This window comes from Labrus bergylta, chromosome 14, assembly GCF_963930695.1.
Source record: "Labrus bergylta chromosome 14, fLabBer1.1, whole genome shotgun sequence".
NCBI classification, from domain to species: Eukaryota; Metazoa; Chordata; class Actinopteri; order Labriformes; family Labridae; genus Labrus; species Labrus bergylta.
Window position 1 is genome coordinate 19,446,533 of NC_089208.1, and position 67,273 is coordinate 19,513,805.

Below are 67,273 nucleotides of genomic sequence, written 5' to 3' on the forward strand. Positions count from 1 at the left end.
GAATGCATACGTGCATGACCATTTGTAATGTGTGTGAATGCTTTGTGCACATGTTTCAGTTACAAATTTGAGTGTTTGGGTGCTTACAAGGCTCAGTAATAATCGGATGAGGAATGCCTGCTGGCAAGGTGCACACACCGAGAGCTGTGATGGTCAAAACTCTGCAGGATTTGATTAAATACTCACAGGGCCACCATGCTATTTGTGTTTTGTGTGTTAGACAATGATCTTATCTTTGTACTTTGATCGCTGATCGCTGAGGCCCCCCCGCCCATGTGACTTACATGTCATGTGAACAAACATGATCACACGTTAGGCTGTACTAGTCAGGCAATGTTTTTTCACAGGCATCTACTGGCATCTTAAATGTATATATCAACACATTTAAGTTATCCCTAATAATCATTTCCTGCAGTGTAACTAAGGTTTAAGTTTCTTCGGAAAGAGAGTGGACAATTCAACTTAAGCCAACATGTGTCAAAGTCCAGGTGATTAAACAGCTTGTGAGGAAAGAGGTCACACACGTCACTAACAAGTATTGGATTACACACATGCACTTACATTTATTGTTTTCACCAGGAATCCTGTTCTTGATAAAATAATGGTTAGAGAATACAGGTGTGTGTGTGTGTGTGTGTGTGTGTGTGTGTGTGTGTGTGTGTGTGTGTGTGTGTGTGTGTGTGTGTGTATGTGTGCGTGTGTGCGTGTGTGTGTGTATAGGTTACAAGCTCAATTGTGCAACTCAAAGAGTACATTCTTCTAGTCAGCTCTTTAGGTTGCAATTGCTTCTGACCTTTGATTTAACCTAGCTAGCACATAATGATTTTTTAAGTGACATGAGAAATAGTTAATATATATTTTGATCTGATATTAAAACATTTAACAGCATTTTTTCTACAAAATGAAAAAAAAATGTACGAGAGCCATGATCGGTTCTATCTGCGCTCACATGCTCAGTCGGTCCTAAATCACCTATAGAAAACTTTTTTAAGGGGTTAGTCGATACAAGCCGGTCTCTTGAGGGACTGGAATGGTGTCCTCTTGCAACTGACAGGACTGTAATCTGTTTTTATTTTCATTCTATTTACAGTTACATAGTGCTTGGGAACAAAGTTGCAGTGTTCACAGTGTAATGCAGTGTGTTTCATTAAATGCAAATACAAGTGTGTAACTACTAACCTGAAGCTGAATGAGTCCAAACATGATGACTGTTGTAAACCTTTGTATGGAACTGTATGCAGAAAATGTTGTGTACTTTGATTTGAAGTCATTTTGTGTGATAAACTGTGTGTGAAGATTGTATTAAATTGTTTGAATTGTAATATACGCTTCCTTCCTATATCTTCCTGCCCAGGGACCAGAGGTACAAATGTATCAGTTGTGTTGTTGTGTATGGCCCATGTCAAATAAATTAAGACATAACCAACAAAAGTTACATGTAGTAAAAATTCAGAAATGTCCAAATTCAGGAGATGTCAAGCATAAACAGAGAGAAAAGTCATGTTGTTTATCAGGGAAGTGGCTTTGACATTTCTGCAGCTTGACACTTTGGAAAACCTGTTTTACCTACCTGAGTTCTAAATGTTCAAAATCATAATTTGCTGAACTTCAACAATTTTAAGTCCCTTGTAGGTCCTTTTCATAGGTCAATGCTTCTCTCTAGTGGGTGAGGGAGGAAGGACTGTCCTAAAAGCCGACCCTTGTACTCTAGTCATTGTTATCTACAGTGTTCTGCTTACGTCTGTTTAAATTTGATCTCATCCTGTTGACAACCTCACTTTTTTCCCAATAACTGCATCCTTACATACATCCTGCAACGTATCAATGTGAGGCTGGACGATCACTACACCGAAGCATAACTTTGACTTTTAACTCATTATAACTTTGTATTATTATGAAATATTGTTATGTTGACACTGTGTGCCTAATTTGGATTACATGGGATATATCACTAATGTACATCACTATCACAGCATCACAAACCATGAATTTAAGACAGACAAATTGAACTTTATTTTGATGTCTCTTTATAACATACAAAGGCAAACAAGACAATCAGTATTGTTCAGTATATGAGGGAATAACTTTCCCCCACTGACGCATACTTGAAGAGTAAGCAACATGCTGGTTTTTAGGTGCTATGACATTGTTTTAGATGAAGATGAAGTTGCTATTTATTTTTATATCAACAATATGATTTGCTCTGCTCTCAGTCAATAACCTGACACTAACAGGAAGGAGCAAACATTTTTAATCCTTATTGGAAACATCCTTGAAAAAAAAAGTATAAACAGCGCTTCACTTCTCACTTACAGTAAGAAGATAAGGAAATACATAAAGCATAATTAAACTGGAGAAAAGCTGAATAAAACATGGTTTCAAATATATTCCACAATATATACTTTATATTTGTTGTGATTTTTTTATACGTTTTGATACAAATTGATGGCTTCAACAGTGAATTGAGCCATCAACAATGACTCTTAGCAGGACTTATCAATCCTATCATCATAAGAATGTTATTGGCTTTTACAAGATTTTAACCAATAAACACAAAGTTGAGAAATTGTAAAAATTTTATCATCACATCCACACCCAAGAGGTTAAGTGCCTTTGTAATGAGTATACAGTCAATAAAAAGAGTCCTTGTGTGTGCAGTACACAACAATAAAAAATGAGAGGCTGGAGAATTGACAGGAAGAGGCCCTTTTCAAACCTTTTCAGAAACAGGGAGGGTAGTAATAAAAAAAGCGTCCTCATCTGCATGTGAGGTATTTAAGAGCTACTGAGAATCTGAACAGTCCTCTAATCTGCACGTTCACACACAGGGAACACCAGAAAGACACAGAGAAAGAAGAAGAAGTTATCATCAGGTAAGAACCTTTTTTTACCTTAGAAGGCAAAACATTGATGAATACACAACCGAATAATTCATTTAGTATTTTTAAAGTTTGTTCCTTTAAGTATTTACCTACTTCTTATTAATTTGTAAGCTAGCACGTACTAGGTTTTGACTGACTTACAAAAGAAGAAATAGACATTTTAAGTATTCATGTTAAGTAAACTGCTATCCTACAGTTGACCATTAACTAGACATTATGAATGCAAGAAAAACAAGACCAAAAAGCCTGAGTTCTATGATTAAAAGCATGTTTATGGTCTTAGCTCTATCTCATTGTAATCTAGACAATGTCTTTTTAATCTGTGTCTTGATAAAACATGTTAACACTTTATTTTATCACATGTGCTTTTAAAGTAATCCACGATAAAGCTGATACATCATTCAACTTCCAAGTTGAGAAAATACTTGTTTTCTCTGATTTAAACTCTTTTTGACTACTGCCTGATTGTTATGTTGACATTACATGATTCTTTGTGTAATAGGGAAACAGTGCTGTGTGCGTCATTGAGCCCTTAAACTTTTCATTTTGGGGCTGATTGGAAAAGCTCAGGAGAAAAATGTGGCTCTTTACGTTACCTTGACAAACTGAAAAAGAGAAGGAAATGTGGATGCGACACAGACAAAAAACTGTCATTGGTGTAACAGATGATTGTGGCAGGGATTTTTCCTTAAAGCATGTTTCAATAAATCAATCTAAAGCACTTTGCACAATACATAAAGGACACTAAAATTACATTGAAAAAATACTATAAAAAAACATAAATAATGTAAATTTATGGAAGAAGAAAAGATTAAGTCAGAATATTAAATATGTTGTATGAAAAGGTTTGTTTTGGATTCTCGCTTTCTGAAGATCAGGTTATTTTCCAAGGAAGTGTAAAATGAAGCTGATGTACGGACCCCCTCTTTTCCATTTGCTGCTGTACTTTGCATCCCACACATTAGGTAAGCCTTTCTGCTTTGTAAGTCTGTCTTTAGTTGAATTTTTCAGATACACTTTTGTTAATACCTCATTACCGCTTCACTATACCCCTAAACCTTCATCCGTCTCCCATTCTGTTTTTCTATAAGGCGTCAGGATCGAGTCTGTCCCAGCAGTCAACAGTGATGGTTTAATACAGATGGAACTGGAGCAGAGTGTCTCTCTGGTTTGTCAGCCTGAAGGCGTCTTGGAGACTGATGAAGAGCTGGTCTGGCTGAGAAATGGTGCTGCAGTCAGTCTTAAGGAGGGAAATACGAAAGGTCGCAGCCAAGTGTGTGTCACACCTGTTATCTCTGGAGACAATGAAGCCACTTTCACCTGCCACCTCAGAAAAAACGCCACAATCAGCGCCTCAGTCACCCTGAATGTCACATGTGAGTCCCTCCAAAAAAAAAAAAAAAAAAAAACTAAAGAAAGAAATCTAGCAGTAATACTGGAACATGGCATTTTGATTTATCAAATTTAAAGACGCTCTGGAGGTGGCATCGTCCATCCACCACTTTGGTCCAAACTGAAATATCAGTTATTGAATGAGCTGTCAGGAAATTTTGACATCAATTGTTGGACATTTTTGTTGGTCAATTGTGTGCTCCCTTTCTGTTGTCTCAAGCTAGCAATGCAACGCGGCTGATCACAAATCATTTTAAGACAAACATGTGCTCACAGATGGGTTCAAGAGCATATGCTACAACATGATGCTTAAAAGTGTTTTCTGTGGGAGACTGTCAGAAACTAGCAATGACAATTGTTATGTTGCTCTTAAGCAGGTTTTAGATGGCGACTTAAGAGCTGACAGCTGCTTTAGTAGCTTTGTGAAGTTGTTCCCATGGAGAGCTGGGGAAGCATGTGACTGTCACCCCTCCTTTAATACACTACACTGTATAAAACGTGGACTAAGTGACATCATCCTTTGGTTTCTGAATAGGTCTGATAAAGCCCAACAAATGAATATCTTGGTTGCTGAATCATGCCCATCTAGCTTAGGATACAGCTAGCCTCAAAATAATCAAAATGGATGAGATATTTAAAAAATGCATCCCTCAAAACCTTAAAATATGTTTTATTTCTGCTGTAAAATGGGCATTTTAACTTGTGACTTAATGGGGATTCCTTGGAATTTCAGTGGACACTGGAGAAATGCATTTTTTTTGCACTTCTGTTGGCTTTAATTTGTAACACCTTGAACATTGCTGCTTGTTTCAAACACACAAAAGATGCATATTGTGTAACATCTGTAAACAGCGCAGCCAGCAGGACAGAACAAAACTGTGTTCTTTGAAGTGTGTCATGAGCCTTGCGCTGTCTCTTTACAAGTCATGCATTTATGGCTTGCTACACCATGATGCTGTGCAAAAAATACACAGTGGGAAACCAATATTCGGCCTTTGTGGGGTTTGTTTCTGTGCCTTTGTTGTTGCACTAAGACAGAATCACAGAGTAAAAACGATGTATTTTTCAGCAGCATTAAAGTTTCCTCTCTCACATCCTCCTTCAGATCCCCCTCAGCTCTCTGGGTCACAGGAGATCTCAATAGAAGAGGAGGAAACACTGGTCCTGGGCTGTGATATCTGGGCCAATCCACAAGTCTCATCCTTGTCTTGGATGCTGAATGGAAGCACAGTTGATCTTTTAGAAGGTGTCTTCACAGTGACCAATGATGGATTTACAAGCCAGCTCTCCACCAACAGAGTGGAGAAAAACTTGCATGAAGGCACCTACCAGTGCATTGCTCATTCTTCCATGTATGGCCGATACGACCAAGTCTTTTATGTCACGGTAACAGGTCCGTACACATATTTAATACTACTCTCTAATCATTTTTACAAGCAAGGAGATTCCTTTCGTAAAGTCTGGCTGATCATCCTCTTCTTTCTCATGTGTAGAAAGAACCATAAAGTTCCCGCTGATGCCCCTCATAGCTGGGTTGGTGGTGGTGTTCCTCACCACACTTCTTGCTGTTGCTTCACGATGGAAAAACATCAGAAAGGTAAGATAAAAACACACAGATGGCAACTTCAGCACGAAGAATGAACAAGATTCACTGCAACTCAACCTTCTAATGCTTTTTTTTTTCTCTTGACAGTGTTGCAAGTAGGCTGTGGCAAAAACAGTTGGCCCTCCATTCTTCTTCAAGCGAAAGAAGACGTAAAGACTTCTCCTCTGTGTTTAGAGTGCACAAGGCTATAGTTCTTTTTATTTAAATATATTTAATATTGAGTTTTGGGAGTTTGTAGACCAATACCAGTCTCCTAAAAAGATGAAGTTAGGTGGTTTAGCTTAGCATTAAGAGCTGAAACAAAGGGGAAAAAGTAATCCCAATAAAACCACTTTATGTTGGTTTTGGTACAGATCTACGGGAGCCTGAAGCGGACATATATCCATACATTTTATTTACTCTGTTTTCCTGAGATAATTAGGAGTTATAAGGACAACAAGCTGGTTTTGCTTTACCAAAATAACAAGACAAATGAGTCAAGATATCGAGAAACCCAACAGAAATTACTTGTTTTTAACAGAGAATTAAGTAAATAAAATGTATTATTGCATGTCTGCTTAGGGCCTCCCTACAGATCAAACAAACTGAGACAGTTAATAATCAGCTTTAGAGCTACAGGTAGGTGCATTTTGAAACTAAAAAAACAGGCTCAATGTTTCCATTTGTTTCCAGTCTTGGTGCTATGCCATGCTAACTGTATGCTGTTGCTTCATATTTATCATCACGTGAAGTCGTTTAATCTGACTCTCAGTACCTGAGTACACATTTGTTGGAATACCTGTGAAGCTTTCGAAATGACCTTGAACAAGCACCCTTTTTAGCACCCTGACCTTGAAAAGCACATTTTAAAGACTCTACTTCCTTTATGTTAGTATCTTTGCAATAAAAGTGCTTTTGTTTCTTAACTACGAAGGTCTGGTTTTCACATTTGCTCTGAACTTTAGCTCCTGACTCAACAATATAACCAAGGATTGTTAAAATCACGTTATACATTTACTCTTCATGAGACAAAAGGACAAATGTGTCATAATGAGGGTCAAGGTCTATCTTTTTGTCCTTACCAAGAAAATGACATTTAACAGGATCACATAAAATCAGGCAACAGGGAAAGAGAATGGTAGCCCACAACAAAGGGGAATGGGCAAATTTAAAATAAGATCATCACTGTGTTTATCAGACATACATGCACATATGTACAGGCTTATATTTGAAAGGTGCTGCTTTTTACACCTATAGCTTTAAATCTGTATTTTAAAGTTGACTTTTCTGGTATGTTTTAAAATCAGTCAAATTTATAATTAAAGATCTAATTGCTTTTAATTGGGATAATCTCAGAGGTTACTGTCAGATGCAGGACAGGTTTTTAAAGAATACTGAAAAGACAGACATCTCTTATCATAATTTGTTTAATAAGAAAATATCAGAAAAAATATCAATCAATAAAGAATGATTTGAAAAAAAAATAGCCTCGTCCATGCCTTGTTTCCATCCCTACAGATTTAGAATGAATAGGACATGATAGTAAGGCTCAAGGTATTTCACATGCATGTGTGCAGTGACATCTGCTGGTCACTCTGCCGTAAACCTCACTCTTCATGAGAAACTGTGAGGAGGGTCAGCTTTAGGTTTGTACAACCAGGTGAGCAAGGTACACCAAGCAGGAGCTATGTTGGTAACCACTAAAACAGCTTCTCGGAACATTTCCCTGTAAGAAGCCAAAAATGCAATGTTTGGGGTTTAACACTAAGCATAAAAGAACAAGGCTGCAGCTCATAAAATGCACTTGAATTTTGTATTATTTGAGCAAAATTATAAATGTATTGCTTTCCTTCTAGGCCAACAATATGTGTATCCAAATATATCACAAATAGGGGAAAATAGAAAATGTAACTTTACTTAAATCACTGAGCAAATGTGAACGTAATTAAAGATCCAACACACTGCAAATGGTGAATATTAATGTAATGATAAACTGTGTTTTTAGGGTCAAACTATTAGAGCAACTTTGTATTACAACATCACAGACTGGTCCCTATACTTACTAGGTTGTATTAAGACCTATTTCATATCAAATCAATCATAACCGAACATTACAGACCTCACCAAGATAAGCTTTATGTCTGAATGTGTTGGATTATGTTGGATATAAAAACATGAAGCATTATTAAGCTTCAGTGGTGTGGATCCTGTCTACATTAAAGGGTTGTTAACTGTAATAGAAAACAGTGACAGTGTCTGTTTGAGAGATTTAAAAAAAAAAAGGAAGAAAAGGTTGTAACAGGTTTTTAATGTGTTCCACTACAGATAGGAACTAATTAATTTCCGAACAGTCTGTCAAGGTTAAGGCAGAGAACAAAGTGAACATGACAGCATAATTAACCATTTACATCATTACGAGTTGTTAACTAAGAATGAATTAGCGCCTACAGTTAATTTTACCTGAGTATTGAAGCGCCTGGTATTTTGCAAGATGGCTCACTGTCAGACTGTCATGACTGGGACACAAGGCACACAACAGAGCCATTGTTAGTGTTGCAAATTGTGTATTTCTACTGTGACATTTTATAATGTCTGCTGTTTAAATGTCCTAATCACCAGAATCCATTACTGTCCTTTTTGTTAGTTTATTGTTGTTGTTAACAATTCACTTTAAGGTTTTAAGTTATAATCCACTGGTGTGGTTAAGGTTAAAAAAACAAACATGAAGTTTAAACTATTAACCATTTTTCATTAAAAGCATATTTTCTTAAGGCTCATTTCAGCATCTGGTGATCACTTGTTTGTTTACAAAGAAAACCTCCCAGATTTCATTCAGGATACTTTAACAGTAGCCAAAGACCGGAGGATATATCACAGAAAACCTAATTAGATTTACAGATTATGGCCTTTCTAACATTTTCGGAGTTCAATGGAAAAAGTATAGACTAGTTTTTTATCACTAAACTTGCTTTCCTGAAAATACTTTACGGACTGAATGTCTATTCATTTCTATCCGAAATCAACGCCAATATTACCATAAGAATATTGTTGAATATAAAGGTCTATATTTATTTTTTATCTGCACAAAAAGCATCTCCCCCCTGCTCCCCCCCCCGACCTTCTCGTCGACACGTTACGTCCAGGTTACGTCCTACGTCATTGAAAGGGGGGGGGGGGGCTTTGCGTAAAGGGCGTGGTGATGTGCATGTGCGGTCCACCGCCAAATTCAAACAGTGAAGAAAGAAACCAGAACAACAGGCAGTCGAAGTAGAGACGAGAGAGGCAGAAATTCACGACTCGTAATCATTTCAGGTAAGCTGTCTTCGTGGTTGAGCTGCTTTGTTTGTTTTTTGTCCAGTATTTATCTGAAACTTAATTTAATTTAGTTTTGAGAGAATTTTTTTTAGCTTTTGCTGCAAAGCGCGCACAGCCGTCTTCATGTTAAACCAGCCGACTCCGACTATACAGATACTTATCTCATCTTTCATGTTTAGCAGCATCATTACCAATCAATTTACTTTAAGTATAATAACAGTACAATAACAGGCAGTAGATTGTGTTGCAGAGGTCTATGTGTGCATGTAGACCTGCAAAGGTATCAGTTAGTACCACACGAACAGACCCAGGTATCACTTTCATTGGTACCGATACTTAAGGATTTATTTTCTTTGTTAAGGGTGAATCTGCGTCATCGTTCCCATTTGACACAGAGTTGTGTGCTACTCAGACACTGGCTGTGGTTAGATGTTAAATAGGACAGAGAAGCCTGCAGAGCTAGAAATCCTGAACAGAAGCAACAAAAGCCAAATACTTTCATTAACACGATTAACTGCCTCCTATTGTTCAAACATTTTATAATTTATTAAACACCCTTAGACCAGCAACATATTTTGTGTTTTGCTGAACAGATCATTGTGTGAAGAGAAATTTCACTTTGACAAGATCACGATTGTGATGAGTGTGAAAGTCTTTTTCTTTTTAGGGTTTAATGTGATGCATCTAGTCATTGTCTTGTGTTTTCTCCTTTTTCGCGTAACCTTAAGGAATCATTTTATTTCCGTACTTTATTTCATTTATGTGCTGTATTCAGAATGATGTGGGTTTTTTTAAAGACTGAGATAACAATAATTGGCATTTTCCATAAATGTATCCATTCAGAAAATGTGAAAAATTACTAATTTAATCTTCTGATCACTTTCAGTTCAGTTTCTTCGTCCAATCAACAGTCCTCTGCTAAAAGATATAATAATTTAATTATAAACAGAAAAGACAGACAGAGAAATGTAAAAGTATGATGAGATTTTTTGACGATTACAACATGAACAGGAAATAACTGAGCTCTGTTTTTATTGCTCCATATACCGGTGTACAATGAGAAATATTTGTTTTAAAAACCTGCTATTCAAAATATCCTCTCCCTTTTCTATCGTTAAAATTGTACATTTTTCTAATGGTTCTCCATCCTTCCTCTCCCCTTTCCGGTCAGCTCAGTCATGGCGTCTTCAGTGATGGATGGAGTTGGTAAAGCTGTGGTAGGAGTCTGGCGAGCACACACAGTCCTGGATGAGTCTGACGGAGCGGAGAGCTCCCCGGAAGCCCCGGATCGTTTCCGCAAGCTGAAGTCCTCATCTTCACTTAATTCTCTGCGAATGTCTTTGCGCAAAAGGCTCCCGCTACGTTCTGTTCAGGCCAACTCCCTCCCAGAGAATCCGACCTGGGAACCCATAAAAGAGCAACCAAAACCCAACACAGTCCACAAACTCACTCGCAGTGCCCGCAACTCCATCAGCGGAGTGTATCAGGTACTTGGACCTCTGGTTTTACTTTGGCAGAAGCTGCATGCAGAGAGATTTTCTGCGTGAAGAGGTTTAGAAATCAAATCGCCAGCACAAGTGAAGGCATGATAATCAAGCAATTCATGAGTGCTGATTCATGACCTTTTTCTTATCCTTTGTCTGTTCCACCCCATCCCCCAGAGGCTGCAGAGGACCAGAGAGTTTTCACGTGAGGAGTGTTTGGTAGAAACTCCGGGTCGAGCATGTGGCGGGGAAGAAGCTAGTCCATCAACTTCTCGTACTCCAAGAAGAACACCTGGCCGGGCTGCAACACCACGACGTACCCCCAGATCGACCGCCACACCTGGACGTACCCCTGGCTCTAGAGGGAGAAGGACTCCCGAGGCTGGCGTACGGGGGGTGAAAACGGCGGGCGGCAGGAGGCAGCTGGTGCGCATGGCCGCTTTACGGAGTCCCTTTGCCTCCCCAAACACACAGAACCAGAGAATGTGAGTCTTTTGGAGCTTTTTTTTTTTTTTTACGAGCTACACTGTTGCATTGATACATGATACAGTTTTTTATTATTATTATTTATTTGCTGATTTAAATTTTGTGCTTTTCTGTCGATAACAGAAAGTTTGACCAAGATTTAGACTCTGTGTCCAGTGGACTCAGGAGGCTCAAACATCTGTCCAAGGCCTTTGATAACCTAATTGGCAGAGATGAAAGGTAAGAGTACATCAATTTAATATTTCTGGAAGTGTGAATAAAGCATCTGTACTCTGTGATGTTTGTGAACGGGAGAGTTGTGTGTATTTGAGGAAGCCTTCTGTGTATTTTACTTATTTCATAAATATTCTGCATAGAGGAGACCTCAGAGGCACATGACCACCCTCTTCCCCCTCCCACCCCAAGAATCCCGTTCTGAAGCACAGCTTGAGGGGCCCTAGACCTCCTTCCCCCCCCCCCCCCCCCCCCCCCTACACACATTCTTCCCGGGCTCGGTTTGAAACTGGGTCTGTGTTTCTGGTATTCGGATAAGGAGGGACTAAGGGGGAGACAGCAGGGGGAGAGAGGGTATGGGTGTGGGAATTGGAGCCAGATAAAATGACAAATAGTCGCTTGCATCACTTCCTGTGTTGACATTCAAAATGTTAAAAAAAAAAGAAAAAAAGAAGTGTGGCCAGCCCTTTGGGAATGAGATACACTGCCTAACACAGAGCACTCATGAAGAGTGACCTTGTCCATTATCAGTGTGTGTTACATGCAGCCAACTGCTTCCCTCACCATATGACGAACTCGTCGGTTGGAAATTTAAACATGAGTTTGTTTTCCTCCCACAACAGGCGGTTCAACTACTCTCTAATGGTGGAGTAGGGAAGAAGGTAATTCATAGTATGAAAAACAATGCTTCTGAACCCTGCTCAGTTATGGAAACACATGCTCGCAGTGGAACTAATTGTCTGACATAAATGCGCATGGCAGCTCTTGCCTGGTGTCTGTATTTCAGTGCATGAACTGCTGAAGAAAGGCTGCTCTGTTTGACCTGCTGGATAACGTGCTCGTCTTCGTCTGTTACAGTCGCACTTCCTTTCCCCTTTTACTGCTCTTTGCTTTAAATGTTTACTTCGTTGATGTTGCCGTATTTGGTCTTTGAACTTCTCTTACTTACCGACATTTCTAACTCATTTTCCAAATTTAAAGTCATAAATTGACTCTAATACTGAAATGTTTCACCTTTCTTAAAAAGTCTGAAAATGATAATATATGATTACAAAAATGACTGTCCTGATTACAAAGTTCATTGAGAAGAAAAGGCAGCTCCTGCTTCCTCTACATCTTTTGACCCAGTGCAGCACTCGCTTCAACCTTTTTTCTATTAATTCAGTCTCATTGTGTTTTTGTTGTTGGTAAAATATGGTCCACAGAGTCAATTACCTTTTACAGACACATTTTTAAACTCAAATCTAACTTTGTTTATGCTTAATGCAGTAATAGTTGTTTTCTCTTTCTACAGAACCACTCCCAAGGAGCGTTCTGGAGGAGCAGTGATGAGAAAGTTGGACCCCAACGGTAAACTCTGTCGCTCAAACCTCTCACGTCGGGCATCAAAGCTCTCAGACAGAGTGGGGGGTTGGGCCAACACAGCTGTGAACACTATTCGCAAACCCAACTGAACTACACACGTGTGTGTGTGTGTGTGTATATATAAAAAGAAGAAAAGATAAAAAGGACCTTTTGTAGCCATAATATTATTGAGGTATTACTGTTTCATTAAAAAGTAGTGTTTTCATGATATTGGGAGACTGTTACATGTAGGCTTGTTGTCTTTATGATATAAACTGTGTTTACTTAGAAACAAATAGGGATTTCTGTGTTTACTTATCTCAGGTTAGCTGGTTGTGGATAATTATCCCCACTATGGCTACCAAAGAGATTTCTGTATTGTGGTTTATGTACTTTTATTATAGCTGCTACAACCAAATGTCTTAGTTACATTGTTATTATTTTTCACACTTTATTTTTATATTCACTTGTTCACTTATTCACTATTCACCAAAACTGTATTTGCAGAACTAACACTATTTTCAATTTACTGACACAGGGGAGATTTGTTTCCTCTATTTTACATGTATGTAATAATGTTACTAACATTTGTTGTTCATTTTTAAATGTCATTTGATTATGCCAAAATGTAAAGTGTATTTTCTGTGAAACAGTGAGTTTTTTTTATATGCACAGCTCGGGCAGTGTTGGAGAGTTTTCCACTTCCTTTGCGTCATAGGGCCACACTGTTAATGGTCTGCTGATGATTCATGGACCATTGCTGTGAACATAAATCATTTAGTAACGTGATGGAGAAGATGTAATGACTCATTTCATGTTGATGATGTTATAAAACCATATCCGGCAGGTTATTAGTGAAGTGATAAACAGCCTTAGATGACGTAAAACACATTTCTCTGCATTTCAATGTATTGGTATCCCCTTCCTGCAGATATGGGAGAAAGAAGTGGAAAAAAGCAATAAAACCTGTAAGAAAGAAAGATTGATGTTGTCTCCTTTATTATTATTTTTTCTTTACATGGTAAGTATAATTTTACGGACATAAATAGAACCTTTTCTTTTATCAAACTAAAGCGAGTCACTGTTGTCGTTCTCAAAGATATAGTTTTTTTGTGGGTAATGTTTAGGATGTAAACCAATATTATTTTTACAGCTGAATCAAGATCCTAAACACAAAATCATTTGTTTTCACCAAAGCAATGTTCTCCAGAATCCTACAAATAACATTTGATTGTTGATTTAGAAATGTGACTGGTGGGTTCATGAAGCCTCTTATCTGCTTTCTTATTTAGTTTGCCTGGTTCTTACGGAGTCCATCTTTTACCTATTATTTGATACAATTTAAAACAATCTTTGGCCTAGATCATTTTCTCAATTTAGAAAAATATAACCATATTTGAAATAATGTCAATAATGCAGTTAAGAAAATATGACATACATCAATATATGGGTTGTTCTCATAAAGTGTTATAAATTAAACCAATAAAGCTTAATTATGTAATTCAAATACTTCTTACTTATGAATTCTTTTGAATTGAAAAAATAAATGTTTTGTGAACTTTTTATTTTGTCATCTGTTCCCTAGACAAAATAAATGTCATAAATCAGAATGACAGTCAAAATCTGCAACACATCCGATCCATTTCCTCTTGGTGGTGGTAGAGGGAAACTATTCTGAGTAGTCAAAGTCAAAGTCAACTTTATTGTCAATTTCAAAATATGCCAGACATACAGTGGAATCGAAATTGCGTTTGTCTCCATCAGTGCAATATATGGAAGCCTATTTCCGCCAGTAAAAAAATAACAATGAAAATAATAAAGTCTTATAATTTCAATATCTCATTATTATGACTTTTTATCTCATAATTTTGACTTTTTATCTCATTATTATGACTTTATATCTCATAATTTTGACTTTTTATCTCATAATTTTGACCTTTTTATCTTATTATTATGACTTTATATCTCATAATTTCAACTTTATATCTCATAATTTCAACTTTTTATCTCATTATTATGACTTTATTATTTTCACTGGCGGAAATTGGCTTCCATAGCAATACAACCAAAATAAGGTAAACTAGATCAAATAAAATGAGGTAAAATAAGATAAATAATATTTACAGTAATAAATTCTAAATTGTGCAAAAGGTACAAAATGGTAAATAAAATAAAATAAAATTTAAAGAAAAAGTAAACTTGTGCAATGTGTGCAAAGGCTCCTTATTAAAAATGGTCAAGTTAAATGTTTTATCACTACTGCATTTATCTGAAATGTCAATAGTATTGCGATGTCTGGCATATTTCTCTGAATGGTGACTGTAATTAATCGATGAGCAGCAGCAGCAGCAATGATGCCGCGGCGGTAACGAAGCAGTAAATCAAACTCGCTCTGTTTGTCCCTCTGTGTTACCCGTCGCAGCCCCAACCACGCCTCGCATGAAATCGCTCCTCCCTCCGTCTCTCCGGCTTTGTACCCAGAGCTGAAACCACGCTGCCGGCTACCTTCTTCAAGATACCGGGGCTGCTAAACATCTGAAAAAATGGCTCTCCACGTCCCAAAAGCACCGGGCTTTGCCCAAATGTTGAAGGATGGAGCAAAGGTGAGGTTAATAAGTCTCGTTGGGCCAATATAACAGCTGCGAGTTGTTTTCTTGTGAACTAAGCAATGCTAACTAGCGTTTAGCCGCGGAGATCATGCGCAGTCATGTGGGAGACTTCTAGAAGGAAGCCAGGCCGCTCGGAGCTAACGGGGCTAATATGATGATATGACAAAAAAACATTAGGCTTCTCCATCCTCGAACAGGTAAAAACACAGTTAGTGTCTGCAGGTGTTATCTGCTGCGATATAATGGTGTTAATCAGCAGTCACACCCTGTCAGACCTGCAGCTCTGATAGTCTCCTCTGCTGCTCTGGCTCAGAGATGTTGATGCTTCCTGTTTTGGGTTCTCTAACTTAGATTTTATGTTATACTGGCACTTAACTTGTTTCCCCCCCACTTTGGTTAAATGTGATGTTACTGATATATCCATAAAAGGCCGTTTGCATACTGTTTGTCTGACATTGTGTGTGTGTGTGTGTATATATATATATATATAATGGATCTTAGATGAATAGCCAATCATTTTTAAATAATTTTCTCCAATGCAGCACTATTCAGGACTTGAAGAGGCAGTCTTTCGTAACATCAAAGCCTGCAAGGAGCTTTCCCAGACAACACGCACTGCTTACGGGCCTAATGGTAAGCACTCCCCTTCTGATGCTGTTCTAACTTGCATTAAAACAACAAAGTAAAGGATGTTTTAACAGTAACGTTGTTTTCTTGCAGGTATGAATAAAATGGTCATCAACCACTTGGAGAAGCTGTTTGTCACCAATGATGCTGCGACTATTCTCAGAGAGCTCGAGGTGAGGAAACCTGACATTCCTCCGCAATGTACTGCATTAAAAAAAAAAAAAAAAAAATTAATGCATCTAAATAAGGAGAGTTTGTCTATTTACATCCGTGTCTTATTTGTTTCTTTACAGGTGCAGCACCCAGCAGCCAAGATGATTGTAATGGCATCACACATGCAAGAGCAGGAGGTTGGAGATGGTACAAACTTTGTGTTGGTGTTTGCAGGAGCTCTGCTGGAGCTGGCTGAAGAGCTGCTCAGGATGGGCTTGTCTGTGTCCGAGGTACACTCTAGTTACTTACTATCATGATTGGTGTGACAGCTTTTCAGACCCGTTGGTCATCTGAAGAAAATACTGTCCACTTAATTTCTTATTGGCTCCTTAGAAGTTAATACCAAGCTGTCTCAGTAATGTTTTAAGAGCTGCTTTTGAAATCTGAAACAGAATACATGTGGGGAATTTGTGCAACACAAAGAAATGAATCACTGTGTTTGCTAAGTTGGCCTTCTTCTGTTTCAAATAGGTGATTGAAGGCTATGAGAAAGCATGCAAAAAGACCCTGGACATCCTGCCAGATTGCGTTTGTTCCTCAGCTAAAGACCTCCATGATGTCAAAGAGGTAACGTCTCTTATCCGTACAGCAGTCATCAGTAAACAATATGGAAATGAAGACTTCCTCGCCAAACTCATCGCAGACGCCTGTGGTGAGTCAGCAGTCCAGTTATTTTAACCAAACCATAGCTGTCCAGGACAGTAATTCATTTTGTATTTCTCTGACTTTCTTTCCTTAACTTGCTTGTGCTACAGTATCAATCTTCCCAGAGTCCGGCAATTTCACTGTTGACAACGTCAGAGTATGCAAGATTCTCGTAAGTTGTTTTATTCACAGATCCATTCATGTATTTTGTCTTGTTTCTCTTATTTTTTCTTGTGTTTTTTTGCCTGTTAAATTAATGTCTTTGGTGTTTTTTTTTAGGGTTGTGGGGTGACATCATCCTCCATGCTTCATGGCATGGTGTTTAAAAAAGAAGCCGAGGGAGACGTCACATCAGTTAAAGACGCCAAAATCGCAGTCTTCTCCTGCCCCTTTGACGCCACGGTGACAGAAACCAAGGTAATGATACTCTCGTTTGTATTTAATGCTTGAAGAATCTGACGGAAAACTGAGACTGGTATCAAAGGGAGGGGGGCGAGTGAAGAGGCAGAGTTAAGGGAGGATTTAGATGGTGTTTTGAGAAGTTTAAGTCTAAAGATGAGGCATTGCAGATGTCTGAGGGGTGGGGGCATTAAAGGGTGGGGGTTGTGACACTAAAGGCCCTTTTTCCATAGATGCAGAGTCTGGTGTGTGAAGAAGGTCATAGAGGTATTGATGGGCAAGAGCTTGGAGGGATTTATTAAGGAGGAAAAGTATTTTATAATTCAGAGCCAGACATTTTTGAGCTTGTCTAGCGCTTATAGAGAGTATTATTGAATTGTGAATTTGTTTCCACCCTGTTTTTTCTTTTTTAAATGATGCTCAGGATTCCCCAATCATTAATCGTTTTTTCAAAGCATACATTTTAATATTTCACAGAAGAAGCACACATGTAAATTTCCCCATTGTGGGATAAATAAAGGGTTATCTGATCTTATCTTATGGTGCTTAAATATGGTTCCATTATTATTGTTTGTCCTTGGCAATCATCATATTTCTTGCAATTAAAATTTTAAGAGTAAAAAAAAATATTTTCATGTGTGCTGAGAAAAATGCTTACCTTCATGATTTGGTGTGGAACCACTCGGCTGTATAAAGGTGTAATGAAATGATCTAAACAAAAGTCGTCTCCACCTCACAGGGCACAGTGCTGATCAACAATGCACAGGAGCTGATGCACTTCAGTAAGGGAGAGGAGGACATGATGGAGGCTCAGGTGAAGGCCATCAAGGCGGCTGGTGCCAACGTGGTGGTCACTGGGGGGAAAGTTGCTGACATGGCGCTGCACTATGCCAACAAGTACCAGCTCATGGTGGTCCGGTAAGTGTTTGTGGTGGATGTTGAATATGTGAAGGAACAGAATGGCTGTCAATTTCAAATGTATCACGTTCAAAGTTTTATTAAATTTCAATTCAAGGAGTTTAGTGTATCTGATAAATATCTCAAAAGTGAGAGATTTAAGGATCTGATTTTTTTTATTTTTTTTTTACAATGGAAGTGCTCTTGTGATATCAAAGAAGCTTTATGGGGAGTATGCCTTTATTGTCAGTGTTATTAATTTTCATAAAATCCCCCCTTTCCCCATCAGACTCAATTCAAAGTGGGACCTCAGGCGGTTGTGTAAGACAGTGGGAGCTGTAGCCCTGCCCAGGATGGTGAGTGTTTCCTTGTTTCCTTTACATCTGACATTTGTACCAGGAGAAACAGAAATCATGTATAATGATGCTTTCCTGCCTCCTTAGACGGCTCCAACTCCAGATGAGATTGGTCACTGTGACAACGTTTACCTGTCCGAGGTCGGGGACACTCAAGTGGTGGTCTTCAAACACGGTAAATCACTTTGTTCCCACGTTGTGAATCTTAATTTATAACCTGATCTTTGAGTTAATCATTTGTTGAATGTTTTAAAACAGAGAAAGAGGACGGTGCCATCTCGACGGTCGTGATCAGAGGCTCCACAGACAACCTGATGGACGACATCGAGAGGGCTGTGGACGATGGAGTCAACACCTTCAAGGTTCTAGTCAGGGTAAGTCAACACAAGTAGCCACTGGAGATTTTTTTCGCAACTTTGAGGAAACCATATCTAAATGAAATGACATTAAATAAATACAAATTCTCACAGAAAAGCAAAATATGGTGCAACAAAAACCATCATCTCCATCTCCCTCAAAATACAAGATAATGTGAAGCATTACATATGACAAAAGCTGATGTTGATAATGCAGTAGCTTTATTATCTCTCCAGAATTTTGGTGGTTTCAGTTGAATGCTTACATTTTAAACTCATTGCCTGCACCATGACAACATTGTCTCTGTCATAACCTTCTGCAGGACAAACGCCTGGTACCCGGAGCAGGAGCCACTGAGATTGAGCTGGCCAAACAGATCACCTCATATGGAGAGGTATGAAGCTTTGACTCAAAGATAAACAAACCCCTCCTGCTTTTGGTTGTGATCTTTTTAGTTTTATTTTCCGGCATCACTGGCTCAACAAAAATGTCCGCTTTTGTTCTCCCTCCTCTCTGTAGTCTTGCCCTGGTCTGGAGCAGTACGCCATCAAAAAGTTTGCTGAAGCCTTCGAGGCTTTGCCTCGTGCGCTGGCTGAGAACTCTGGAGTGAAGGGGAGCGAACTCATCTCTAAACTTTACTCCGCACATCATGAGGGAAACAAAAATATGGGCTTTGACATCGAGGTGTGTACTTCTACTTAATGAGACTTGAATGACTTGATTATGATGAAGGGAGTCTTGTTATTTTATAGAGGATGGTGCTACAAAATGAGAAGTGTGTGCATAAGACAGATGTGTTTATTGTCATGTACCTTTGAATGTGAGGAGCTCTGTATTTCTGTGTGTGGGTCTGACGGCATCAATGTGTTGTTGTCTTCAGGCGGAAGGCCCTGCGTTGAAGGACATGCTTGAAGCTGGTATTGTGGAGCCGTATCTGGTCAAACACTGGGGCATCAAACTGGCTACCAACGCTGCCATCACAGTGCTGAGGGTGGACCAGGTGTGTATTCACAAAAACAAAAATACAACACAAAGATACTCAAAAGCAGCCTCTAAAAAGAAAGAAATATATATAGTTTCTGTTAAAAGTTCATCAAAGATTAAACAGTATTATTTAAGTTTGAAATATTTTATGAGAAGTGCAAAACATCAACAATGTGTCAATCTCTCAAGGTATTTCCTATAAACTGCTGGACACTGCAGTAAGAGGGAGCTATTCTTACACAAACAAGTCTGGGTTTTTTTTCACATGTCTGTTTTTGGCCCCACATTTATACACGTTTATTCTTGTCTTCATGTTGTTGAGTGTAATAAAAAAAAAACTGTTAATAGAATCAGAATCCAGCTTGTTGGATATTTGTTAAAAAAAAAAGAGATAAATATTTATTCTCATATTTATGACGAATCTGCAGATATGGTATTAAACAGCAGCATTTAGCTTTGTTTGTTTTTCTCCCATTGTCACAGAATAATTGGATTTAATATTCAAGCGTTTAACAAATATATTTGGGCTTCTTGATGGGCATCAGGTGCTTTTTAAGGCTGATGACTCATTTTAATTCATTTAGTATTTGATGTAAAGTGAATGGTGAAGTGCGAGTGTGGGGCTCATGTGAATGTATAGTTCCCAGGTAGTTAACGTAAGTGTGTGTGTATATACACGTGTGCGATGCAGATCATCATGGCTAAGGCTGCAGGGGGACCCAGAACTCCTAAGCAGAGAGGCCACTGGGACAAGGACGAGTGGGATGAGGAGCCTGATAAATTTGAATCTCACCATTAGAGGGCGCACACACACTCCCTCTGTCAGTAGGTCCTGGAATGAGTGTGTGGTTTTAACTCACTATGAACTGAAGCACTCACGGGGCTGACGTTGTGAAACATCTGCTCTTTTGCCTGTCACTACTAACACAGGGTGTGAAACAAAACTCACTGCAGGTAAATGCTGTGTATATATATATATATATATATATATATGTGTATATATATATATATATGCAGCAGGTGTGTTTAAATATTACTCGGTGTGAATAAACCACTTAGAGTTTGAACTTGCACAAAACACGAGGTTTGGTTTGATGGCATGCTGCATGCGCTAATGAACTCTTCATTGCAGTGGACACGTAAAGGCAAGTGCAGAATTTAACAACATTGCATGAACTGTTCATTAATTTAAAACATGAACTGTACATTGCATTAAATGCAAGTCGCCAGAGGCTAAGTGATTTTGTTGCCTGAAGGTAAAATGGGAAAAAAAAGTCCTCTTTTATTAGAAACAATCCAGATGTCTCAAAATCAACCCATATCCTCATTTACCAGTGGTTGAATATTTTGTACACCACTTTTAAGAAAATACAGACTTAGATTGTTTATAGTGGATGTTTTCATTAGGGCTGTAAAGCTGTTTTGAATACATTAAAGAACCTACCAGTGTTCCTGTTTCAGGAAGTAGCTTTTTAAGTAAGTCTCTATAGCAACAAAATTCTTTGGACCATTTTATTGTTATTTAAGTCTACAAGCTTTCATTGAATTTTATCTTTGTAGCATATACAGTTTATTCTTGCAGCATACATTTATCATATGGCCTTGATAATATTAAGTCTCCATCTATTACCCAGATTTGTATCTTTATGGATCTACATTGCCTTTTATATTTTAAAAATATCTGTACATCAAAAGCTTTTAAAGGACTGAATTCTAAATTCCCGTGTTTACTAAGTTGCTCATTCTTTAAGACAAGTCTCATTTGATTTTTTTCTTTCTTGTTAACTGAGAACAACAGGAATATTGTAGCATCAAAGGGCCTGACAGCCACCCTGCCAAAGAGCCCAAAGCCTGCTGCGTGGATCCTGGTGCTCATTACTTCCAGCCTGAAAAAATCCGTCTGACTTTCATCTTTTTCCTTTCAGATCATCATGGCAAAACCAGCAGGGGGACCCAAAGCTCCCCAGGGCAGGAAGGACTTTGACGAGGATGACTGAACCTGATGTGTAGTCCAGCTGATGCTCCTGTTAACCCTGAACGCTCCCAAACAGATTAATCAAATCCTTTTCTACTTGTTTATTTAAAGCTCAACACTTTGGTTCATTTTGTAGAATTAACCACACATTAGTTAAAAAAAAAAATGTTATGTTAACGTCAAAATGTGTGGATCGCACTGCTTTCTCTGTTTAGTCCCAAATAAAAGGCCCTTGAGTTGTAATGTCATGGTTTGGTTTGTATTTATCTTGTGTTGGGAGACTACACTGTTTGTCCATGTCTTAACTAAGTGATTGCTTGGTGATGATAGATTTTTTTTTTTTTTTAATCTTGCAGTGCGTTTTTGCCATTTAAATTAGTCTGTTAAAGCTATGACCCCATGCTTATCGACTTCATCCCTGCACCACCCCTTGAGCTCTGAAATCAGCACCCTGCTGGGGCTCCCTGCCCCAGCTACTATTAAACCTTTGATGCTGCCCTGTGGGTTTGCTCTCAACATCATGTTGAAGCTGCAGAAATTATGCATGCGCTGGTTTATTTTTAGAACGGAAGAATTGATGTTGATGGAGAAGTCGATTGGAGATCTATCTCATGCCTCCAAAAAGCATTAATTGATTAAATGCTGCATCATGTGTTCAATGAAAACAAAACTAAAAATCACATCATGTGGTCTGGCCTGGCAAATGCTTAAAAAAAAAAAAAAAAACTGCAGTGGAAAGGATCACAGATTTGTAGAATTAATGTGTGCGCTTGTGAGTACGGAAAGCAGCAGGGGGAGCTGAACTCCACAAGGTTGCTGTCTCATTGGATGGCAAAGCTGTGGGCGGATTTGCGCTGACGTTGCCCATACTCGGGATTAACTTGTTTTTATGTCGCCATATCTTAACACATTTTGCACCGCGGTGCTAGATCTGCTGCATTGCTGCATGAAGGCTGGAGTAGGTGTCACCTCGCTTCTTCAAATCTGAAATCAGTGTGAGTGTTGCGTTAAGTGTGGACGGGCTCCCGTGGGGTGCCTGGATGAGGAGCTGATGTCGCACCGTGGTTGCAGAGCTGATGTCCCGTCGCACTGATGGGGGCCGACGGCAGTAAAACCAGGAAGGTGAGTTCAGTGACATACCTGGTCGCTAAGGTGTGACGTGCGTGGAGAGGTTCCCCGTTTCCATAGCGATGAGATAACGTTAGTTCCAGAAATCACGAGGCAACGACGGCATCAAACCAGGGTTGTTGTGTAGTTTCTTCTGCAGTTTATCGAACGGTCCATTTTATAGTTACACTTTAATAATATTATGTTGTAGCTGTTCACTCGATACTACCACTGAAAAAAAAAAATTCTCTTGAATAAACTATAATCTGTATGCCTTTATTTTGAAGGAGAAGTCGACACGCTTCCGGTATTGACATCCACAAATCAATAAGGGGGGCGGGGTGGGAGGCACATGTCCTAATTAAAGCCTATCTTCGACCAGGCTCTTGTCTGCTCCGGAGCAAATGTAACATTGATGTCAGTCATGGCTGCAGAGTGTCTATAGATGTGCTTCTTCATGTGGCTTGTATGATAACATCCTCCTGCATGGCTGATTACACACATCTTGCACCACAGAACATCAGATCTGCTTTGCTGAAGCCCAGAGGGAGAGGGGCTGTGTGACCCAGTGACTGAATATTACATGCAGACCAAGTATTGTCTTTTTTCTTCTTCTCAAATGAGAGCAAGAATGGATTTTGAAAGTAATCTGTTGGCTACTGGGCATCACTGGTACCTTTTTGTGGCTGAATACAGGGTATCATAGACTGTAAATAGAAAGGTACCACTGTCACCAAGATTTGAGTTTATAGTACTAGGACTAATTAATTAACCAGACTTCTGGTTTAGGTAAGACTGCTCATTTTGCAAGTGCAATTGGCAAACATACAGAGGAACATCTCATGGAAGAGGAACTGCCATTTCTCTTGCCCCAGTTTAATCTATATTAGCTTTTGCAGCCACTGGTAGCTCCCGAGAAGCAAATTAAGTAACTAAATTTAATAGAAATAGATAGCAGATTATAGAAAATAATTACCTTAGTAAGTTAAATAACACAACATGTCCAGTTTCTGAAGTGGGGCCACAAAGGTTGAAACATACTTTTACCAAACAGCAGAGACAAATTGTTTATAGTGTGTGCAAAATGAATCAATAATAAGGCAAGTTTAAATATACTGTATGTTTAAAAAGACTTGCACTGTCCATTATGGCTCATACTAGCACTGTGAGTCATGAGCTACTGAGCTATGAACTCCTTAAAAGGTTAAGTAACAGAAGAACATTTATCTTGAGTAAGACAGGTCTGCCAAGATACAGTAAGTGCAGATACTTGTTCTTGTGTGAAACAGACCTGGATTACAGGCGTTTGTCAATATGATGGTTTTAGAATTTTCTTCAACATGCAGCAACACTGGCAAGGCCATTTAAAGCGCCTGTGAGGAGTTTGTAACCTCAGACAAAGGGACTTTAAGTATAGTATTGTGGAATGAACATAATATATCTCTACATGCAGATGATATGTTGCTTTACATGGCTGATATAGCAATTATATCATTTTCGATAAAGAGAACTGTACATGTACAAGGTAAGACTGAAGCTTATGCTATGAATGGTTTTAGACTTCAAACATGCCCCATTTGATTCTTTAAACACGTAGGAACACTTTTAAGGTCCTTGTATCTCCTCAGAAACACAAGATAGCTTGTAGTTGTAACTGCCTCTTGGGGCACACTGTCCCCTCTGTCTTTTCTTTAGAGGCCTGCTGGAGGAGGGCAGGCAGATGAGGACTTTTCGTCTGGGTGGCGTGGCTTCCTCTCCAGCATGGGTCTGTCCATCCCAGCAGGCATCTGTCGCCTGGCCCCTCCCACCTTACGCCTTGGTCAGCGCCGGATGCTGCAAGGAAAGCCCCCTGACATCCCAGAGCACGTCCTGAGGCTGGCCGGGGTCGGCCCAGACAAACTAAGAGCGGAGTGGAGCCTGCCAGGGTTCATAACCATGTTTCTGCCGGAATTCCCTCACAGAACTCTGCCCGGGCATGAGCACTTTCAGGTAAAGCTCAACATTTATGTCGGCACTCAACCAATAACCAGTTGTGTTTTGCATTTACGCCTGGCTGATCCGATGTTTTTAAATTATCATCTCTTCTCTGTCTTTGTGCCCGAATCTCTTCATCTCTTTTAATCTTTTTTTTTTATTTAACAAATCTTTAACAGGTTCTGAGTTACATCGCCAGAGGTTCGTTTGGACCCATTCTGAAAGTGAAGGACAAGGCCCAACAGAGGACATATGCTGTCAAAGTAAGTCCTCTGCTTTTTACACTTTGATTGTGTATTTATATTTGTTCCTATTGAAGAGATTTCTGCTTGTTAATCCATGACAGCCTCTACAATCTCTACTTAAAGTGGTTTTTTTAGGCTTTTAAATTCTATAATAGAGGCAATACAATCGTCTTTGCTGGCAAAAAACTGTAAATAATGTGTTATTGCTGTGATGGGCTGAAATGACTTTTTAAAGGTCACAATTGCTAGTGAGCAGTGATTATAACTGTAGTTATTGAACCCTCTAACCTAAATGAGCTTGTTGTAAAACTATAATCGGGGAAATAAATATTTCTTGGTGTTGTCTTATTTAACCTCGTGATTTCGTCTGCTCACAGGTCATACCTAAATCAGAGATTCTAAGACTTGGTGTATTGGAGCAGTCCAAAGAAGAGGTTATTGTCCAGGTGGGTATCATGCAGGTTTTGAAAGTGATTAGATTGTATGAAACATGTTTTTTAAACCTATCTCTTCATGCAGATTATATGTTATTACATATAAACATGTCTGACTTAGTAAATATAAAGAAGTTGATGGCAGTTACAGTAATTATATTACAAATTAAATACGATAAGACTGGAGCTTTTGATGGATTCAGACCTCTTCTAATATGTTTCTTGAACACTGTAATTGGGGAGGTGGTGATACACCTTTGACTTAAGCTTCTGCTTCTCTGAAAGTCAAATTTTAACCAATGTTCAAGTCCCAGCTGAGGCTTTGTATTTCACCATCAAGACAAGAAGCTACAGAAGTTCTGAGCGAATTGAGATATCAGAAAACAAGTTTGGAGAAAACAAGTTTGGAGAAAACAGACGGGCTTCTCTTTGATCCAGTGAGATTTTTCAGGCTGATCTTGGACCTTTGCCCACAGCGTCAGGTTCGCCATCCATTTGTCCATGACCTCCAGGACTGTTGGCAGACTCAGCGCCACCTCTACATTAGTGAGTCAACCAGAGGCCAGTGACCCAATCCAACCCAGATCCGCTACCTGAAACCCCTCACCTTCACTCCACCTTTTCTCACCTCAACACCAGTAGTCTTGTAGTCTACCCACGATCCCCAACCCCACATCAAGAACTTGATAACCTAAAGACAAAGAGATTCTGATAAAATCAGAACCCCTGCACCAACCCTAAAATGCCACTGCCTGTTCCTGTATCCGTGTTTTGCCCCTTTTCCACTCCTCCAGAGCAGTTACCCTTTATTTTCCAAATCAACCACTGACTCAGAAAGTGTGACCCAGTTTGTTTCCTTCCCCACCCCCTGTGAAAGGAGAGCATGGTTAGCCCGGGGACCAGATGTTAAATGCTTCCACAGCTCACAACAAGAGCACACGTGTCACATTCAAAAGAGACATTCGTGCTCGCTTTAACAGTGAATCATCACTGAATCAGAAAGGCATAAATGTAGATATGGAGCACAGTTGGAGGGATAAAAAAAGACAGCGGCTCTCTGAGTCTTTAACCTGCGGAGGATCATTGTTATCAGTGGGTCGAAACTTCTCACTCTCCTGTCCCTCTGTTTTATCGCGGCTCAGTCATCTAGCCAAATTGTACTTCTTCTTCTTCTTCTTCTTCTTCTTCTTCTTCTTTTGTTGTGTATAGCGGTAACAATTATCTTTTATTCCACACACAAGAGCTCATGTTCACTTCCTCACCTATACCCACTTATTTTTTTCACACCTGTGTGCCTGTCAGACGGTTAAGAAACACTATTCACCTTTCTTTTTGAGGAGGTTAGCTTTACACTCTCCTTTCTTCCAGGTTACACCCTCCTCCCTGTAATTCTTTCACCAGTGTGTGCCCCCCCCCCCCCCCCCCCCCCACTGTACACCTCACATTACATGACAGAGGCATGATTTAATGCCGTCTCTTCTCCTCCCTTTAGTGTGTGATTACTGCAGCACCGGAGACCTGTACACCTACTGGCAGATGATTGGTCAGTTTCCGGAGGACACGGTACGAGTGTTTGCAGCAGAGCTGGGCTGCGCGCTTGGTATGTACACAACACAATACTAATCGAGTAATGCTGACATATTGTAAACCTTCTCCTTTCTCATCAATTTTCTTAATTAGATCAAAGTTATTTACAGGGAAGTCTCCCTTGTTATTAATTGGAGGTAATTATAGAACGAGGTTTGGTTTAAATGAGATGAGCTCTCAGAGGATCTCTAACAGTAACAAAGTGATGCAATGATGGGTTTATATGCCATCAAGCAGTAAGAGATATGGATTGGAGACATTTCAGTTCTTCATTTGAATTTTTTTTTCTCCTGTTGTTCTCAGGCTTTCTGCATGACTTTGGGATCATCCACAGAGATGTGAAGGTAAGAGAAGAAATCCATTCAGAGAAAGTTTAACCTGATTTAAGGTTTCTTTTTTTTATATGTCTATCAGCACACATAATTCATGTTTTTACTCAGTCCATTGACCCAATTGAAAAATTTTGCCCTTTTAAGATTTTTTTTTTTTTTTTGACTTTTTGTGCCTTTATTGGAGAGACAGGACAGCGGATAGAATCGGAAATCAGGGAGAGAGAGAGTAGGGAATGACATGTGGGAAAGGAGCCACAAGCTGGACCCGAACCCGGGCCGCCCGCTCGAAGGACCACAGCCTGCACAAATGGGGCACGTGCACCAACCACTGCGCCACCAGCGCCCCAACATTTTGTCCTTTTGATTTATTTTCAGTAAAGTACAAGTCAATCAACATGTATCCATGCAGTTAAAATATAATGAACTGTGTTTTAAAATAGCAGTTATTAGTGATTGTGTTCGTTAAGGACTGTTGTTCGAGGTTACAGGATATTTTTTATGACTTTTCTTTTTTTTGTGTGTAGTATTGAAGTGTCTAATCTGGTGTGTAGAATAAATAATTAAAGTATGTTTTCTTTTCTTTCTTATGATTTTGGCACTTGTTGTTTGTAGATGGAGAACATCCTTCTGACAGACAATGGTAAGTACACGCTTGTCCCCAGCAGAGAGCAGCACAGCTCTGATATGTTGACACACACACAGAACCTTCCAGAAGAGATCCTCACTGTGTGCACAGATGTCTATAGATATGTATTAAGACAAAATGTACATCTGTAGCCTTTGAATCAAATGACTTTTGATAATATTATCCGATTATGGAGGGAACATTTTGATGTTTCCTCCAGTTTTAACTGCTACAGTAGGATGAATTTGAATTTAATGATTCATGATTCACGTGCACATAGTGATGAAAGGAAAATGGTTTGTTCCAGGCCACCTCCGCTTAGCTGACTTTGGTTTGTCCCGTCGCCTTGAGAGAGGAGGAAGAGCTTTCACCATTTGTGGAACCATCCAATATATGGGTGAGAAATACTTAAACACATAATCAGTATATTCAGATTTCTAGCTTATCCTATCAGAGCCACTACTTCACAATAATGGATGTATATTCACAGAGATATAAAGATGTTTAATACACAATATTTAGTACATCCAGTGCTAAGAGTATGCTTGGTCTGCTTTGCAGCCCCAGAGGTGCTGAGTGGTGGGCCCTACAACCATGCAGCTGATTGGTGGTCCCTGGGAATTCTCCTTTTCTCATTGGTGACTGGGAAGGTGAGATCTTGTTGCCAGTGGGCTCAGTGTGTCTTGCGTGATAAAAACATGTTGCTTACAATCATTCTGTCAGTGACGTAGCTGAGCTTGAATTGAGCTGTAGTGAACATAGTGAAAATGAACAAGACATTTTCTTCTTGAGGCCATTTTAAATACTTCTTGAATTAAAGGGTTTGTTGAAGTTGTAAATTCTGTATTCATGTTAATTCTAAGATCATCCTTAATTATTAATTTTAACATAATGTACCCCAAACTGTCTTCAGTTCCCCGTGTCTCCAGAATCCGACCACTGCAGCATGCTGAGAAAAGTGAGGGGTTTCCCTTATGAAATACCCCTCAGCTTCAGCCCTCCTCTGGCCTTGCTTATAACTGAGGTAATGACACAAAGTATAATCATATTAATGCAAAACCTTCAAACTAACTGTAATGTCACTGACTACATGTTGTAGTCTACTAACTGTCTAGTATCATGATATGTAATGATATAGACACGTGCACATATTTCTCTGTCAAGCTTTTGTGTAAGACTCCTGCTCGTCGCCTGAGAACCCTTGAGCGTTTCAAGCGCCAAACCTTCTTCCATGGAACAACTTTTGACCTCACTCTGCTGCAGCGGCAGCCTGTGGAGGTAACACAAGAGAAATATCTAGATATTGCCAGTTTCAAACATGAGTCCGATTGTTTAACAGATGTTCAGAATTCAAAGCAATGTGATACTTCCTTGTCACTCTGCAGGTGATTCTGGAGCTGAGAGAGAGACCAGACCGAGCGGCCAAGGCTCGTAGAGGCCTCACTTTGTCTCTGCAGCCTCTCAAGGGCTTCGATTATGACCTGTTTCTCAGCCCCCCTGCCACGCCGGACACACAGCTGGATGCCAGCATGCACACCACTCACACAGCTGCACCGTTCCCCGGCCCTGCACTCAGACTGCAGCCCCCTCAGGGAAAAGGCCCGCGTAGGGAAGTATTTGTTTGACAGACTTTGAGTTTACAAGATCATTTTTAATACACTATTTGTAAAGGTCTGTTTGTCTGCACACTTATTCGTCCTTTTAAACGGGTGTGGTGAGCCTTCTCAAATGTCTTGTGATTTAAACAAAAACATAGTTTAGAAGGGAACTTTTTATTCATGTTAAAAAACACAACTTCTCCAATTGTGTTAGTGGTGTTTTTGGTTTTGTACTGGGCACTCTTTTTATCTCTTTTTGGAATCATTTGCCTTTCTCCAGTGAGCGCCTTTTCAAGCCTGCTGTATTTATATAACAGTTTTGCAAGAAAGATTGCGCTATTGTCCCTTTACTTCAGTTTTCCAGACGGGTTATAGCCCTGATAAAACATTATGTTCAACTGCTATCTCAGTCACCCCACATAGTAAAGCCATGCTGATTAAATACAGTGCACTGATTTTCTTTTTTTTTACAAGATATATATGGTTTAGGGAAAAATCAACAAAAACCCCTTTAACAAAACGAGGGTTTTTATGGGACTCTGCCTTTATTGCCATATTCCATGTTTCTGAAATTGTTTGTGAAGAAGTAGACATAAGAAACTTCTTTCCTCCTGCTATTAGGTATTTCTGCTTTATATCCTATTTTTATTCAATTTTATAACCAAAACTTGACCTTTACTGAATACAATTTGTTGCTGGACCAACAATTTCTGCTCCTGTGCTACATACAAAAAGCATAATAACGTCAGATTACGTTGCGTATGCCTTCAACATCTGCCCTAGTTTGAATCATTTCTTAACAGAGACTTGGGGTGTTTTCCCAGGTCAGCCTTGATTTTTGTCTCCGATCTTGTGACTGTGAGGGTTAAATGAGCAACATTATTGTTTCCCCTCAGTTAAAAGTTGATAGATAGAGGGCTTTTTTTCTATTCTCCACGGCTGCCGAAACCCTAGCCAGTAATGACACCCTCATGCACTTACCTGATCATCACGTTATGTTATGATTCTGTGAAGCACACCCCGATGTGTACCCTGAATGCCTCACATGTCATCCTGAGCTTGCTTCTTTTTTTTTTTTTGTCACAAAAAAATGCTTATTTATAAATTCCTCTTTATAAAGTTTATATGAATCTTTTGGATGCCATTTGTTGTTATCTGTTATGTTACTATGTATTTTTGTAATTACCTTGTAGCACAGATGGATTATTAAACTCTAAATGTACAGCGATCCGATTGGATGTTCTGCTCTGTGTTGAAGAGAGAGAGACAGACAGAGGGGGGTTGTGAAACATCGACATATCAGCAAATGAAAAGAAAACAATCGTTGCTTCACTTTCTTTATCAGTTACTCCACATCGTTTCTGCAAAAACAAAGAAGGTAAGTGTTACAATATCCAGCAGGGAACGTTTACTTAAACTCCTAGGAGATTTTAGCTCTTTATGGAACAGACAAAAACTAATATCCATGCCTCTTTATGAGCTACAAAATCAAACAACACAATCAGCAGGAAGAGTGACTTTCTTTATAGTTATGTGTCACGTCTGAAAACAGCTGCTGCTGGGTAAGTGTCAGGCAAAGTGATTAAAGGCACATTTTGTTTTCTGCATGAATTAAAAGTGAGTGATACATTTAGCTGTTAAGATAAAGCAGGATGACACTTCACTAAAAACACTTTCACATGTACGGTATGAAATAAGCAAAGCGGTAGGAGGTTTAGCTCGAGGGATGCAAAACTCAACACAAACCTTTAAAACCTCGCAGGAGCTTAAACGGTTCAGTAAAATTAAGTTTTGAATGACGTTACTGGTGTGTTTCTATTCAAATAATAACTTTACCACATGTCACAGAGAAGTGTATGTTGTATTTTGTATCCACCAAAGGTGTTGGATAACTGAAACTGCTGGTCAATATGAAACTGCTGGTCAATAGAAAATTCATATTTTATAAATCCTATAATAAGCATATGACGTGTCTCACTACATTATACTATTCAACTCCATAAACAGGTATTGCAATTTAGCTTAGACTGTAAGTGCTGTACTGTGTGGCAACAGTTTACTTGCTTCATACTTGTCCCTGTACAATAGACATTCAACTTTTACATTTTATAGATGGATGTGAATCCATGAAGTGAGTTATAACAGTTTGAAATGGTTTTAAACTCATGGCAAAAGTATAGGCTACTTGAAGCATAGTCACTCGTAACAGAGATTTTTAACATTAAGTTAGTGCTTTTCTTAAGACAAGAAGAAATCGTCCTCTGACAATATCTGTAACAGATCCTCTACTCTACTCTCTCATGACACTATGATCTAGTAGGCTAAAACACATTCAATTCTACTAATTTAAATTTTAAACAAAGATAGGGGGACTATAGGACAAGGTTATTAATGGAACGTTTCACCATTTGTGATTAAAATACAGAGAAAACAAGAACATGTTTTAAAACAAAGTATTTGTTCTCAGAGTGTAGGCGAACAAACCAGTTTCGTTCAGAACTTTTAATTCTAGTCAATGTGGGCTTATTGTTTCTCCAGATTCAGTAACAGACTTCTAGACATTTAACTAATCAAGCTTAAACTTAACTTAAAATATAAAATATAAAGGAGTAGATATAAGTGGACAGTGATCTGACTAACAGATGTAAACAGATGTAACCAGAACTATGTGCAGTAGTGACCAGATGTAACCAGAACTATGTGCAGTAGTGACCAGATGTAAGCAGAACTATGTGCAGTAGTGACCAGATGTAAGCAGAACTATGTGCAGTAGTGACCAGATGTAAACAGAACTATATGCAGTAAACGAGAAATAAATATATATATATAGGCTACAGAGCTATGTGCAAATAGGCTAAATACTAGATACTAAATGGTGAGTTATAAGATGCATGAATAGGCCTTCATGGCCATTACCTAGTTCCACAATCATTTAACTTAACTTAAAATATAAAATATAAAGGAGTAGATATAAGTGGACAGTGATCGGACTAACAGATGTAAACAGATGTAACCAGAACTATGTGCAGTAAACGAGAAATAAATATATATATACAGAGCTATGTGCAAGTAGGCTAAATACTAAATGATGAGTTATAAGGTGCATGAATAGGCCTTCATGGCCATTACCTAGTTCCACAATCATTTTTTAGTCAAACTTGCATACTATTATCCTTTCCCCTACATGGATTTATATTAAATGAAATGGTCACCAGCATCTGAGTTATATTATTATGGATTTTCCGGGACAGATAGGCTATATCTGAGCTCTGTCATTAAAAAAAACCAAAAAAACATTTTTCTTGTTTAATTTGATTCCTGCCTCTGTTTGACTCTAAATCAGTTTTTATTTTATTTCGTAAACCTTCAGAATAAGGAAACTAGAGCAGAAGAATCACACTTTTCCAGTCTTTCCATTTTTTTTTTTTTCCTTCAAAGATGCATTATCATCGTCATGCTGCAATCTCACTGTGGGGGGCAGAGCAACGATGCTTACCGGCGCACGCACGCAAGCACGTACGCGTCGTTCCGTCACATGACGCAATGGTTACAAAGCTCCGCCCCCGGCTCCAGGCTTTTGTAAAGGGTCACGTTGCGTTGCAGCAGTGAAACAGGAGACTCCTCTGCATCCTCATCAACCCCAGCCTACCTGCACCCTCTACGAACAGACACCCACCAGCAGGTAAGACTGAACCTTCATCCGATCACAGACACAGACAGCCTTTTTGATTTAACAGAATATAAATAAAAGTTGATGTTCAAAGTGATGATGCGGATGTGATGCTGCTCTGCGTAACCCAAAGCTAACTTATCTTCCTAGCTGGTAGCCACAATTTACCTGATATTCATTTGTTTTACTCGTTCTTGTAAGTCTTCTGCTGTTGTCTGGTTATTAAAGACACACGTGTGAGTCATTCATTCGTTTTCAAAATGTGTATTTAAAGTTAAATATTTGAGCCTATCATCGAAATACGCAACAGGAAGGGCGTGAATGTGTGACCTTCAAGGATGAGAGTGGACACAAAAGAGCCTGTTGCGTCTGCGTTCAGTAACAATTGATAAATATTTTAGTGAAATTCTTTTTTTTTATAAGTATACATTGTGTCAGCTGTACAGATGGCAGCTTTGGTTTCCTGTCAGTGAGTATGTGTGCCTCTCTGCACGTACACCTCCTCTGATGAGAGAGGAGGGGCGTGATCCAGAGGAGTTCACACATACTTCATGCATAAAACACCAAGATTCACACACCAGGAATTATTGTCATCACATAAAATAACAGGATGCATAATACACTTTGTCCATTTTTGTCCATACCACTGCAGAGCTATAATGTTGATTGATGGATCATTTTGGCAGATTGATAGAAATCTTTTTTTTTTTTCTTTTTTCTTTTTTTGAAGCAGTCAAGGTCCCAAATATCAACAGGTTTCAGCATCTCTGATTTTTGACATCGGATGGTTGGTCAGAACAAAGCTTTGGCTCATACAAGTGTGAGGGGCTTTCTCCAGGATTTTCTGATATTTTATAGACTATTTTGATCCACGCATTAAACTAGAAATAAAATCTGCGCCATCAAACATTAAGATAAAATAGCAATCTTGTCTCCTAAATAGATGTTTAGAGCTGCAACCATTACCTTCCATTGTCGATTTTATTGCCTGATTATTTTCCTTGGTACAAAGTGTCCCCAAACCAATAAATATTCAGAAAGTTAGCCAATCTTGATCGACTGCTGCAAGCAGTGAATCTCCCTAGTTTTGACTTCAGCAAACCTTACATTATATGAATAACTAAATTATCATTATCTCATGATTAATGGTTCATAGTTTCAGTCATAAATAATATGTCCTGCTGTTTTAACAGTCAGACTATGTTCTCTATTAATGTTCATTGTAATATTTTCCCATATGCTGATAGTAATATAATCAGAATCCCATGTTCCTTAAACCTAAATGATCAGGTTTCCTTTTCTGTCTTAAACCCCAACTCAAGATAGTTTCAACGTGTCATGAATATCAAAGCTTTATATAGAGAGACTTTAATTTACAAGTGCTTAAGGGTAACATCTCATCCAGTGTAATCTGCACATTGTCACCGGTATCAACTTCTCCAAAGTCTGATGCACGCAGCCTTGTTGTTTGCCATACATAAGCTCCTGTATCAGAGCACTGCTTGATCAAGGCCTGTGTGTAGAAACAGCCCAAACAAAGAGATGTGCATCATTGCCAAGTCCAGCAGCTGCCTGTCTGCTAACAAATCGCAGCACACCATGCAGGCTCTTTACTTTTGGCTAGTTCTGCCATGTTGGAGCCATTTCACCTCCATAAGGTTCAAGCAGCTTGTAAGGAAGAGGAATAAGGAAATAGCCACTTGCAATGACCCAATATTGAAACTTCCTTATCCTGCTTATGACTGAAATACTAACTTTTAGTAAAAAAGTGTTTCTTGCTTAAGAATAGGCAGAAAAACTGAACCTACCCCCCACAAGCCCCTGTCTACAACCATATGAACACTTGACAGTACAATGTGCATATTAAAGATACATTTGTGTAGATGTAGACGATAAATCTCGACAGATTTAAATGTTTTATGTATTTGTGATCCTGGTTGGTACATGTGTCCATGCAGGATCAGTTTTCATGTCCATAAGGCTTAATTTGACTGACTTTAAATCGTAGTATTATTGATCATACTGTGGTTAGTGTTTGAAAAGGTCGTGCATGACGCCACAGCAGGGAGTTGGCTGTTGCATCTTGATGTCGCAGTGCAGAAACTGTGCTCGTCTTGGTTAGGCTGTCAACCATTCAACAGGCTGCAAGAAACACATAGACATGTAGCGATGGAGACCATACATCTTTAACCTAAGCTGCCTCCAGAGTCATCTCTCAAATAATTCTCAGATTTCATCCAACAAAGACAACCCTTTTACTCCCCTTTTAATGCCAACTCTAAGAAATCAGCTCTATCTAAATCATGCAGGGATGTCCTTCATCAGAAGGTTACCCCGAACAATATCTACAAGATAAACCTCATCTCCCATCAATGAAACGCAGGGACAATCAAATCAGAAGGTTGCTGCTTTAAGTCATGTCACAGTGACCTTTATGCTGCCTGTTGCACTTCCTCTGATAAGAGATATGTATCTGCAAACCAATGCATTATTGTGTCTACTTCTGTAGTGTCCTTGAGCAAGTAGAGCCCAAAATAAAGTCTTTATCTTCAGAGATTAAATGAAAACAAAAATGAGAATGTCAGTCTAGAAGTGTTAACCCATGTGATGAGAAGTTTAACATTCATATATTGTTAAACAAATGTTTTTCTTCGTTGAAGAGTATTTTCAATATTTGCATAAACATTATTAAAATGCACCCTCCATAATATATCTTTCAAACTTGTGCAATTGAAATAATGAAAACGTAATCATTGTGCTGAGTAATGACATCATTTTAAAAGAATAACATGTTTAACATACCTCAAAACATTTTATGGTGTTGAATTTGGAGCCATGGAAAAAATATTTGTCAACCACAAGAAGAAATGAAGTCTGAAGCAAGATTCTTAACATTGAGCATCATAAATTCAATCCTGCGTTGAGCTCGTCACATCTGTGGTGCGAGGGCCTGCAGGAGGTGATAATTATTGGTTGTGCGACACAAACTGGAGCTTCATGTTTTCCCCCGTTCCCTGTGGATGGAGAGCGTTTCCTGGCGACACCGAGCAGCAGATATACTAAAAATATAATTGTCTCCTGAGTTTGTGAATAAATCTTTGTACCAAAATTCCAGACATTCAATGACACTGAGATGTTTTCTTCTTTGAAATAAAATTTAAAAAAAAAATTCAATCATCAGGATGCAGACTTTTACCTCCTCTTATGATGTTTGGACACCTGACAGTCAGCTGACGGTTAGTGTTGCTGCTACAATATCCACAGTAGTGACAGGTACAACAATGCCTTTAAGACTACAGTGCTAACAAACAGAGGGGACATAGGCTCTTCTCTCATAGTGGATTTGAGCCACTGTGATTGTTGAGTTCAGTTTGAGGCTGTTTCTCCAATAAGTGTAACCGAAACCTGACATTTAAAGGTGTTTTCTCAAAATGGCTGAACTGGTTTTTGTATGAAACAACAGCTACAACATTACCATTTTGGTTATATCTGTTTTTTCCCCTTGCCCATCAAAATTCAGAATGTGTTCTAAACCTCAAAGACGCTTTGCCAAAAATATAATTATAACAGTGTAGTTTAAAACGCTGTGTTACCAGCTAACCTGCTCTGAAGTGATCATATGTCAGAGGGGCGTCACATGCTAACAGTAAGACATTGTCCTTTGAGGTCCTTTTTTTGTATCCAAGCGCCTGATATCAAGAACACCTGTACAGGGCAGGCACATTTCCATGCTTCATGGTGTTGTTTAGTTCTGTAATTGAAAGTGACCGTTTTGCTTTTATTTTTACCAAGAAATCTCAGGATTGAGAAATTTCCTTGTGTTAGGACATTGCTTACATTTAAGATTGCCCATTGCCTCATACAGTGTTTTGCAATGTTTCCTCAACAGAAACCCAACACCACTGGTGCCCGAGTCAATGAAAGTGTATTGTTGAAGCACGCAGGTGCTTCACAAAAGATAGCAGGTATTTGCTGAGCATGAGTTTTGTGTGACTAACAGTGAACCTGGGCTGTGGGCACACAAACATATGTCAGTTCCACATGTCATACTGTGCCCTTGACTTGGCCTTTACTCTCTTTGATTCACCGGAGGGGTCTGCATGCAGTCCCTCAGGACACTGGTTGTTGTACCCTGCAGGTCTGGACTCTTTCATTTCACCTGCATGTAGAATTTGACTATCAGTTGCGAGCTGTACTTGACATTTGTGGTGTAATAACTGCACTGTTGTCATTGAGATGCCTGTGTGAGCTGAAAAGTTTGTAATCTCATAGCTTTAAGCTGAGGATTAACACGAAGGATATAGGCAGTGTCCTACACTGGCATGTCATCCTCATTAGGAAACCTAGTATCTAAAAAAGTCCAATGTAAGTGTTCAATTTCTCTCTCTATATAAATATTATACAATCTTTCTACATTTAATGGATTTACTTTGCTTATTTGTTTGTTGAATTAGCCCTCTCCATTATATTGTATGCATGGAGTCTGAGTGAATGGAAGAGATACATTTTGGGATCTGCATTTGTATTATTTTACAGTCCAAACATTATAGCGCTACTTTAGGCGCAGTAAAGAGTTGACGATAGCCTATTATAAAAATGAAGAGAATAAAGTAATAATATAGTTATTGATATTTTCGCTTTTTAGCTCTATTTCCTGAGCTCTCATGGAGCTGAATGCCTCTTCGTTTATCACTAAAGAGGTATTTTCCATCCATCAATCAGAGTCTTCAGTAGCCGATGCATTAATGTGGCTCATGTTGATTTACTTGTGGTGTTAAATATTCTATAGCCATTAATGTTTTTCACTGGGAGCGGCTTGGCAGTCCGGTGCAGCAGACCAGAAAGAGAAGTCACAGCTTGTTCTCTGGCATTATAGGGTGTGTTGCGTTTAAGGTTGTATGAAGATGTACAAATCCCATGCTGTTCTTCTTTTCTTTTCTTTTTTTTTTGTAGCAATGAGCTCTCTCAGTGAGCACAGCAGGAGTTCAGAATGACACTGAACCGAGTGTGAATAACATATCAGAACAGAAAACAAGTTGTGTTTCAATCTAGACAGAGAAATAATGCACAAAGTGTGATTTAATGGCATTGTGGGAAACAGGGGAAGTGTTGCTGAGGAGAGAGAATTGAGCCGGGCTGCATCCAGTCTATAATGAGGACTGGCTGCAGAGTATATAGGAGCTCTGTTACATAATGTTCCTCTCTGTCTTCTGTGCTTCGATGGATGGGAAAGGGGAGGGGAGGGGAGGGGTTATGTAACTGCTTATTTCCAGCAGAGTGAAGCAGGGAACGGGGAACAAAATAATCTGGTTTGAAGCGTGTGTGTGCATGTCAGCACGTCGTCGACAAAGCGGCTGATCCCAACATTATGACCAGACAACGTATCAAAGAAAATTATCCTTTGAGCTAAAACAGACATCTTCAATTCCAGAAAGCATGAATGTCACTAAAACTTCTTTATTTGGAATTTAGATGACAGTCACATTAGGGTCTATTTTAGCCAAATGAGCTGTTTTTATCTGTCGCTTGTTTCCTCTCAGGCTCACAGACTTTGGTTCTATCACATTTCAACACATGCACACTGAACCCTCTGAGGCAGCCTTGTTGAGGGACAATGGAGGGACAAAAAGCGAGGCCCTTGCTGGGCATTCTTCCAGGTCGACATACCGTGAAAGAATGTGATCTCCATGGCACCTCTCCCTCTCTGTGTCTTTCAGCCACCATGACTCACCAGTATCCCGCACTGACTCCTGAGCAGAAGAAGGAGCTGCAGGACATCGCTCAGAGGATAGTAGCTCCAGGAAAGGGCATCCTCGCTGCTGATGAGTCCACCGGTATGTTGTGCGTGGGATGTTGCAAAACATAATAGTCATTGCACAATTAAGAATCCCAAAATCCTGAATACATGACTATCTATCAAAACCATAAAGGTTTAATGTGACAGTTCTGTCACATTAAAAAAAAAAGAGCTCTTATTGTGGTACAAAAGCAGATCAGTTAAATCATACGTGATGCATTAATTAGCTCGGTGTGTGTTTTGTGTACAGGCAGCATGGCGAAACGTTTGAACCCCATCGGGGTTGAGAACACAGAGGAGAACAGGCGTCGCTACCGCCAGCTGCTCTTCACAGCCGACCAGCGCATTGACAACTGTATCGGAGGCGTCATCTTCTTCCATGAAACCCTCTACCAGAACACAGACGACGGCACGTCTTTTGCTAAGCTCATCCAAGACCGCGGCATTGTTGTTGGCATCAAGGTACACGACTTGTGTTGTAATTTACAAGTTCTTGAAGTCTAAACTAAAAGTGGATCTTTAAACCAGGAAATGGTTTTATATGGCAGTACAGCTTTCAGCCACACTGTTCAGTCTCAGCTACTGGCTCTTCTTGTTTACAGTCCGTCTATACTTAAGACTCTTAAACACAGGAACTTTTTTTAGAGGCTGTATGCTTTTGCTTTGAACATCTTCACAAGAACAGCATTGGTTCTAAAAAAGAACTTTAGGTTAGTATCATCTGTTTTGCTTGTAAAACTACGTTGTATATGGAAACACAGACTCACTACCAGCATGTTTAGATGCACACATAACCACCCATAACAGTGGGTCAGGTTGACAGGACAAACTGGGTCAAAGAGCTTTCAGGGTGTATGCTACGGAAAGCAGTTATGTGACCAAACATAAGCAAAACTGGTGCATAATTGTAAGGAGTGTGTGCTCTAAATTTTCATTCTCTAAATTTGAGGTAGAGGTAAATCGCTTGGAAACCAAGTCGATTTCCCTTTTTGTATCAAGCCTTGGATCTAAAAGATCTGTCTCCCTTTTGAACAGGTGGACAAAGGTGTTGTGCCCCTGGCTGGAACAAATGGAGAGACCACCACTCAGGGTAGGAGGAATAATGACTCTCGGGACTTTACACACCTTTAAAGAAAACCCTGCTGTGTTTCTAATTAATGACTCTGTGTATGCGTGAGTTTAGGTCTGGATGGGCTGTCTGAGCGTTGTGCGCAGTACAAGAAGGACGGCGCAGACTTCGCCAAGTGGCGCAGCGTGCTGAAGATCAGCGACACCACGCCGTCTGAGCTGGCCATCATGGAGAATGCTAATGTTCTGGCAAGATATGCCAGCATCTGCCAGCAGGTTAGTGTTAGATTACTGGAGACCTGGAGTTATAATAAGGCAATTATAACAATATTGTAAAAAAGAAAATAAGAGAGATTGAATTTGAATTATACCTTGTTATGTTTCCTAGAATGGTATTGTTCCTATTGTGGAGCCTGAGATCCTCCCTGACGGAGAACATGACCTGAAGCGCTGCCAGTACGTCACTGAGAAGGTGAATTTACTGAAAAAGAGAGTGTCCATAAAACTAAGATCCCTGTAGATACAGTATTTCCTGTAAAGTTCAGATTTCACTTTGCTCCAACAGTTTTAAGCACACATGTGACTCTCTCCTGCTGTTAGGTCCTGGCTGCAGTCTACAAGGCTCTGTCCGACCACCATGTGTACCTGGAGGGGACTCTGCTGAAACCCAACATGGTCACAGCCGGACACTCCTGCCCCAACAAGTACAGCAGCGAGGAAATCGCCATGGCTACCGTCACTGCCCTGCGCCGCACTGTGCCTCCTGCCGTCACAGGTCGGAAACATACAGATACAAGACACTAGCCATTGAAAGCTGCCTCAATTTGAGATACTGCTGGATTTGTTATTTTTGAATTAAAGGTCTGTAACTCCTCAGATATTAAAGCTCATTTGAGGAGGTTATAGCTTGTTACGGTACAAACTGAAATTAATACTGATGTGTCTAGTTGATCTACAAAATCAAAAAAGCACAAGGTAGATGCCAGGCAAGGTGATTATGAACACATTGCAGAATTAGCCTTTTAGAAAATGTCCTACACTAATGACTTATTGGGAGTTGTGCATTAAACATAAAAAGACAGGGTGAGATTTTTGTCAGTAAAACCTACCCACACAGGTTATGTGACATTAGTCATCCCGATTTTTCCAAAGGTGTCCCCAAAATCGACACAGCCTAAAAGTTCCTTACAGGCTCTTTAAGCAGTCAGGTTTTTTTTCAGAACTCGATAGCTTTAATTTTCTACAAAAGCCGGTTTGATCCGATTGACATTGTGTCTATTGGTTTGTTTTACTCAGGAGTGACCTTCCTGTCCGGTGGCCAGTCTGAAGAGGAGGCCAGCGTAAACCTTAATTCCATCAACAACTGCCCACTTGCCAAGCCGTGGGCCCTGACCTTCTCCTACGGCCGCGCCCTGCAGGCCTCCGCCCTGAGCGCGTGGAAAGGAGAGCTGAGCAATGAGAAGGCCGCCACCGAGCAGTTCATCAAACGTGCTGAGGTCAGAGAAAACCGTGAACAGATTTCAAGCACATTCCGGCAGAGTAAAATGACGCAGTGTTGTTAATCCGTCTTTCTTTGTCTATTTTTCAGGCAAACGGATTGGCTGCACTCGGCAAGTACGAATCCGCAGGAACCGGTGGCGCCGCTGGACAGTCCCTCTACGTGGCTAACCACGCCTACTAAACACCGACCACGTTGAGCTGTGGCCTAGTCGTAGTCTTATATCTGCTCTGCTATCTCCCTCTTTACTTCTCCATCAATCACTGGCCTGCGCTGTCTGCTGTACTTTAAATTGTCAGAGTTATCAAAATTACTTTATTAGATATGTGTATTTAAAACATAATGTGAAACCATACTACTAAAGGGAACAATCTTGTTTTTCTTGCATTTTAATCAGACTAATCGGATAAGGTTTTAAACAATTCATGACTGAAGTGGAAACTATTTTAATTTTCTGTCTCTTAACATTTATTATGTTCATTGACAAGAAGTTAGAAGCTGCAAATGTTAACAGTGGATCAAGTTAAACAGCCAGTATTCATGCCTCTTCTTAACTGCACCTCTGTGCTTTCTCCCCCGTGATGCATCTCGAGCTCCTCCCAAGCAGGGACGGGTGTGTGTGTCAGTGTTTGGCTGTATTGCCTCATCTTTAAAAACGCTACTGTAACACCCTCACTGACAGCGGGACCAACCGACTACTAGTGGCATCAGTGTATCTGTAGAGGGGCGAGACTTTACAGATTGAGTCGATCCTTTGAGCAACTGTCCAAACGTGTGGAGTTGTACTTTGTGGTACTTTCAGACAGCTGTAGCTCCAGCAGAGGTCAGCAGACTCTCTGTAACATATGACTATACACCAGGATCTACGCTAACCTTTCTGTTCACGCTTTTACTCACCACTAATCGGAGAAACATCTTGTGTGTCTAATATCAGTATAACATTAGCTTTAAATTACCCACAGTACTTAACGTATTCAGTTGTGTGAAGATGTCGATATCATGTGACGCTTGTGTGTTATCCCTCCCTCCTGATTTCCCCCCTAGTTCGCCCCTCAGGAAGAGGAGATGGTTTCTGTTCATGTGGACCAATGAGTGGGGTTGTCACAGGGGGAAACAGTCACTGCTGTGTTGGATTCCTGTGATGTTTGTGATGTTAATATTGTTCTTGAATCACTCGGTGTGTCAAATAGTGGAGACAAATAAAATAAAATAAAACATTAACATAATCTCTCTGTGTGAAATTACTGCTGCAATGGCATTTCTGCTAGTAATTGTGACATTAATTTCATCATTTTTGTGTTTATTTGTATAGGGAGAACAAGTATGAAGCAAATAAACTGTTGCCACACGCTACTGCATTTATAGCTTAAGCTTATTTGCAATGCCCATTCCTTTATGGGCCTTTAAAATACATAAACAACTACAACAGATACACAAAACCAGTACCAAACAAGCACAACAATTAGACAGATGCAGGCTGTCATGCTATAAAACAGGAAGAACAACATCATGCATGGTTGCAAGACAGTAATTTTTAAGAACTGTTTCCATTTGACCTCTAAAATTACCCCAGTCTGAGCTCCAGAATTGTTAAGAGTCTCCATTAGATGCTCCACGTGTTACAGAGCCTGATCATCTAAGTGGAACCACGAGGTCTTCTTGTACCACTTTACAGGCTGTGCCACATGAGAGTGTGACTAAACAGCTTCTCAGTAGTAGCTTGGTGTATCAACAACTATGCTGACAAAGAGGTTCTTTGTTGTTTAGGTTATAAAACATAGTTTTAAATGTTCACTGTGATTTAATTTTTATTTTTAAAGGCATGGTCTGTAATCAAAATGTAGTTAACACCAACAAAATAGTATCCTTAATTGGAACCTGACACCTCAATGAATTTAAAGGTTTTTGCATTGGCTAACATGCAACAGACAAAACTTGAAGCAATAGCTTAAAGGTTCTATTAGGACATAGTACAACTTTGGATCAGCTTAATCAATCAAATTGAAAGAGCAGTGCGAGCAACCACTGAGGTGTCCTTAACTGAGGTGCCCTTACGCGATGCCCTAGAGTCCCTCTGCTCCAGCAAAGCAAGACAATTAAAATTAAAAACTGGTTGTACAGGCAGCCTCAAGTTGTGAATCTGCTTTCACCGGTGCACAGGACCTTAAAATACACAGCCTTTCTTTGCATTAAAATATGTGGTTTAAAAGGTTTATGAAATCAAGAAATTATTTAGTTTATGGTTTGTGGTCATTTTAAAATATGCCTATAGAATGTGTGATTCAGCTTTCAATCTTCAGTTCAGCAATAGGCTAGAACATAAAAATGCTTATTCTTTTGGTCTTTTAATCTATGTAGTTTGCCTTCGTTGTTTTTTCTCTTTTTTGTCGTTTCCCTTTTAAATTCGTTTTAATTGTACTCTTGACGTCATTGTAAATGAGGGCTTGCCCTCAATGATCTCTCAAGAATAAATAAAGGAAAAATGAAATGAAATGAAAATAAAAAATATTTTAAAAGCAAAATTTGACCAAGGAAACGATACGATACAATTATTTTAATAATTAGCTAAATAATTAAAAGCAGTGTTTCATTTGTGGTGTTGTCACATGCTGATGCAATATGAGGTTTTTCTAACTATTTAATTACCTCCAAAAAATTGAAAAAATATAGAAACACTGCTCGATTTAATACAAGCACATATATCACCACGAGGACTTTAAAAATAGCATATTATGTAAAAAAATAAAAATAAAAATAAAAACACAGAAATGGGAAAAAAGATTTAACCCAATAAATGGACAGATGGTTACCAACGTATTAAAAATAATTTACAAACAGGGGTGACGGTATTCGGATACCTTAAATCAAATAATAGCTAACTTATCAAGAAGACAACGTTTTATTTTATTTATTATTTTTTTATTCCCAATGTTGACCACGTGACCTACGGCAGTGTACCGGAAGTGATAACAAACGCACCCAGTTTGTTTCATTGACAGTAATGGCTACTACGGAAGTGGGTGAGTATTCACGTCTGTATGCTGCACTAATAACTTTATCTTTATATGAAACACTTCGCATTTGGAGGAATTTATAGCATTTCATAAGAGTGGCGTGTAGCTCGGTTGTGGTGACGTCAGGAGAGTCTGAGGCTAAAGGCTAGCTCCGACGTTAGCCCCACCTGCAGCAACAACAATGATGTCCTGACTGAAGAAACTGCTGTTTTTCTAAACATTAAGTGATGTCATTTATTTTTGTTTTTGTGTGTCAAATCAACTACAACTTTAGAGTGCCTTAATCGACCCTCATTAGAGCGAAACAGACTCTTCCCTCATTCATGATGTATGTAAACATGTTATTTAATCAGTGCAGCATGAATGAGAAATGTTTTTTTAGTATGATAATAATCTATAGAGTACACTGATACTGTTACCTTTCTAGAAACACAATTGACAGACTTTGTAAACTAACAAACAGGAATGTCTGTTATTATTTAATCTGAGAAACAGAGGTGATTGCCTTGAAATGATCCTGTGCATTTGATTTCAAAATTGCCCTCTGTGTTGTAAAAGAAGAAACCTAACCTAAAATAAATATAATAACAATAACAATAATTGGGTTTACAAGTTTTGTATACACAGGTGTATGTTAATGTGTATTATATATATGTAAATTGTACGTTTAGTAGCCTATATCAAATTGTATATAGATATAGATTGTATTAAATGTATAATTGTAAACATATTGTACCAAATAAGGATTGTATAAATATGTAAAATGTAAATATAGTACATCAAATTGTACAAATAGATATGTATATATAGATATATGGATTGTATAAATATATAAATTATAAAAAATCATAGTATATCAAGTTGTATATATATGTATGGAAAATCATTGGATTGTAAATATATAGTATCATAAATATAGTATAGCAAATTGTATATAGATAGATTGTATATATAGAGAGATTATAAGGAACACAGGAATTTAGTTTAATGAATATTAATTATTGAGCTGTGGAAAAGGGGTAGGATTAAATAAGTTTTATACTTCTTCCTACTCCTTTTCAGGCATATCATTTGAATATATGTAATTTGCTTTTTCTTTTTTTTGTGAAATAATTTGAATTTTGTTTATTGTATTTTTGTGCTTTTCATTTTGTTTTGTATTTTTGATATGTTTGATTATATTTGATATGTCTGAAATCAATTTAATCAATCAATCAATCAATCAATCAATCAATCAATCAAACCTCTTAGAGTTCACACACGTCTCCTTCTTGTTTGTCAATGTCTCACAGAGCACAGACGTGGCCAGCTTGCTGCTCTCTCCATAGCAGCAGTGGTCATCCTTATTGGAGTCCCTCTGTGGTGGCGGACAACTGAAACGTACCGTGCCTGGTTGCCTTTCAGTCAGATAAAAGAGCTGGATATTCTGCAGGTTTACATCTCTTCTTGTTGTCAATGAAACATCCCTGTCTTGTTGTCTAGTATTCTTTCAGCATGTAATTCCTTTTTAAAAAATGACCCTCTCGATATGTCTATTTTATAGCTGCAGTTGAGTGCTGATGTGGAGGTTGTGTTCGCACGTGGGACTGTGACACCAGAACAGCAGAAGAAAGTCCCACTGACAATGATGCAGGATGATGAATATATAGTAGATGGTGACTATTAACATCGTGTTTCTGTCAACTTATGGTTAGTAGATACATGGACTGTTCAGTGAATCTTGTCTTAATTTTGTTTTTCAAAGAGAACACATCTTTGAGGTACAGATATGAGACGAAGTACCGCACAGCTACAATCATGGAGGAGGATGCTCTGAACCAGCCCACTGCAGCAGGTGAGATAGAATAGAATTACTTTATTGATCCCAAACTGGGAAATTGTGGCGTTACAACAGCAGGTTATCCAACACACAATATGAGCAAAAAACACAATATTAGCAAATCTAAACACAATATAATATTAAATACAAAGTAAATAAGTACTAAAAGATATCAAAAATAAGAATGTGAATATATACAACCAGGATTTAACTAAGCATTACTAGTCTTAAATAGGAAGATTAAATATGAAAGATTAAATGTAAATGTGCAAGAACAGAGTAGTAAATGGACAGTATTGACATAAGTTAAAGTGCATGAGTGTAGACATATTATCAGCAGAAACTATAAAATATAACGGCGAGTAGACAGACAAATGAAGTGAACATGAGTGCAGGGATAATTTGTAAATTTAACATGTGCAGAACAGATTACAGTATGGAGATCACCTGCCTGTCAAATCTAGCTTACAGTCAAATGAGAACGCAGGTAGTAATTACTTTCTGCATCTTCTCTTCTTCAGAGGCTGATCTCTCTCTTCACACGCTCAGTGAGAGTCCATGTGGCTCTTTAGTCGTGTATGTGATCCCAGAGACGTCTTCACTACTGCCTGAGGTTCAAGCTCTTTTGGTTTTGATTTTCTGTATTTTACATTTTTATGTGCATTTTGAAGAGTATTGTTTGGCTTCTGTTTGCCTTCCATTTTCTTTAAATTCTTAATTCTTATTGAGTTTATATGTATTAATTTGTTGTAAGTATTAAATGACGTATGTAGTTAGCAGCCATAATGTAAATTAAAAATGTTTTTTTTTAGCTAAATTGATGGTTCTCTGTGGAGTCAAGTTGCATTTTCACTGGAAAGAAGACCCATTTAAGTGTTTCATTACTGTAACTAAATAACATGCGTAATGCACAAAAGAGATATGAGTCATTTGTTTCATTTGTTGTTATGAGGAACATGATTCTCTTCTCAGTACTGACCTGAACCTCCATGCTTCTTAGGATGTGGAAGTATATATTGGTCAGCGACGCACAGCCCTACTGCGTATCGGTGCCCAGACGAGAGTTGGCAGGACACTGGAGACATTGCTGGCTCACCTGGAGCCGCGGATTAAGCAGGTGCTCCAGGTGATGTCTTTTAGCCACACTGACATCACCGCTGCCCTCAGCGACAGGGTTCGCCTCAGCCCGGGCAACAAAGAGAGCATCGCAGACAGCATGAGAGCCTTCAAATCCAGTCCAGGTCAGTTTTGCATCAACACGGCCACAAAGTGAAACAACTTCCGTTTCAATAAAATCAAATACTTCAATCCTTCTTTTATGTTCTCTGTAGGTTATGAGATAACCTTCAGTCTGCTGAACCCAGACCCAAAGGCCCACCGGCTACACTGGGACATAGAGGGCGCTGTGGAGACTTACATCCAACCTTTGCTGACAAAACTTTCTCCTTTGGCCAACTTCAGCATTGACTCTCAGGTACTGTTTCTTCAAATGTGTTTATGTGTGTGTGTGTGTGTGTGTGTGTTTGGTGGAGTGAGGAGTGTTGGGCACTTTCAGATGTTTGATAGCTTTCGGAGGTTGTTCAGTCTTCTGCTGTGTGTTGCTTATTTTATTATTTCTTATTCTATTTTATTTCCTACTGCTGTATTGTGTGAAGAGCAATGGTAACACCGAATTTCCCCCTGGGATTAATAAAGTATTTCTGATTCTGACGAGTGAATTGTCCTGTATCCCCTGCCAGAAGGGGAGTAGTTAAAGGAGGTGGTAGCCAGCATAAGCCTAATCATTGTATTCTCACAGACGTTGTACTACGCCATGCTCGGCGTCAACCCTCGCTTTGACAACAGCCGTGGCGGGTACATACTCAACTCTGACAGCCTGGCACATGTCATCAACCCTGTGGAGGCCAGACTCGGTAAAAAGAAAACACATGCTGGATGTTTTTTTGGGTTTTTTTTTTTAAAAATGTTTTTCATGATTAAAAACACGGTGTGAGGTTTTTTTTGTTTTATTTTCAGGCTCAAATGCTGCATCTTCCAATCCAGTGTTGAATTTTCTACTGTATGTTCCGGATGCTGCCCATTCACCCCTTTACATTCATGACCGCCAGAAACAGGAAGTGACCTCTAATGCATTTCATTCTCCACGATGGGGTGGAATTATGGTAAGATAATCAAATGGCAACGCTAAGTGAAGATCTAAATATTATCATTTGTTAGTGCTTATTTGAAGGAATTATAATGTCTCAGCTATCGAGTGTTTTTTGCACGCTTGTTAGGTTCTGATTCTATCTGTGATGATGTAGGTGTACAATGTCGATGGTTTCTATGGACCAGAGGCGTCACTCCCTGTGGACGTCAGCATCAACATGGCCAAAGTCATGGGAGTCTTCCTTGCACAGCTTCGGTAAGTTTACACCTCAAGTATGACATTTTTTTTTTTTAACCTGCAGTCACCAGTTAATCCTCCTGTCCTGTTTGGTCAGACTGCTTCTGGGTGTACAGTCGTCCACCACGCCCCCTGGCTTCCTCATGGCACCGTGCGGCACTACAGGACTCGCTGACTGGGAGCTGGACCGTCTCATGTGGAGTCGCACTGTTGAAAATATTGCAACAGCAACCACCACCATCACATCACTGGCACAGCTGCTGGACCAGATAGGCAACATTGTTATCAATGACAACATTGCTGAGCAGGTGAGATACAAAAACTGCTGTAAACATCATTTGTGTTGTTGACTAGCTGTGTGGACATATGAGTGTACATAAAATGCATGTTTTTTTTTAACAGTCACCAAACAGAGTCATCAGTTGAGTCGAACATGTGCTTGTTATTGCTGTCACAGGTGTCCAGTGCAGTCACATCCTTGCAGCTGGCCGTGGCTGAGTTGGAGGCCGGGAACCTGGGCTTTGCTCTGCAGTACAGTAAAGAGGCCATCTTGGCGTCAGAGAGAGCCTTCTTTGACCCCTCTCTCCTCCACCTCCTCTACTTTCCTGATGATCAGAAGTTTGCTATTTACATCCCACTCTTCCTGCCCATGTGCGTGCCTATCCTGCTGTCACTGCTAAAAATGGTGTCTGAGGCAAGAAAGAAGCGCAAAGAGAAGCAGGCAAAGAAGGACTGAGGGGACAGTTGATGTAGAGATGTGTTGGCCTGAGCAAAACAATGCAACACGAACAAACTGTTTTATCAGTGGCCTTGACATTAAGAATGAAGAAAGACTCATCTGCAGCATCAGTGTGAGGTTTTTTTTTAAATGTGACATGTATGACTTTTAATGTTTCATGTAATAAATTATTTGTTTTAAGAATGTAACAATTGGCTGCTGCAGCCACACGACACAGCGTACTGGGAAGCTTGAATTGTTTTAAATGTGTACAAGTTTTGTATTTGAACTCCACTTTCTATTTTAAGTTATTATGGATTAAAGACTTAAGTTGTATCTTGTGTTCTTGCTGTTCCTAAATCATGAATTCAGAATATGTTATTAAATTCATTTTCGTACTAATAGGGAAGGCATTTGCCAAAGCAACTTACTCCATGTTTTTGGTACTTGACTATGAAAATTAAACAAAAATGAAAAACAATTTCCTTTCTCCCACAATTTCATCACAGAAGGTGATCACACATAGACAACATGCATTGCCCTTTCAGAAGAAGCAATGCATGTTGTCTATTAATGCTGTTAAGTTGCATTTATGCTCAAAATATGTTACTACTAGACCTGGGTCACTATTAAAATGTGGCATGAGAAATCAGTGATTTGTATAAATCATCCCTATTATCTGTGTTAAGTATCAAAGTGTATGTTAAGCACAGTGATGAAAACACAATTAAACATTGTAATAAATGAACTAACTCTTGGAGTTTTAAGGCCATATTGAATACATTTCAATTTTATTATATTCATGTTGGAATTTGCAGTATTATTGACTGATGAGAGCTTTCTTGCCATCAAAAGCTCCAGAACAGCTTCTAGATCAGGGATGGGCAACTTTGGTCACAGCAAGGGCCATTCATTTAATTCTGACTGCTAGAGGGCCAAATTGTAGAATACAAAAAACGATAACAGTCAATTATGTCTCAAATTTAACTCAACATATATACCAGTGATCAAATATTATTATGGACATATTTCTGGTTTTCATGATTTCATGGTAGATTTTGTCATCTTTTCTTCATGTTTTGATGAAAACATGAAGAAAGGCCGCCAGTTGCCCACCCCTGTTCTAGATGGACATAAATGAGCTCACCTCATGCAAGCAGAGAACTGTCATCATGATAATATCTGTCTCTCCATACTGTAATCTGTTCTGCACATGTTAAATTTACAAATTATCCCTGCACTCAAATTCACTTCATTTGGCTGTCTACTCACCGTTATATTTTATAGTTTCTGCTGATAATATGTCTACACTCATGCACTTTAACTTTTGTCAATACTGTCCATTTACTACTCTGTTTTTGCACATTTACATTTAATCTTTCATATTTAATTTACAACCATTTACATCTCTGTTTTTGCACATTTACATTCAATCTTCCATATTTAATCTTCCTATTTAAGACTAGTAATGCTTAGTTAAATCCTGGTTGTATATATTCATATTCTTATTTTTGATATCTTTTAGTACTTATTTACTTTGTATTTAATATTATATTATGTTTAGATTTGCTAACATTGTGGGTTTTTTTTACTCATATTGTGTGTTTGGACAACCTGCTGCTGTAACGCCACAATGTCCCAGTTTGGGATCAATAAAGTAATTCTCTTCTATTCTATTCTAAATACTGTTCGCTGTTAAGTGCATGGTGCGCAGAGAGGGTGCGCAGAGAGGGAAGCTGTGATTCTCACTCCCGTCCTGTAGGGGTCGCTGCGTGGTGCTTTAAAACTAGTTGTGCTCTTTTATTACTTCCTTTGAAGCAGAGCGCATTGTAGGTGGAAAGCGGCCGCAGCCATCAACTTTTAAGCTAGCTTTTGTTAACATGATAGTTTGAACGTCTACCGCTGCGTTTCACAACTCTAGCTGAACAGTCGACGCTTAGTGCAACGAGCGTTTTTAATACTCACCGGATAATTTAAGTGTTAATTATTTTTAGAGAACCGAGGAGGGTTTTTTTTGTTGTTTTTTTTTTTGCATCGCTCGTTTAAGTGTTTGCTAGTTTCGTCGCCAACATGTCCGGCGGAGGAGCTTTCCGTAGACAATCCGGGAGCAACGACTGTCGGATATACGTGGGAAATCTCCCCCCCGACGTCCGTTCACAAGACGTCGAAGACTTGTTTCACAAGTACGGAGCTATCCGCGACATCGACTTGAAGAACCGAAGAGCAGGACCACCGTTTGCCTTCGTGCAGTTCGAGGACCCGAGGTGACCGGCAGCAGCTCTTCCACCCCCCCTTCTTTCCCCGCGCTAACTTAGGCCCCCTTTGTTACAACAAAACCGGCTTTCATTTGATATTTAAACACTAATCTTAACGTGCATTATCTCGTTTATTGTGTGTGAAATAATCCTGATTGCATACAGAATACCACGAATTACTATACAAGTTGTGTTGCATCAATTCGGGTGATTTCTTTTTTCTTTTTTTGGCGGCATCGGTTGTCGGTGCTGTTGCATTGGGCTTTTTTTTTTTTTTTTTTTTTTACATTTACATGGTTACATTTAGTACCAATCAATCGAGGTTATTGTGAACATGTAAGTGAAAGTGCCCTCAACTTGTTTTCTGCACACGGGGGTTTTTGTTTGCAGAGAAGTACACGTGGGGTGTGAGCAATCAGAGCTGCAGTGGTGAAGCCATTACTTGATGGACAAAGGGATTTAGGATTATATAGATAATGATTTTTAATATTAGGAGTTTTCTAGATCAAGCTTCGGCACCGTGCACGTTTTTATTTTTTTAATTTAATTTAACCTTTATTTATCCAGGAAAGTCCCATTGCGATCTTTTCCAAGGGAGTCCTGCAGTAAAAGTTAGTCACACTGACAACACACAGACAGCAATTCAAATTATAAAAAAACAATTAGCAATTAAAATTATTTTAAAAAAAAAACACACACAGTTACAAGTAAAGGAGGTCGTCTCAGGTGCTCTCAGCCTGGATTTAAAAGCATTCAAAGAAAATCAGTTCAGTTATTTTCCAGAAAATAACTATGTAAATTTCATGCAACAAAAGAAAATGTTTGATCCGCTTGTTTATCATTAAAAATGGGGATCACAGGTGTGCACTCATGGTGTGTAGTAAATTATGTGACTCTTAAGCCCTCCTTTTGTCTTATCTGGTGGTTGAACCTACTTCATTAATTTTTCTGTTCTTGTGTAGCACATTTTCCCATTTAAAGTATCTCATGGTGGTGATTTTAACTCCAGATATTCCACATTAGGGTTAAAAAAAAAAAAAATACCACTACCGCACTTTATTAGCATCTTCCAGTAGTGGTAAGATAACTGATACCCAGGACCCTTAACTAGTAAAGCTATGTTTTTTATTTTCCTGTCCTGACTGTTTGTTTGTTTTTTCCCCAAAGGGATTCTGAGGATGCTGTTTATGGACGTGACGGCTATGACTACGATGGCTACCGCTTGCGTGTTGAGTTTCCGCGAAGTGGAAGGGGTGGCGGAGCTGGTGGCGGTGGAGGTGGTGGCGGTGGAGCAATGGGACCACCGAGGGGAAGGCAAGGACCCCCTTCCCGTCGCTCAGAGTACAGGCTTATTGTTTCAGGTGAGTGCTGCGGACCTCGTCTTACATTCTACGTCTGCTGATAAATGTTGCAAGTCTAAACCCCCCCCAATCTTTTCTCACCAGGCCTACCTCCCAGTGGAAGCTGGCAGGACCTAAAGGATCACATGCGAGAGGCAGGTGATGTATGTTATGCTGACGTGTTCCGTGATGGCACCGGGGTAGTGGAGTTTGACCGCAAAGAGGACATGAGCTACGCTGTCCGTAAATTGGATAACACCAAGTTTCGCTCCCATGAGGTACGTAAAGGGTCACAGCCTCTGGCTAACTTTGATAAAGAATCACTCTTGGACTACGTGTTGGAATTGGAAGTTTTCTCAAATGAGGAAAGCAGGAGCAAGGGTGAAAACTGTAAGTGTATTTACTGCAGTAAGTAAAGGCCAAAGTTAAGTTTGAATAAACATGTAATGCTGGTTTGCATGATTACTTCTGACTTATGCCTGGGATTTGTGAATTGAAGATTATCTTTGACTGTAGAAAATCTTCAATGACTTAACTATTTATCAGAATACTTGAACTAAACAAACATGTAGTTTGATTTACTGTTGGTTGAACATGATTTCTGTAAACAGCTAACAGACAAATATGATATATATTTGTTCCTTCACAGTGGTTCTATGCTCTTTCACAAAATGATGGCTTGTATGGGCCCAACATTTCGTCTAACAGAGCCTCATGTTTTGCATTACACACGGTTGTTATTATTGACAAGTCATGTGTGTGTTTAGGGAGAGACGGCCTACATTCGTGTGAAGGCGGACGGTCCCCGCAGCCCCAGCTACGGTCGTTCCCGCTCTCGTAGCCGCAGTCGAAGCCGAAGCAAGAGCGCATCCCGCAGCTACTCTCCTCGCCGTGGCAGAGGCTCCCCACGTTACTCTCCGAGACGTTCCCGCTCCCGCTCTCGCTCCCGCACCTAGATTCAAGTCAACCAAAGCAAACGTGCCTCAGAGCCGAAGAGGAAATCTTCACATCACATAACAACCCCTGTGTACTCATTATGGATCATCTCGTATCACCCCCTTTTCTCTTGCTGCTTTGGGTTCCCTTTTTTTCGGGGTTTGGTTGCAGTTTTACATTTCTGCACAATGATTTTTTTTTTTTGTTTGTGTGCATGGCTCTGTTTCATACACTTCCCCCCCCCCCCCCCCCCCCCCCCTCTCTTATCAGCATTGCTTTCTGCTCACCATCTCTCTGGCTTCTCTACTTCATCTCATCATTTTCCTTGTATGTTTTATGTTACATTTGGAGAAAAAAAAATCTATACTTCTTTTATACATATACTACTGTCCTTTGACATTCTTGTGTGTCTCTCTGTAGAGTTCAGAGGAACAGGATAGGATTGGAACAGAGGAAACAGTTCATATTAGGATAAACAGGAGGAGGAGGAGGAGTCAAATATGGCACCAATGGTATGATTGCTGTGCCCTGTCAACTGTGAAATCTGCATTATAAGGCTGACAAGTTTATTTTCAAAAACTTGACAATTGAGTTTTGTTGTTAAATGTTTTTAGTGGTTACAAGTCTGTATGTTGAGACTGAACATTTCTGGTTTTTTTTTTCTTAAATCTTTCAGTAGCCAAAGTAAGTTTTATTTTATTTTTTTTGGGGTTGATTATTAGCTAGTGTCCCTTTTTTTTTTTCTTCTCAAAGTCAAGTCCCTCATGGATACATTTTATTGATATTTTCTTTATTTTCTGAAGGTGTGATTCTAACTTGCCTCCTTCTCTTTGGTTCTGCTGGTATTCTGAAGGTTTGGACTGGGCTCTTTGCCTCCCCATTCTGGAGACGGATCAGGATTCAGGATCAGATCAGGATTAGTTTTAGGCTTCAGGATGGATTCATGGAGCAGTAGCACGGGAACATTTTACTGGGAGAGGATCCGTGACTCTGTCCACATAACCCTGTCAAACCGGAAGAGTTGAAGTGAAATACATTCAAACTAAATTGGCTAGTAAATTCCCCCCTTAAAAAAAAACCATATCTGGCGGCACAGTTTCGAGCAAGAATTTTTAATTATTAAAAAGAACAGCAAAGATCGGCTGAAAACCAGGAGGAGGGCTGGGAGGTGCAGAATGGATCCACACGCTTAAGGAGAGTTGAAAGTAGTGGGAGTCTGTAAACAGTGAAGAAGGGAGGGGAGAGGGAGGACCAGGAGGCAACAATGGAATTTGACTTAAATGTGGTTTGTATTTTTTTTTTTCGTAAGTAAGTCTTTTTCTTAGGATGATTTTGTTTTTTCAGTTAATTATTCAGCATCTAAAGGCTTTATTCTCTTTTAATAAAAATTTCAATAACACAAATTTAATGATTGTCTCTTTCTTTCTGTGTTTCCTTAAAAGTTTGGGGAGAACATGTTACCTGTGCATTTGCTCAAACTATTCACTAAGAGTTACTTCAGACACTTATTAGAAACAATGAAAAATACAAAGCTTGGGAAATGTTATTAACGGGTTCTACCAAACAAAACCAGCGAGTTAATCTGACTTGTTCAAGATTCTGCACACTGAAAAATCCATAATAAATCCCTATTGAGCAATGGTGACTTGCACAGGTTGGTAGATTTCATGCTGGGCTCTCATTGGTTGATACATTGAGTCTGTTAGGCCATTATGTTTATCAAAATCATAATTATAAACTTGGGTTGAAGAAGAAACCCCCTCCAGCAGAGAAATATGAAAAAAAGGTGTCTGCAGAGTGTACATTGATCATTTGAACATTAAGGTCAGTTTACAATAGCAAATCATTTTATTATGAAATAGTTAGAGAATCCTAATTGGCCTCATTTTGTTTAAAAAAACACAAAAACATGTATTAGAGCTTCCTTTTTGATTTCCAGAAGTTAACTGAAGTTTCCCAAAAGCTACTATTTCCCAGTCTTTCAAATGCATCCCAAAGACTACTTAACCTGCGTCACATCCAACCTCAGCCTTTCAGGTTGATACTTGTGTTTTCCCCAAATAAGGAGAAAAGATCAATTACATATTAACAAACCAAAATATTTACGAAGCACATTTAATTAAAATATATTTGCGTTTAGAAAATGTAATCGTATTGTAGTGTGGTCGAGAAAATGTTTGTCCAATAAACTTTATTACAGAGTAGAAATGTATACATACAAAATTACAGCATAAGTGCAATATCATGAAATGAATAATTAGAAAGAGGTACGTAAAAGATAAACAATATTAAATGAAAACCTTAAATCATACAGTTTTAATACCTTTTTTTTTGTTTTTCACGAGGTAATCGTTTTTAATGATTCGGTTTTTTATAATGAAAAGTAAAGAAGTGTGGTTTTATTTTGTTAAATTGACATTTCTGAATGTAAAGCTGTGCTAGGAATATATTGAGATTTACAATTAAATGTTGATTTGTATGTCACACTGAATTTCAAATGGCATTTTCCAGAAGCTCAAAAAAAATAAATTGTTTTGAATTCAATCTACAAATATCTTGTCACAATAAACAGGTATATACCAAAAGACTGTAAATGTACACATAAGGTATGAACACATTATCCAGGATAGATGAATAACAAACAGTCTCAGCATGGGGTAGCCACAATGGACGTCAATTACGTCATCGTTCTGCATTACAGACAGTAGCCTATACCTATTAATGGATAAATAATTGAGATGCGTACAGTTTCTCCAAAGCACTGTAGATGCCCCTAAATACATTAACATTGTTTTATAGTGCTGTGCATTTCTTTTTCTTTTTTGGGCATTACAGCTGACTGTAATCAATAGTCTCTTGATCATGCATACTCTCGTCCCTGTTTCGCTTGGTGTGCAAGCTGGCTTCACGGTGCAGATCAATTCAATCGATCACCACGATCAACTGGATCGATCACTCCCCTCTGAAGTTAAGGAGGGGGGGGGGGGGTGAAAACGGTGCATTCTGGGTGGAAATAAGATGCAGACAACTGTCCGCAAGTGAAAATCGCCGTCACCAGGGTGGAGGCTTCGCTCCAGCCAATCAGCCAGCAGAGGTGGTGAGCAGGGCGGGGCTAACACTCACGCTTTCCTTTCTTAAATGAACCAAGAATTGTGCAGCTGCTCGCAACGCACGCTTCTAAATATTAAAACTTAACACAAAGACGGTGAGTTACATGTTTATGTGAGTGTGTGCATGGTTCCGTTTGCAGCAATTTAACTCTCTTCATCACTATCTGCAGGTGAGAGTGATACTGAGCTTTCTTGGCGCTTGCATGCTAATCTCGTGTGCTCTTGTTCTATTTGACCAGAGGAGCTATATTCCACTTTATGTTGCGTTGTTTTCTGAATACAGCAACACTTGGAATTAATATCATGCCCGGTTTGTTAAAAGGGGAAGAATCTTAATTTAATTTTATTAGCAGCATTAAACCAAAGTTACGTTGCTGTCAGCCTAACAGTGAAAGTGCATCTCTGTATCTCTGTCAGGGATGTGTTTCTGGATAATGTCAAGTGACCTCTCTGCTTTTACTGCCAACTCTCATATTTGCAAACATGACCCACTATGTCTCACAAACCAACTGTGATGTATCTTATCCAACTACGATAAGTGATCCAGAAGATGTTATTTGACATCAAGGCTTTCCTTAAAAGTTTTCACAAGGCCCTCTTATCCAGTCTATTCAGTTTGGATAAGCTGCTAGACTCAATTTGGCTCATTTGCAAATCATGCAAATCCTAGCTTTCAGAAGGTCCAATAGCAACAGTCAAGTGACTTGTTTGTGTCTATAAGCAAATGTTGCAGTCCTGAGAGCGGACAGTGAGACTCTGTTACATAGAGACTTGTGGGACTAGTAAGAAACGTGTGGAATCTGAATATGACTTTTTCTCCTTTTTCAGTCAAAAAGCCAACATGTCTGACAAGAAGGCAGTGATCAAGAATGCTGACATGTCTGATGAAATGCAGCAGGACGCAGTGGACTGTGCTATGCAGGCCATGGAGAAGTACAACATTGAGAAGGATATCGCCGCCTATGTCAAAAAGGTACGTTGGATCCGTTTTTTTAAAAGAGTTGTAATGCATGTTGTGAGTAGTCTTTTATCTGTAACTGTAATTTTTTATCCTTTTTTGTAGGAGTTTGACAAGAAGTACAACCCAACATGGCATTGCATTGTTGGGAGGAATTTTGGCAGCTACGTGACGCACGAGACAAAGCACTTCATCTACTTCTACCTGGGTCAAGTAGCCATTCTACTTTTCAAGTCAGGCTGAGATCAAATCCAAGCTGTTCTTAAACTCCTCTTAATTCAGCCTTTAATACTTGGCGCCATGCTGTATATTTGCTGCCACCTTTCTGCAGACATGCTCCCCTCCTGGTTTCCTGCTTGCTTCAGCCAGCTTTTGTTTGCCTTCTCCAACACGTCCACAGAAAGTGGATGGTGTTTGTCTGGACTGGCGATGTGTCCTTCATGGAAAATGTGAATGTTAAAACCACTTCCCATGCCATCTCTTAGTCAGCATTGCTCATGTGACAGACTCATCATGATTCATAATTTCTGAATATTCTTTTTGCTGTACTGTGATGCGCAGACCATGTACATTTTTTTCACAAGAATATGTTGTATAATAACTTATTTTTCATGTAATTAAAACAAGCAACAGAATTTTTTGTTAGAATGTTTTTTTTGTTTGTTTTCAATGTAGACTGAGGTTGAATAGAAACTGCAGACGCTGTTGCTTTCACTGAATAAAGAATATGACCTGCTGAGAGATGTCAGGTTTTGTCCATGTTTAAACATTCCTGTTTCCACTCCCGTTGTGAATATTTAAGTGTTGCTGTTGCACTTCTCTGGAATGTAATTTGTCAGAGGTTCTGGTAATGTAATAACTCAACATGTAAATCGCAAAAGACCTTTGAGAAAGTAAATTGGTTTCAAACTGTGTGTATACATGTGCTTGGTGTTTGCTTTACTTGCATTTACAAATATTTTGATCTCTTATTGGGCCTGATCATTTGTCATCATGAACACTCAGGTTGTTTCAGGTTAAGGACCAATCACATTTTCAGCAATACATTTCTTCCATTCTCCAGAAAAAACTACTGGATGCAGTGCTCTATCAGATCAGACAACCACTAGTTCTTCAGATAACTGATCCTGGCAAGTGGCATGGATATTACTTAGCAGGCGAAAGGCTTTTTCATGAAAATTAGTTTCTAAAATGTTAGTATTGACTACCAATAAGGGAGAGGAAATGTTATCTGGGAATATCCTACTGAAGGAGTTGAATATAACCTGCAGATATATGTATTTGTTTTTCATTTTATTCAGTACCCACTAAGTTTTAAAGGCAGTATTGTACAAAGTTCCTGACAGTCACATGACGGTGAGCAATCTCATTTAAAGACTGTTGTCACGATTACTTAATCAAGAGATGGTACTGCTATCAAAAACTGATGGATTATCTCGTTCAGTTTATCCAGCTGAAGTTTTAGATGTGCCTAAACATTTTGTTAATAATATAGAATCTAATTTATTTAATTTTTGAAAGGAAAAATAAGCCCCACTATTTAAACAGAAATATAGTATGTAAATGAATGAATGTATGAAGGCAGCTTAAACATACCTGGTTCCATATATTATACATATATACATTATCAAGTAGAACTGGACACTATACTAAGAACAGACATTAGTTAATACGCTCAATTTCTAATCTTAACTTTGACAAAATTGGTGGCATAGAATTTCTAAAGTGTGATTTTGATGTAAATAAACAAGTGCTCTTGCTCTTTTATGTTGGCTTCTCGCTTACAGACACAATTTCTCTCCCCCCAAACATTTAATATGGGAAAATAAAAAAATCTAATATAGTCACTTTGTTATGACAAATGGTGCCAAAACAATATATGGTTTATTTCTTTATTGATTGATGACAAAGGTGACTTACTCACATACACTGAGTTCTTACTGACATTTGGTATTAAAATATCTGCAAGGAGTTCTTGCATGTTATTTAAAACTGCTGTTTGACAGCAATGTGCCAAGTGAACAGTCAATACTTAAGACAGATGTTTTTCTGCCAACTTCAACATGAAGGATAACGAATGTAAGACAAGAATTATTAGACACTTTTTTAACTGACTTATAAGAAAGCCATCAGGACTATATGGGAATTTCCAAAGCCTCGAATTGCTCTCTTTAATTTTTTTAATTTAATTTAAACCTACTACTACTTGATTTTTGTTTATTGTTGTGTTGTTGAACAATGATTGATAAATAAATCAATCTCAAAAAAAGACTGTCGGTGGACCTGACTGTCAATTTACTTTATCAGAAGTCAAATTCTTATATTCTTTAATAGTCAATTCAAACCTTTGCCCGATTGAATGCTGGAATACTTTATAATATTCTAAATGTAATTTTAGTCATATCTACAGTCTATGGCACGGGTAGGCAACATGCGGCCCGGGGGCCACATGCGGCCCTCGTCAACCCTCAATGTGGCCTTCAGGTCAATTTTTATATATCAAAACATAAAGAAAACATGACAAAATCTACCATGAAATCATGAAAACCAGAAATATGTCCATAATAATATTTGATCACTGGTATATGTTGAGTTAAATTTGAGACATAATTGACTGTAATCGTTTTTGTATCCTACAATTTGGCCCCTCTGGCAGTGAGAATTAAATGAATGTGGCCCTTGCTGTGACCAAAGTTGCCCCATCCCTGATCTATGGTTATTTCACATGTAGGTATTGCTGCATTATTACGCAGTTGACGGTATACCCAGTAGGAGGCAGTAATGAGCCCCACATAAGGAAGTCAGACTTCAAATGAAGAGCGAGAACAACTAAGCAAAGCAACATCCCTTTCCGAGTCAAAAAGTATGGCGGCTCTCACCGGGATGTCTGAAGTGTCCACAGTGAGCCGAAGTGATGTCTCTGCTTATCCCTCGGTGGCTCTGTCCGCGGAGGCCGCCCCGTTCACCCCGCTCAGGATGGACGGGTGGCAGCTCGGCTCATCGTCGGATGCAGAGAAACAGTTCTCCCGCTGCGCCTCAAAGCTCAGAGGTCTGCGGGGAGACTCGGCACAACTCAGGGAGGAGCTCAACATACTGTTTGACCAACTTCTCTCCGAAAACTACAACAAAACCTTCGACCCCACTATCAACATCCGACCAGAGGTAACTGTTACGCATGGAGATCAAAGCTGCAAAATGGAAAGAGTGCACTGTTAACACGGTCACCTGTTTTACAGCGAAACACCATTTTCTCACAACTAGGTGACTCAGTTTTTCTTGACAACAATAGATAAACTGGCGCAGGTGTTCATCAACCAAAGATAAGGGTGACAGAGACTGGGGACCCCCCATGGGGACCCCGCACTGTCACTGGAGATAACGTAGCGCACAGTCACGCACACGCACTAACAGGCCAATCCAAACACTGGTGACAGAACAACACAAAAGAATACAACATCTTCAGTAATTTATTGTTGGAGAGGCTAGAAGCAGAATACAAATAATTTCCATTTATACATGGGTGGTTCTAGGCAGGGGCAAACAGGGGCCAGTGCCCCTGTAACACTGAACTTGGTCCCCCCCTGTGGCCACCCCTCCAAAAGGAAGAGCCCCCCTCATAACACATACACAGTATTTGTATGGTATTCATGGTATCATAGTATTTAATGTTGTGTGCTATTATTTGGCATAGTTTTCTTTTTTAAAGCGATCATCTTTGTCTATTTTTCACCTGGGTTTAATGTTCCCCTCTGAAAAAACAACTGGCCCCAGTTTGGCCCCCTCCGTAAAAGTGGTCTAGAACCACCACTGCATTTATAATATACTTTAGCACTAAGTTTACAAAGAAAACTTAATAAATAAACACACAGGTGTGTCTATCTGTTATAAAGAGCAGCAGGCATGAGCAAACTTACATTTTTAGTATTCTTACTCAATAATTTCATTTTTTCAATTTTCATTTTACTTAGTGATATAGTTTTATTTAAAAATGTACTATTTTCTGGTGTATATTTTTAAAATGAGGCGTAAAGTGTACAATTTTCAGTGATTTTTAATGTAAGTTTTGCTTTAGCAGCACACTCATTCAAGACTTCTTTAATTGCATCTTTTGATTGGTGTGTAGCTCCTGCTCTCTAAATCAACATTTGTGATATGAATGAGTTTTTTGTTGTTGTGAAAGACATTTCTGGTTGTTTCCATTTCAGGGTGTGTGCAGTCTGCTTAAGCACGCCAGCAGTCTTGTTCCACTGAGTCAAGAACATTTAGTCATCAAATTCTGCCAGCTCATACATCATCTACTTAACCAGCTCAAGGTAACGAGTATCCCTAAGTAACAGCAGAGCTTTCATCATGTGCCCATTATGACTGAATACGTAAATTACATGCATGTTCTTTCTGAGCCCTGCTGGCATTGTCTTTGTTAACCTTAAGTTCTGTTTTCTCTCGTTCTGTAGGTAATAATGGATGAGCACACATTGGATATATTGGTGAAATATACAACCAGTGCGTTAAAAGTGTGCAGTACGTGGACACACTCAGATGTTCTCCTTGCACTCTCCACAATAGTGTATGGTAATGGACCTCAGTGCCACCAGGTAGGCTCATTAACAATCTGCCTGAAAAGGGGATTTTTTTTGTAAATGGTTACTGTATTCACTTCAACGTTTCCTTTTTCACAGCACCTCAGCAACTTGCTGCGTGAAGACGGAGTCCTGCTGCAGTATAGTTCCCCATCTCAGTCAAATATGGAGCTACGCCGTGTTGCTCTAAACTGTATGGCCAACATTTGTCTCAGGTAGGCTTTTGCATGCTTACAGATCAAGCGAAACTGTACATGTATTTATGCAACAGGGTCCAATCACTATCATGAACATATCGAGAATGTTCAAGTGCATATCGAGCTTCCCTAACATTTTCTAAGGAGTAATACACAAATACCAACTGACTGGTTAACACTGAGCATAAAGAAGCTTACCTTTACTTCAGGGGTTGGTAGAGACCCAAAACAAAGCTAAAAGAGTGTTAATGACATACTTAACAGATTTCCTATTGGATGATAATGTTAGTTTTTGTAACATTTTGAATGTTGCTTAAACAAGCAACAGACAAGCACATAAACACAACCAAGCATTTATATGACAACGTTTTGACGACTGACATATCACCATCTTTCCTGCAGGATCCCTGGTCAGCCCCCTTTGGATGATCAGTACAGAAGTGTATATTTCAGTGTCTTCCTGAAAACACTGCAGTCACCCAAACCTCCGGACACTGATGAACTTTTCTACTGCATGGTGAGGAGAAGTGCACTGTTATGAAACATTTCAGAAGGTGAGAAAACAATACATAAAGTCGTAGTTGACCCATGCCTCTCCTTGTGCAGGTGGTCCAGGCCGCGCTGAAAGGACTTCAGTGTTGTCTCTCAGGAGGAAAGTGGAAATTTGGTGGAGGAGAGGACCTTGGATCTGTGCTGGCCTTGTTAAAGGTACCAGATTGTAACACATTTTCAGATTCTTGTGGCGTTTCATTTTTCCTTTGTCAATTTTCCTGCGCAGAGAAAACATCATAGTTTATAATGTAGTAATGTGTTTTCTGCAGAGGCTCATGTTCCAGGGAGCTCCAGGTGTGAGTGTAGAGTGGCCTGCTGTGCTTTACCCAGCAACTCTTCCTCAATATGAGGGTCTCCCTGCGTCCAAATCTGCTGAACCAGAAAAACCTGCTGAAAGACCAAAGGACGCTGCTCTGCCAGGCAAAACGTCAGGGGTAAGGGTAGCCACCCTTTGTTCTGCACTATAAGTCTTTATTCCTATTTCATTGTGTCCCCTTTTTAGAAGTATTTTTTATCCAATCTTGATTTTGTTGATTTCTTTGCCAATCAGCAAAAATGAACTCTAGGCTTGAAAAGTCTTTCCTTGCTTTTTTTTTTTTGTTTTGGTTTGAAATTTGTGTTGACAGTTTCACTTATAATTTTACTCCTCAGAATAAAAAGAGAAAGTCCAGAGGAAAGGGAAAGAAAACGAGCGCAGAGGATAGCCGAGGAGACGACGGAGAGGAAGACGATAAAGTGTCGGCTCCTCAGAAGGGAGGAGGAAGAGAGGGAGGCAGGGGCAATATGGAGTCCTTCTCAAAACCCTCCGCTTTGTCTCTGTACCCATCCTGGAAGAAAAACAGTTCTGACTCCGAGTTTTCTGACCCAGAAGGCAATGCGCAGTGCAAATTAAGGTACACTGGGATACTCTCCACATCATAACTAACAGTCTGTTACGTACATACCAGCAGTTTTTGCATGAAGGTGAAAGATACCTTTTTCTGAATCTCCCTTTCAGACTGTACCACGCTCGTGTGCGTCAGGGAGCTCTGCACTGTCTTCTAGCGGTGGTAAAAAGCATCGAGAAAAGGACTCTGTACAGCTTCTGGTCCTCCTTCATCCCAGACTCTCCTATTGGAGGGTTGCCACCTCTCACTCTTCTCACAATTATTCTCAAGGACCTTTCACCAAAGGTACGTATTACCCCCCCCATACAGGTATACTCAGGTTACAGTTATTCTGGTTATATTTGGTCATAGCATATTTTCTCTCCTTCAAGGTGCGTGCGTGTGCGCTCCAGGTCTTGTCAGCAATGTTGGATGGCTCCCGTCAGTTCTTGGCGGTGGCTGAAGATACCGCGTCTCCTCGTACATCTTACACCCCTTTCTCCTTCTCATTGGCCACTGCCGTCAGAGAACTGCACCGTGCTCTCAGTCTGGCGCTGCTGGCTGAAACGTCCCCACAGACACTCACACAGGTCATAAAGGTACGAGGAAACCGTTTGATGTCTTTGTCTCCTGTGTTCTGTGCTCTCTCCTCTTACCCCGCATCTGAGCATAGAAACATGTTTGAATGAAAGGAGTAAAATTACAAAATTACAGAACTTGTAATTTTTTTTTTTACTTTTATCAAGACAGGTTCAACTGTCTTTAAGGGCTGTCATCAAAGCCCTGGTTAACTTCACATGTTGAGCTTGCTTGTACGGCTACACATTATGAGAGATCTTGATAACAGTTGGAAATGATCTAAAAAGGTTTCAAATGCCTATCTTGTCACTTTTTTATTAAATAAAAAACTAAATGTGGCTCTGGCAGCCCTGTGAGAAATGGAAAGACAAATCTAGTCAGAGTCTAAATTTAGACTTAAAACGAGATTCAAACAAGTTTTCCTAACAGCTTCTCTGCACCTTTCTTTGTTAGTGTGTAGCCTACCTGGTGGCAAATGCTCCGTACCACCGCCTCAGACCTGGTCTGCTCAGCCCGCTCTGGAAGCAGATGCGTCCTTATGTGCGCCATAGAGGTCTGTATTACACTCCCCCACACTTAAATATTTTGTGACTTTCTTTTTTTTTTTTAAATACTCAGTCTTTGTGTCTAGATGCAAACGTCCGTGTGTCAGTCCTGACACTTTATGGGGCTCTGGTGACAACTCAGGCTCCTCTCCCTGAGGTGCGGCTCCTTCTCCAACAGCCAGAGGGCAGCACCAGCTCTGGCTTGTTAACGCCGCAGGACTCTGCTCTCAGCTGGAGGCAAAGAGACGGCGTGTCCTCACCCTCTCGCACACCAGGCTCACTCTCCCAGTGGGGTTCTTGCACACGTTCACCCCGGGCTCCCCACACGCCGGGGGAGGAGGAGAGTTCTCCGCCGTGGCTGCTGCAGCTGTGTGTGTCGCTGGTGACTCAGCCCAGAGAGGACCAATCAGACAGCGAGGGAGCCGGAACAGGAGGTGTTTCTTTAGAGCCCTCCCCCGTCCGGCTTGAAGCTCTCCAGGTGAGTGATATTCATTGAGGAAGAGTAGGCCCGAACGAGATGTTCTAAAGTCTGATTGCGAGTCCTTCTGTGCTTCAGGTCATGTCCCACCTAGTGAGGGGTTACTTCTCTTTAGTGCAGACATGTCTCCGTGATATCGGGCAGGTGAGCGCTCGCTGCCTCAGGGAGTCAGACCCCTCCATACAGCTGCATGGAACAAAGGTAACACCTTCAAATGCCTCTGACTTTTTTTCACCTTCTGAAATGCAGATGTCATAATACACATGAGATGTCGGGATCTGTGCTTTGAAATCTCTCATCGTCTTTTTATTTAGTTACTAGAGGAGTTAGGGACCGGAATAATCCAGCAGTACAGAACAGAGAACAAAGTGCCCGAGAGTTCAAGAGTCCCCATGAGCCAAGTAAGTACAAACTATTTCTACAGGTTGTACTGAATCATCAGATAGTTTTACTGTTTATTCCTTTTACGTTGTTAATTTATTATTTTCCTTTCCCATCATTTAGATGATCTCATATTCAAATGTAGATATTACTCAAGACTAAATGAAGGGTTGGTCATTTTCAAAAACATGCATGATTTTGAAAGTAGCATTCCCTCAGTGCTCCGTCTACACCCCCTCCCATCTGTGCTCCCTCCGTCATCAGTGATGTGCTTTGAGTGTGGGCAAGTGCACGCAAGGGGAAGAGAACGAGCAGGGAGGCGTGATTGGTTCATCAGTTTGGTACCTCGTGGCAGACAATGGTCGAAGTTTTTACAGGCTTACAAACTGCTACAGATGATGGATTATCTTCATTCCTTGTCCAGAGCACATGGATTATTACTTTATGTCAGGCCTTAAAGACAATTTCAACCAAAATCTTCAAAAGTGTATCTGGAGAAAATGACCAACCCTGCCTTTAAGGATAATGAGGAGGGGGGGAAGTAACTTTAAAAGGTTTGAAAGGAAGTTTTCTCAAATGTTCTCACCTGCCGATTATTTATGTTACTCAAGAAACATTTATTCAGTTTTTAAACTTCTTATGTGAATCATTTAAAATGATCCCCTCTGTTTGATCATATGATCTAATCATGAGTTTGAAAAAGTGGAATTATAAACAAATGCAGCAGTTTTGGTCAAAGGTTTCCATCAAAATTATTCTTAACACATTTGAAGAGAAACACATTTTATAGATGAATTATAGAGAATTTTTTGTTGGGAAAGTTGTTGACAGAAATCAAAGTTTAAGGCCTGGAAATGAAGT

The 67,273-nt window shown here is 39.4% G+C and overlaps 9 protein-coding genes across 16 annotated transcripts in view; all 9 read left to right on the top strand.

The window, feature by feature from the left end:
* The first annotated feature begins 2,714 nt into the window (after positions 1-2,714).
* Positions 2,715-6,788, top strand: tmigd1 (transmembrane and immunoglobulin domain containing 1). 3 transcript variants are annotated; one of them, XM_020652969.3, is made up of 6 exons: positions 2,715-2,873; positions 3,756-3,847; positions 3,974-4,258; positions 5,380-5,667; positions 5,768-5,871; positions 5,968-6,788. In XM_020652969.3, the coding sequence occupies exons 2-6, from the start codon at positions 3,784-3,786 to the stop codon at positions 5,977-5,979; spliced, it is 753 nt and encodes a 250-aa protein (XP_020508625.1). In that variant the 5' UTR covers positions 2,715-2,873; positions 3,756-3,783; the 3' UTR covers positions 5,980-6,788. The 3 variants fall into 3 exon arrangements, with proteins under 3 accessions (XP_020508625.1, XP_020508626.1, XP_065819072.1); XM_020652970.3 differs by having other exon boundaries at positions 2,754-2,873; positions 3,761-3,847; XM_065963000.1 differs by having other exon boundaries at positions 2,793-2,873; positions 3,774-3,847.
* Positions 6,789-9,040: 2,252 nt separating this feature from the next.
* On the top strand, positions 9,041-13,681 carry LOC109998230 (protein PIMREG). Of its 3 annotated transcripts, XM_020653003.3 has the most exons (6): positions 9,041-9,171; positions 10,346-10,661; positions 10,836-11,143; positions 11,268-11,363; positions 11,981-12,019; positions 12,652-12,790. In XM_020653003.3, the coding sequence occupies exons 2-5, from the start codon at positions 10,353-10,355 to the stop codon at positions 12,009-12,011; spliced, it is 744 nt and encodes a 247-aa protein (XP_020508659.2). In that variant the 5' UTR covers positions 9,041-9,171; positions 10,346-10,352; the 3' UTR covers positions 12,012-12,019; positions 12,652-12,790. The 3 variants fall into 3 exon arrangements, with proteins under 3 accessions (XP_020508659.2, XP_020508657.2, XP_020508658.2); XM_020653001.3 differs by lacking the exon at positions 11,981-12,019 and having other exon boundaries at positions 12,652-13,681; XM_020653002.3 differs by lacking the exon at positions 11,981-12,019 and having other exon boundaries at positions 9,065-9,171; positions 10,351-10,661; positions 12,652-13,681.
* Positions 13,682-15,144: 1,463 nt separating this feature from the next.
* On the top strand, positions 15,145-22,006 carry cct8 (chaperonin containing TCP1, subunit 8 (theta)). 3 transcript variants are annotated; one of them, XM_065962976.1, is made up of 16 exons: positions 15,145-15,304; positions 15,853-15,943; positions 16,031-16,110; positions 16,231-16,380; positions 16,622-16,802; positions 16,906-16,967; positions 17,075-17,212; positions 17,934-18,112; positions 18,381-18,447; positions 18,535-18,622; positions 18,706-18,821; positions 19,127-19,198; positions 19,324-19,488; positions 19,685-19,804; positions 20,480-20,613; positions 21,714-22,006. In XM_065962976.1, exons 1-15 carry the CDS (start codon positions 15,245-15,247, stop codon positions 20,585-20,587), a joined length of 1,677 nt encoding a protein of 558 aa, XP_065819048.1. In that variant the 5' UTR covers positions 15,145-15,244; the 3' UTR covers positions 20,588-20,613; positions 21,714-22,006. The 3 variants fall into 3 exon arrangements, with proteins under 3 accessions (XP_065819048.1, XP_065819047.1, XP_020508663.1); XM_065962975.1 differs by having other exon boundaries at positions 20,480-20,609; XM_020653007.3 differs by lacking the exon at positions 20,480-20,613.
* Positions 22,007-22,524: 518 nt separating this feature from the next.
* Positions 22,525-30,893, top strand: rskrb (ribosomal protein S6 kinase related b). Its single transcript, XM_020652999.3, has 13 exons — positions 22,525-22,885; positions 24,566-24,859; positions 25,024-25,107; positions 25,467-25,535; positions 26,000-26,069; positions 27,016-27,123; positions 27,414-27,454; positions 28,055-28,082; positions 28,375-28,464; positions 28,629-28,717; positions 28,981-29,091; positions 29,232-29,345; positions 29,453-30,893. The coding sequence occupies exons 1-13, from the start codon at positions 22,856-22,858 to the stop codon at positions 29,690-29,692; spliced, it is 1,368 nt and encodes a 455-aa protein (XP_020508655.1). The 5' UTR covers positions 22,525-22,855; the 3' UTR covers positions 29,693-30,893.
* A 2,295-nt stretch (positions 30,894-33,188) lies between these two features.
* Positions 33,189-42,924, top strand: aldocb (aldolase C, fructose-bisphosphate, b). Its single transcript, XM_020652986.3, has 9 exons — positions 33,189-33,347; positions 39,053-39,169; positions 39,383-39,594; positions 40,168-40,222; positions 40,316-40,476; positions 40,589-40,672; positions 40,801-40,975; positions 41,497-41,696; positions 41,789-42,924. Exons 2-9 carry the CDS (start codon positions 39,058-39,060, stop codon positions 41,879-41,881), a joined length of 1,092 nt encoding a protein of 363 aa, XP_020508642.1. The 5' UTR covers positions 33,189-33,347; positions 39,053-39,057; the 3' UTR covers positions 41,882-42,924.
* Positions 42,925-44,643: 1,719 nt separating this feature from the next.
* On the top strand, positions 44,644-49,971 carry pigs (phosphatidylinositol glycan anchor biosynthesis, class S). The gene is made up of 12 exons (XM_020652972.3): positions 44,644-44,718; positions 46,005-46,144; positions 46,256-46,367; positions 46,457-46,546; positions 47,053-47,144; positions 47,532-47,772; positions 47,863-48,005; positions 48,330-48,444; positions 48,548-48,693; positions 48,835-48,935; positions 49,015-49,225; positions 49,375-49,971. The coding sequence occupies exons 1-12, from the start codon at positions 44,700-44,702 to the stop codon at positions 49,651-49,653; spliced, it is 1,689 nt and encodes a 562-aa protein (XP_020508628.1). The 5' UTR covers positions 44,644-44,699; the 3' UTR covers positions 49,654-49,971.
* A 1,478-nt stretch (positions 49,972-51,449) lies between these two features.
* Positions 51,450-55,574, top strand: srsf1b (serine and arginine rich splicing factor 1b). 2 transcript variants are annotated; one of them, XR_002278586.3, is made up of 5 exons: positions 51,450-51,899; positions 53,058-53,251; positions 53,336-53,508; positions 53,998-54,678; positions 55,020-55,574. XR_002278586.3 is itself a non-coding variant. In XM_020653004.3 (4 exons), exons 1-4 carry the CDS (start codon positions 51,706-51,708, stop codon positions 54,184-54,186), a joined length of 750 nt encoding a protein of 249 aa, XP_020508660.1. In that variant the 5' UTR covers positions 51,450-51,705; the 3' UTR covers positions 54,187-55,574. The 2 variants fall into 2 exon arrangements, 1 of the variants encoding a protein (XP_020508660.1); XM_020653004.3 differs by having other exon boundaries at positions 53,998-55,574.
* Positions 55,575-57,214: 1,640 nt separating this feature from the next.
* On the top strand, positions 57,215-59,154 carry dynll2b (dynein, light chain, LC8-type 2b). Its single transcript, XM_020652990.3, has 3 exons — positions 57,215-57,371; positions 58,105-58,249; positions 58,340-59,154. Exons 2-3 carry the CDS (start codon positions 58,118-58,120, stop codon positions 58,475-58,477), a joined length of 270 nt encoding a protein of 89 aa, XP_020508646.1. The 5' UTR covers positions 57,215-57,371; positions 58,105-58,117; the 3' UTR covers positions 58,478-59,154.
* Positions 59,155-61,072: 1,918 nt separating this feature from the next.
* heatr6 (HEAT repeat containing 6) overlaps positions 61,073-67,273 on the top strand; it is a 10,414-nt gene continuing 4,213 nt past the window's right edge. The window contains exons 1-14 of the mRNA XM_020653009.3: positions 61,073-61,396; positions 62,440-62,547; positions 62,689-62,829; positions 62,914-63,029; positions 63,414-63,528; positions 63,618-63,719; positions 63,833-63,997; positions 64,215-64,456; positions 64,561-64,735; positions 64,822-65,028; positions 65,462-65,561; positions 65,640-66,031; positions 66,110-66,232; positions 66,346-66,432. Of these exons, the coding sequence (XP_020508665.2) occupies positions 61,100-61,396; positions 62,440-62,547; positions 62,689-62,829; positions 62,914-63,029; positions 63,414-63,528; positions 63,618-63,719; positions 63,833-63,997; positions 64,215-64,456; positions 64,561-64,735; positions 64,822-65,028; positions 65,462-65,561; positions 65,640-66,031; positions 66,110-66,232; positions 66,346-66,432 (2,370 nt within the window). The 5' untranslated portion in view covers positions 61,073-61,099. The remainder of the gene's footprint in view (positions 61,397-62,439; positions 62,548-62,688; positions 62,830-62,913; positions 63,030-63,413; positions 63,529-63,617; positions 63,720-63,832; positions 63,998-64,214; positions 64,457-64,560; positions 64,736-64,821; positions 65,029-65,461; positions 65,562-65,639; positions 66,032-66,109; positions 66,233-66,345; positions 66,433-67,273) is intronic.

What these genes read in the sequence shown, in the direction of transcription:
- dynll2b (XM_020652990.3), top strand. Translation starts at nt 58,118, where the DNA reads ATGTCTGACAAGAAGGCAGTGATCAAGAATGCTGACATGTCTGATGAA. An exon ending in TCGCCGCCTATGTCAAAAAG is followed by an intron (nt 58,250 to 58,339) that starts GTACGTTGGATC and finishes CCTTTTTTGTAG; the next exon opens with GAGTTTGACAAGAAGTACAA.
- aldocb (XM_020652986.3), top strand. Translation starts at nt 39,058, where the DNA reads ATGACTCACCAGTATCCCGCACTGACTCCTGAGCAGAAGAAGGAGCTG. An exon ending in TGGAGAGACCACCACTCAGG is followed by an intron (nt 40,223 to 40,315) that starts GTAGGAGGAATA and finishes GCGTGAGTTTAG; the next exon opens with GTCTGGATGGGCTGTCTGAG. An exon ending in GCCAGTACGTCACTGAGAAG is followed by an intron (nt 40,673 to 40,800) that starts GTGAATTTACTG and finishes TCCTGCTGTTAG; the next exon opens with GTCCTGGCTGCAGTCTACAA.
- srsf1b (XM_020653004.3), top strand. Translation starts at nt 51,706, where the DNA reads ATGTCCGGCGGAGGAGCTTTCCGTAGACAATCCGGGAGCAACGACTGT. An exon ending in GTGCAGTTCGAGGACCCGAG is followed by an intron (nt 51,900 to 53,057) that starts GTGACCGGCAGC and finishes TTTTCCCCAAAG; the next exon opens with GGATTCTGAGGATGCTGTTT. An exon ending in CCAAGTTTCGCTCCCATGAG is followed by an intron (nt 53,509 to 53,997) that starts GTACGTAAAGGG and finishes GTGTGTGTTTAG; the next exon opens with GGAGAGACGGCCTACATTCG.
- tmigd1 (XM_020652969.3), top strand. Translation starts at nt 3,784, where the DNA reads ATGAAGCTGATGTACGGACCCCCTCTTTTCCATTTGCTGCTGTACTTT. An exon ending in AGTCACCCTGAATGTCACAT is followed by an intron (nt 4,259 to 5,379) that starts GTGAGTCCCTCC and finishes ATCCTCCTTCAG; the next exon opens with ATCCCCCTCAGCTCTCTGGG. An exon ending in CTTTTATGTCACGGTAACAG is followed by an intron (nt 5,668 to 5,767) that starts GTCCGTACACAT and finishes TCTCATGTGTAG; the next exon opens with AAAGAACCATAAAGTTCCCG.
- cct8 (XM_065962976.1), top strand. Translation starts at nt 15,245, where the DNA reads ATGGCTCTCCACGTCCCAAAAGCACCGGGCTTTGCCCAAATGTTGAAG. An exon ending in TACCAGCTCATGGTGGTCCG is followed by an intron (nt 18,113 to 18,380) that starts GTAAGTGTTTGT and finishes TTTCCCCATCAG; the next exon opens with ACTCAATTCAAAGTGGGACC. An exon ending in CCTTCAAGGTTCTAGTCAGG is followed by an intron (nt 18,822 to 19,126) that starts GTAAGTCAACAC and finishes AACCTTCTGCAG; the next exon opens with GACAAACGCCTGGTACCCGG.
- pigs (XM_020652972.3), top strand. An exon ending in TGATGAATATATAGTAGATG is followed by an intron (nt 46,368 to 46,456) that starts GTGACTATTAAC and finishes TGTTTTTCAAAG; the next exon opens with AGAACACATCTTTGAGGTAC. An exon ending in ATGACAACATTGCTGAGCAG is followed by an intron (nt 49,226 to 49,374) that starts GTGAGATACAAA and finishes TTGCTGTCACAG; the next exon opens with GTGTCCAGTGCAGTCACATC.
- rskrb (XM_020652999.3), top strand. Translation starts at nt 22,856, where the DNA reads ATGGGGGCCGACGGCAGTAAAACCAGGAAG. An exon ending in AGAGGACATATGCTGTCAAA is followed by an intron (nt 25,108 to 25,466) that starts GTAAGTCCTCTG and finishes GTCTGCTCACAG; the next exon opens with GTCATACCTAAATCAGAGAT. An exon ending in AGAGCTGGGCTGCGCGCTTG is followed by an intron (nt 27,124 to 27,413) that starts GTATGTACACAA and finishes TGTTGTTCTCAG; the next exon opens with GCTTTCTGCATGACTTTGGG.
- LOC109998230 (XM_020653001.3), top strand. Translation starts at nt 10,353, where the DNA reads ATGGCGTCTTCAGTGATGGATGGAGTTGGTAAAGCTGTGGTAGGAGTC. An exon ending in CCATCAGCGGAGTGTATCAG is followed by an intron (nt 10,662 to 10,835) that starts GTACTTGGACCT and finishes CCCATCCCCCAG; the next exon opens with AGGCTGCAGAGGACCAGAGA. An exon ending in AACACACAGAACCAGAGAAT is followed by an intron (nt 11,144 to 11,267) that starts GTGAGTCTTTTG and finishes TGTCGATAACAG; the next exon opens with AAAGTTTGACCAAGATTTAG.